The sequence below is a fragment of the Euleptes europaea genome, chromosome 18 (assembly GCF_029931775.1).
Source record: "Euleptes europaea isolate rEulEur1 chromosome 18, rEulEur1.hap1, whole genome shotgun sequence".
Taxonomy (NCBI): domain Eukaryota; kingdom Metazoa; phylum Chordata; class Lepidosauria; order Squamata; family Sphaerodactylidae; genus Euleptes; species Euleptes europaea.
Window position 1 is genome coordinate 4,943,325 of NC_079329.1, and position 72,089 is coordinate 5,015,413.

General features: G+C 42.8%; 1 protein-coding gene across 1 annotated transcript; it reads left to right on the forward strand.

Annotated features, from left to right (window-relative positions):
* The first annotated feature begins 52,105 nt into the window (after positions 1 to 52,105).
* On the forward strand, positions 52,106 to 57,183 carry LOC130489927 (vomeronasal type-2 receptor 26-like). Its single transcript, XM_056863715.1, has 5 exons — positions 52,106 to 52,396; positions 52,970 to 53,833; positions 54,359 to 54,577; positions 55,008 to 55,134; positions 56,282 to 57,183. Exons 1-5 carry the CDS (start codon positions 52,106 to 52,108, stop codon positions 57,181 to 57,183), a joined length of 2,403 nt encoding a protein of 800 aa, XP_056719693.1.
* The last annotated feature ends 14,906 nt before the right edge of the window (positions 57,184 to 72,089 follow it).

Below are 72,089 nucleotides of genomic sequence, written 5' to 3' on the forward strand. Positions count from 1 at the left end.
TGAGCCTCAGTTTACAAGGAATCACTCAGGTAAGTTTCTTTCATTAATTTAGGATTTGTGTAATGATGTGGGGCTTATCAACATGAGATAGTTCATGGCCTCGATACAACATAATGGGGGCCTGCTCGATTCTGAGGGCTGTTTGGAACAAATTTTATTCATAAGTTCATATTATGAAAAATAAATCATTTGCAAAATGTTAATTGCCTAATGTGACACACATATACAGATGACTGTAATAAACTTCCTCTCAATTGTTCCATACATTTTCTTTTAGTTCACATATGGCTCCTTTGCCCTTGAGGAGAGGGATGCCACAGAATTCCCTCAATTTTACCTCATGGCCCCAAATGAAGCTGTTCAGTATCCAGCAATTATCCAATTGCTTCTCTATTTCCAATGGAAGTGGATTGGGCTCCTTATTGTGGATGATGACAGTGGGGAAAACTTCTTGAAGACCCTAGAGCCACTGCTTCTGAGGAATGGAATCTGTTTGGCAGCCACAGGAAGAATCCCAAAACAATCCGGATGGGACACCATACAGGATCTTTATGGTTTAGTATCAAAAATATATTCACCTTTAACAGAGAACAAAGCCAATACAATTTTATTCTATGGACAATCAGTGACCGTGAGCATGGTGAAAAGTATGGTATTTCTAGGACGTATATATAATACAAATGTGTTAATGGAAAGAATGTGGATTATGACAGGCCAGGCTGATATCATATCATCAGGATTTACGAGGGGTATGAGTAATGACTTGTTCCAAGGAGCTCTTTCTTTCACAATTCATTCTCTTGAGGTTCCTGGGTTCCAGAAATTTCTTCACAACATCAAACCGAACTGGAGAGAGGGAAATGGTTTTCTCAAGGATTTCTGGGAGCAAGCGTTCGATTGTTCATTTCAAAATTTCCAGGAACCAATGAAGGACAGTGGGACATGTACTGGGAATGAACGGCTGGAGACCATCCCTGGGCCACTTTTCGAAATGGACATGACCGGCCACAGCTACAGCATCTATAATGCTGTCTATGCTGTGGCTCATGCTTTGAATGCCATATCCATGTTTAGCCTCAGTCTCAGAGAAATTGTGAGGGGCGAAAGGATTGAACCTCAAGATCTCCAGCCTTGGCAGGTAAAGTCTCCTGTCTTGTCATAAACATTTGGTAGTTGCTCAGGAAACCTCTGACTTTGTTCTCCATGCATATCTGTGATGTGTGTGTATATAAAGTGTTCTCAACAATAAAAACTATTTTATAATATTTTTTGTTTCACATTTCTTGCTCATATTCTTCCTCATTCCCTGCTTCCCAGCAAAAACTAAATCATACCTCCATTCCATAACTCCTTGGGAGAAGACAGGTGGTCTGGCTGGAGGTGAGAGGGAGATGACTTGAGGCTTCGTAGGCTGCCTGACAATGAGACGTAAGAGCAGATTTGGGCTACTGCCTCTCTTGATATTTGAGTATTGCAGAAGTACCTGTGGAAAGGCACCAGAAAATTGCTTCCGACAATCCACTGATTAGCATTTTCCAGGGATTCAGTTTCCTAACATTCCTGACTACATAGAGATTACACGAGCTCATACATATGGGGAAGGTAGTTCCTTTCCAAAGACATTCCAGCAAATCCTGTGGTAACAACCAGTGTCCCTTTGTCTCCATGTAGCTCCACCCATTTCTTCAAGACATTTTGTTTAACAACTCTGCTGGAGAAACAATATCTTTTAATAAGAATAAGGAAATGGGAGGTGGGTTTGATATAACACACCTGATCATATTCCCAAATAACTCCTTCCAAAGAGTGAAAGTTGGAAGGGTGGATGCTGATGAACCAAAACAATTTATCATTCTTGAGGATTTGATTGACTGGAGAAATTTTAACCAGGTATGGATACCATTCTATTTTGGGGGGTTGGGGGAATTCCATTTTCGGTATGGCTTGAGGGTTGGAAGTGTGCTGTAGTTTCCTGGTGTTGATGATCAGGCTCTATAATGAAATCAGAGCCATTTCCAGAATTCCAAAGATAAAGAGATAAAATTTTCTACAGAAATAAAGTTTATATCTTCCAGTTCAGCACATCTTTCTTTCTTTCTTTCTTTCTTTCTTTCTTTCTTTCTTTCTTTCTTTCTTTCTTTCTTTCTTTCTTTCTTTCTTTCTTTCTTTCTTTCTTTCTTTCTTTCTTTCTTTCTCCAACAGGTGTTGCCCCTGTCAATTTGCAATGACTACTGCTACCCTGGTTATCACAAGCAGAAGAAGGAGGGGGAGAAATCTTGTTGCTATGATTGTGCTCCCTGTCCAGAGTGGAAATTTTCAAACAATAAGGGTAGGTGAAGTAATGTTATCAAATTTCCTAGTGTTCAGTATGAATGGAGATCATTGTTTCCCTAAGAAGAACTTGAAGTAACCAATTTCTAATGGATTGGACAGTGCCACCCTTTCAAAGATTATGAAAGAGAAAAAGGTCTAATCACCTGCTTGATACTATTCGGTTCACACTAGGGTTCTGCGAAAAAGAAAGGGGGAAAAAGTAAATTTTGCGTTTATTGGGCCCAATTCTTTTTAGTAAAGCCGGAAAAATTTTCAGAGTAGCTTCAAGGGACTCTCCTTGCATGAACCTCAAAGTTTGGTGAAAATTGGGTCGGGGTCCAATTTTATGGGGTCTTGAAAAGGTCACCCCTTCTCCATAGAAAAGCACCGTAAAGATTACAATGCTTTTATGTGGAGGAGTGGGTCAACCCCTTCAGGACCCCATAAAAGTGGATCCCCTGACCCAAACTTTGCCAAACTTTGGAGTTCATGCAAGGAGAGTCCCTTGCATCTACACTGTGAATTTGGGGATTCGACCTCGAAAAATGCCTCCCACCAAGCTCATTTAATAAATAATATAGGGAAAAGCCTAGGGATAGGCGAAGCCAAAAAAAAAAGCTGAATACCTATTCAGCTGATTTGGCAATCAGCTATCTGATTTTGGCTTTATTCCCGATTTTGATATTGGGGGTAAACCCAAAAGAAAACCTGAAAAGGCCTTTTTGGGGTTTATTTTAGGGTAGTTTTATATCGATATTCAGAGCCCTGATTCACACACTCAGCACTGGAGTTTCATTGCTAATGAAACTTGATACCAACGTGCATATTCCATACGAATAATTTAAAATGACATAGATATTCTATGAGTTAAGGGTAAATGTTGGAAATTGCACCGCAGTAGCAACAAAAGGTAGAAAAGGGTGGAATAATGTCTCCAACAGTTAGGGAAGACAAAAATTCCCATACCAGTGATGACCACTATTCTTTTATTTTTCAGATATGGTTGAGTGTATCAGATGCCCCAAGGATAAATTTCCAAGCAAGGAGCAAGATCAGTGCATTAAGAAAAGCATCACCTTCCTATCTTTTGAAGAACCTTTAGGGATCACTTCCTCTGTTCTAGCTATTTCTTTATCCCTGATTACAGCTTTAATGCTAGTAACTTTCTTTAAGCATAGAAACACCCCCATAGTCAAAGCCAGTAACAGGAAGATCACCTATACGCTCCTTAGCTCTCTCCTGCTCTGTTTCCTCTGTCCTTTACTATTTCTGGGTGAACCGAGCAAGGCAACCTGCCTCTTCCGACAAGCGGCCTTCACCATCATCTTCACAGTGGCTGTTTCTTCCGTCTTGGCCAAAACCATCACCGTGGTTGCAGCATTCATGGCCACCAAACCAGGGTCCAGCATGAGAAAATGGGTGGGAAGGAGACTGGCCAACTCTATCATTTTTCCATGTTCCTTCATTCAAGGTGGCATCTGTATGATTTGGCTTGGAACCTCACCCCCCTTTCCAGATTTTGACAGACAAGCACTAACAAGAGAGATTATGGCAGTATGTAACGAAGGGTCTGCCACTATGTTTTATATTGCACTGGGCTACTTGGGACTTCTGTCTGTCATCAGCTTTATCACAGCTTTTCTAGCCAGGAAGTTGCCAGATAGTTTCAACGAAGCCAAGTTCATCACCTTCAGCATGCTCATCTTTTGCAGTGTCTGGTTGTCTTTTTTCCCAGCCTATCTGAGCACCAAAGGAAAATACATGGTAGCCATGGAGATCTTCTCTATCTTAGCCTCAAGTGCTGGGTTGTTGACTTGTATCTTTTCCCCCAAGTGCTATATTATTTTGGTGAAGCCTGAGTTGAACAAGAAGGAACTTTTAATTAGTAGAAGGAATTAGAAAAAAACCTGTCATCCAATATGTGCTTCTTTCATGGTATCTAGGGAAATAAGTTCCTGTTCTCATTTATAGTGGTTAACTTGTCCTGCCATATCCATCAGTGAAATCTGTTTTATTTTTGTATGTCTCTTTGTATGATGAGACCAACATGCCACAGAGCTGTTTGAGCTGAATGCAAGAAATGTGACAGATTCACATGGGTGAAAAATATAGGAAGGAACTTGGGTTTGATCATGTACCTATGTATCCCGCCCATTTTAGGCCTGTCCCCAAAGTCTGTCAAATCCAAGTGATCCTTTAGGGTCTCATTTCTTGATCATGGAACAAAACTCTAAAACTCTCACCCCAAAGTGACTCATCTGTCCCCTTCTGTTGCCATCTTCCACCAGCAGGTGAAGGCTTATTTTGTTTCGTGTTCCCTCAGTGATCCTTCCTTCATGCCTTGGTTTTTAACAGTTTTTAAGACCTGGTTTTATGTTGTTTTTACTCTGTTATTTGCCTTGGTGGTCAGGCTGGAAAGGGGGGTGTAGCCTAAGATAGAGTGACTGGTCCAGTCTGCTTCCATACATGAAAGAGTGGCATTCCAACCTTGGTCTCTCAGATCCTAGTTTGACATTGTTTCCCCGTACCCTGCCACCAAGGACCCTTTTTGACAAGACCACACAAGGGTACTCACATAGAGAAGAAAAGGATTTTGTGCTGTTCTTAGGATGTATTGCATGCCATTAACTTGGAGAACATAAGTGCTTTTCCATGACCATCCACAAACACAGAATATACAGTGAGGGAAAAAAGTATTTGAACCCCTGCTCAATTTGCCCGTTTGCTGTCTGACGAAGAAATGACCAGTCCATAATTTTAATGGTAGGTCTATTGTAGCTGTGAGAGACAGAATAACAACAGGAAAACCCCCAGAAACCCAGAAGACAAAAGTCAGAGATTGATGTGCGTTATAATGAGTGAAATAAGTATTTGATCCCTTTGAAAAAGATGACTTAGTACTTGGTGGAAAAACCCTTGTTGGCAGTTACAGAGGTCAGACGTTTCTTGTAGGTGGCCCCCAGGTTTGCACATATCTCAGGAGGTATTTTGTCCCACTCCTCTTTGCAGATCCTCTCCAAGTCAGTAAGATTTCGAGGCCACTCGAACCTTCAGCTCCCTCCACAGATTTTCGATGGGATTATGGCCTGGCTCCAGGACCTTAATGTGCTTCTTCTTGAGCCACTCCTTTGTTGCCTTGGCCGTGTGTTTTGGGTCATTGTCATGCTGGAATACCCATCCTTGACCCATTTTCAATGCCCTGGCTGAGGGAAGGAGGTGCTCACCCAAGATTGGACGATACACGGTCCCATCCATTGCACCTTCGAAGCCGTGAAGGTGTCCTGTCCCCTTAGCAGAAAACACCCCCAAAACATAATATGTCCCCCTCCATGTTTGATGGTGGGGATGGTGTTCTTGGGGTCATAGGCAGCATTCCTCCTCCTCCAAACACGGCGAGTTGAGTTGATGCCAAAGAGCTCGATTTTGGTCTCATCTGACCACAACACTTTCACCCAGTTCTCCTCTGGGTCATTCAGATGTGCATTGGCAAACTGCAGACGGGCCTGTACATGTGCTGTCTTGAGCAAGGGGACTTTGCGGGCTCTGCAAGATCTCAGTCCTTCACGGCATAGTGTGTTACCAACTGTTTTCATGATGACTATGGTCCCAGCTGCCCTGAGATCATTGACAAGTCCCCCCCTTGTAGTTCTGGGCTACTTCATCACCATTCTCATGATCATTGCAACTCCACGAGATGAGATCTTGCATGGAGCCCCAGACCAAGGAAGGTTGACAGTTAGGGTTAGGGTTAGGGTTGTCACCTTCTCACCAAACTGCTTGGCAATAGTCTTGTAGCCCAGTCCAGCCTTGTGCATGTCTACAATCTTGTCACTGACATCCTTGGACAGCTCTTTGGTCTTGGTCATGGTGGCTAGTTTGGAATCTGATGGATTGATTGCTTCTGTCAACAGCAGAACCCTAACCTTAACCCTAATCTGGCTGGTTGATAGGGGATCAAATACTTATTTCACTCATTATAATGAGCATCAATCTCTGACTTTTGTCTTCTGGGTTTCTGGGGTTTTTCCTGTTGTTATTCTGTCTCTCAAAGCTACAATAAACCTACCATTAAAATTATGGAGTGGTCATTTCTTCGTCAGAGGGCAAACGGGCAAATTTAGCAGGGGATCAAATACTTTTTCCCCTCACTGTACATGAAAAAAAATGATTGAATGATTGAAATACTAGTCTGGACCTTTTTCTGGGTGCTGACTGGAAATTCTGTGAATCAGATTTTTCCATTTTCAGTATATCTTGAATCTGTGAATCAGATTTTTCCATTTTCAGTATATCTTGAGGGTCGGAAATTTCTTTTTGTGTTTGAGGGGAATAAACAATAAAGCCAGAGCTATCAACTTCGATAATATATACCGACAAAATTTTCCACATTAATTTCTTTTTTTCTTTTTCTTTTTTCCCCGTATTTATGAACAACAAAAATGATGGTTAAATTCCCCAACTTAATACCCATTTTTTAGGTTTTTATTTTATTTTATTCCAATAGGTATTGCCCATATCAGTCTGCAATGATTACTATTACCCTGGTTATCACAAGAAGAAGAAGGAAAAAGAGAAGCCGTGTTGCTATGATTGTGCTCCCTGTCCAGAAGGAAAATTTTCAGACGGGAAAGGTAAGTCAAATGGTGCTTTAAATTCCGCAGCATTCTGTGTGAATGCAGGTGATTGTTTCCCTAAGGAGAAATTGAAGGAACCCATTTCTCATGGAATGGAAAGTGCCATCCTACCAAAGGTTAGGAAAACATCCTCATCGAGAATTTTCTGATCTTTTGCTTGTCACAACTCAGTTCAGACATTCAGTAGTGGTGCATCAGAGATAAGAAATCTAGATGCAGATGTGTGTGTATTCTAATCTTTTCCCCAGAATGTGTGGTTGCAATAGAACTCCATTATTCGTTATTTATCTTTTCGCTATATGGATCAGTTAAAACCATTTCAGGATGAATACTGAAAATCACACAGCAAATTGTGCGTGTGTGTGTCAGCTGCAATCAAGTCGCAGATGACTTAGGCACGAGGTTTTCAAAGTAAGAGAGAAGCAGAGGTGATTAGACATTGGTCTCCTCTGCAGAGTCTTCCTTGATATTCTCCCACCAAGTGTCAACCCTGCTTAGATTCCCAGATCTGATGAGATCATGCTGCACCATGCCTCCTTCCCTCCCACACAGCAAATCACAGATCATTATACAACATTAGAAGCAGAACAAGAGAGTAAGATATTTGACCCTGCCTTCCTAGATATCTAACTAGCAGTTAAGAGATACTGTAAATAATACATCCAACATTAAAAGAATCCCCAAAGAACCAGACCACTGATGACCCTTCTTCTTCTTCTTTTTTCAGACATCGTTGACTGTATCAGATGCCCAGAAGATCAGTTTCCAAGCAAGGACCAAGATCAGTGCATTAAGAAAAGCATCACCTTCCTGTCTTTTGAAGAACCTTTAGGGATCACTTCAGCTGTTCTAGCTGTTTCCTTATCCCTGATTGCAGCGTTAAAGCAGAGGATTTTTGTGAAGCAAAGAGACACCCCCATAGTCAACACCCACAACCAGAATATCACCAGTACACTCCTTGTCTCTCTCCTACTCTGCTTCCTCTGTCCTTTGCTATTTCTGGGAGAACCAAGGAAGGTGACCTGCCTTTTCCGACAAGCTGCTTTCACCATCATCTTCACAGTGGCTGTTTCTTCTGTCTTGGCTAAAACCATCTCTGTGGTTGGAGCCTTCATGGCCACCCAACCAGGGTTTAGCCTGAGAAAATGGTTGAGGAGAAGACTGACCAACGGCATCCTTCTGATTGGTTCTTTCATTCAAATCACAATATGTATGGTGTGGCTCAGAACCTCACCCCCTTTCCCAGATGTTGACGGACAGATACTGACACAAGGAATTGTGGCAGCATGTAACGAAGGATCTGTTGGGATGTTTTCTATTGCTCTGGGCTACTTGGGCCTTCTGTCTGTCATGAGCCTGATTGTGGCTTTTCTAGCCAGGAAGTTACCAGATAGTTTCAATGAAGCCAAGTTCATCACCTTCAGCATGCTGATCTTTTGCAGTGTTTGGGTACCTTTTGTTCCAACTTACTTGAGCACCAAAGGGAAATACATGGTAGCCATGGAGATCTTCTCTATCTTGGCCTCAGGGGCTGGGTTACTAGCTCTCTCAGCCTCACCTACCTCACAGGGTGTCTGTTGTGGGGAGGGGAAGGTGAATGTAATAGATATGTGTTGGAAGCATACACATTTTGTATACATTTGCATGAGTCCAGTATAAATAATAAACCTGAAGTTGAAGATTCATTTATTCACACACCCCTTTCTAGGCCACTCCCTGAAATCACAGCCATGGCCTTCGGTTTGCAATACTTGACCAGAGCTCTTAACAATAGGCCTTTTTGAAGGTCATTCATTCAAAGGTTCACCATAAGTCCTAAGCGACTTGACAGTACATAACACACATACCCTGACACTTGTCAACCACAGCTCATCCTTTTGTTCCTCACTAGGAATCTAGGTACTGAGACACAAACATGCTGATTGGGTACCTGTAGGAGATAATCACAGGTCATTGAAGAATCTCATTCCTCCAGAAGGTCTGGCCAGCCCTGCAATCCTTTTTGACTTTATGGAGCGAGAAGGACAGAAATAGCTTGGGCCAGCCAAGGACGTCCTTCCCCCATAAGAACCACCTTGCCCACCAGTCTACTTCATATGCTTTCCTTTAAACTGGTGGCAACCTCAGAAAGGGTCATTTTACCAAAACCCTGGCACTTCTTGCTCAGTGGAATTCCTCTCTCTCCCTCTGTTGTTGTCTTTCATCAGCGACTTCTTTTGTTTGTTTGGCATAACCCCACTTACTGTTTTTGGACCTCCTCCTTTTGTTGTGTCAGTTGAGTTTGCATTTATATGTTCTTATTTAATTATTTTGTATATTTTTTTGTTGCTGACAGATTGTCATGTTTTGTGATGGTCACTGACCTGGGACATGGTTTGCATGGAATGGCGGCAAAGAGTTGTTTTTAAATAGACAAAGAATAAAATAAAATTAAATAAAATAAAATTAAATTAAATTAAATTAAATTAAATTAAATTAAATTAAATTAAATTAAATTAAATTAAATAAAAGCAGTCCATGTCCTCCAGCATGTAAGAAGCCTATGGTGAGTGACGGTGTCACCAACACCTGCGAGAGCCACAAGACTGCAGCCAATCATTTTTTGTATATGACAAGGAAAGGGGAAAAAACTCAAATCACATGTCACACACGCAAAAATCACAAAATCACACAAGGCTGGAAGAGACCACAAGGGCCATCCAGTCCAACCCCCTGCCATGCAGGATCCCACAATCAAAGTGCTCCCGACAGATGGCCATCCAACCTCTGCTTAAAGACCTCCAAAGACGGGGACTCCACCCCCCCCGAGGGTGCAGTTTCAAATGCCATCAGCATCCCCAGCCCTTCTGTTAGGGTTCAGGGTCCACAAACTCCCCTTTTCAACCCCAAAGGATCTAACCTGTTTGCAGAAATGCAGTTCAAAAAAAATTACCAGTGAAATGCAGTAAAAAAACTGTCTCATCCTACTCAATGGAAATCCTTGGACGTGATAGATCCCTCAGGGCTATTTCCTGAGATTTCCTGATTTGATGGGTCTGACCCTCCCCCATACATGTACACATAATACCTGTGAAGAAAATGACCAAAGGACTTATTTGAACTCCTGGACCTTTTCAGGCTGCTCTTTGGAAATCTAATGAATCAGGGTTTGATTTATAGAGTCATTATTCTACAAATTATTCTGCCAGACCTATAGGGGTTCATTTGCAAGTGGTAGAAAATGAGCTGCCATATTCCACTCCAAGAATAATATTGGCACAGGCACAGTGGAGACAGTGGTTTTCCATTTTTGCTGGTCTCCCTAATCCCCCTCCTTTCTTTTGCATTCTGTAAATTGTTCTGTAAATTGTGGGGGACCTGACAGTGGTACCTTTGCCTTAACAAGGCGTGCCATCTGTTATTGTTTCTGTTTATTATGCAACTTAATGATTTTATGGGGTGGGTAAATTGCTTATTTTCTATTGTTATTGTATTGTATTGTGTTGTGTTTTAATGTATTGAGAATTGAGTTGTTAGCTGCCCTGAGCTCGGCCTTTGCTGGGGATTGAGGGTGGGATAAAAATATAAATAAATACATTAAATAAAATGGAAGAGTCCACGATGGACAGAATTCTGATTTGGCTGTGAGAACTGATGCAATCATACTTTCCAGTCATCTGTTGTTTCAGAGATGAAGTTTCGATCTGCTTTGGGCAGCAGTTGGAAGATAGCACGCTAGAGACTTAAAGGAACACTATACTTTAGCATATTCCCCAAAACATTCATTGACTCTCTCTAGGTCTGGATGTTCCCAGTGGTTTTTGACCCTATGGAAACCTCAAACACCTCCTGCTAGTTGGGAGCTATCTTCAGCATGTCTACTCAGAAGTAAACACCATTTTCTTGAACTCCTTGAAAAAACATTCTTATGATTCCAGTAGAGGGAACAGAAAAAGTTCAAACCAATGGTGCCACTCAAAGTCCAAACTTGGCAAAGATAATTATCCTCCCTTGCAATTATCAATATCACTGTGTTCATCTGATTCGAAGCTTCTGAGACTTTCCAGAAGGGGCCAGAATAAACTAGTCTGAAAGAATTTATGAGAAATATCTGTGGTCATGGAGAGCTGTAAGGAGGAAAGGAAGACAGCACTGTCTCAGTTTGATCTCTCCTGTTCTGCTGAAATAAGCTAGACATTAGATTGCACTGTGGGCCACCTCAGCTAGCATTCAAGGCACAGTGAAGACAGCTTTTCCTTGTGGGATGCACACAGTCTGGCTGTGTTGCTCGCTTTGTTGTCTCCAATGGAGCACAAAGTGAACACTCTGAATTGCCCTGAGAATTATTCCCTTCCTGTTCTCCATGAGTGGTATCAGCCGGGAGACTTCATCATTGGGGAGATTACTTCTCAGTTCATTCCCGTAATACCCGGTTTGAATTTGACAGACCTCCTTCGCAGCGGTTGCCTGACTCTCCCACATAAGGATTCTTTTAATTAACCATGCAATTGTGGCCTCACGGTTTCTCCCCTCTCCTCATGGGGTTGGATAGGGTGCGGGGGGGGGAGGTGACGTCAGGCACCCTGCCCCCACGCCAATTTAATGGGTCCCAGCCCGGCAGCAGTCCTCTTTGCCGGGGGAAGGCGAGGATCCCGCCCACCCACCCTATGTTATGTTGTTGTGTTGTTAGTTCTTTTGTCACAGTTTTTGGGCGGTTTTTGCATGGGGTCTGATCCAAGAAGGGAAGATGGGCGTTTCCTTCCCGTTTGTGGGGACCCCCATAAGGGGTCTTGGGATGGAGCTCAACAGCGTTGCCTGGCTCGGGGACCTGTTTGGGAGCTACAATCCCAGGTGGCGCTGGCTCCACATAGAGATGTGCGTCCGGTGGGGCCACCTAAGCGCTACTCCGGTGTGGTACCCCCCACGGGTGTTGGGGGGGTGTTTATCGAGTGGTTCGATACTATCGGGTTACAGGGTGGTGACCCGATATCTTGGATCCGCCCCCATGATTTTCCGTCAACGCTCCATTCTGGTTTGATCAATAAAACTGTGGCCATTTATTTCCCAAAAAATACAGTGTATGTGTGTTTATTTGATTTTCTTACTCCCCTACCTCCTTGGAGCCACTTGCCCGTGGGTCCACAAAGGTCGTGCTTCAGAGAAGCTAGGAATCCCTCAGTGCTAAAGCACAGTTTAAGGTGTAGTTTAAAGGCGGCCAACCATGCCCTAGCTTCAAGTGACATTTGGCCAAACTCAGAACCAAGAGTAACGCCAGCAACACATCGAGGGGCATTTAGGAGTTTTCGTAAGAACTGAAGCAGTGGACGATCTATAGATTCATTGATGACTATAATCCAGATGGCTTGATTTTCAGTGTGTATGGGCTTTCTTGTAATCTTTCCCTCTTTTGGAGACTGGAGGACGGGAGAGAGATTCTCTTTTTAATCATACCAAGTTGTCATTCATGAAGATGAGTGCAAAGAGTTTACAATATCAGAACAAAATCAGTGGCACATTTTATTATAGCAAATTCCACAGAAATTGAAATAGCTGCATTGGGGGACAGTATGCAAAAAAGATAAAAGCACCAGAAAATCTGAAAGGTTTACAAATGGGCCATTGAAAATAAATAAATAAAGTGATTGTCAGAAACACTGTGAAACACTATAGGTGGTTGTCAGAATGAGCATGGACAATTGGCAATGTATCTAAATGTCCAGTGTAAGTGCCATTCAAGGTTTTTAATTTTAAATCTTTTTTGAATGATTTTTTGTATGATTTTCTCACTGTTTTTCTTTCTCCTGAAAGCTGCTTTTTTGTCACGCTCATACAGATTAGATATATAAAAGCAGTCTCCCTACTTCTGAAATATTTGTGTGTGTCCGTGTGTCACCATTTTGGCAGTAAAAGGGCCAGGCTAGCGACCACAGGATTGTAGATGCCCCCAATCAAAACCTGAAACAACTACCATACTGCAAAGATGACATACCGTGACATGATGAATGTGCTCTTCAGATCACACCAATCTGTCCCTAATTACAGATGTGATAGAAAGAAAAACCTCATTTCCGTCATTGGTGGAGTGGATAGAGACAGCTCTTTCCATATGGCTCACATCTTAGGTCTCTACAAATTTCCACAGGTAAGATTGATGCACAGAAGGATAAGTGATTCGTACTCTCTAATTTTGAGATGTTATATTGCAGATCAGATGGGGGGTTATTAATTATCACATAATAATTGACAACCAAAGCCATTAAGGGAGAGGGGAAATTTGAAACTGGATAAAAAGTAGCATAGTGTGCCATTAGATTCGTAGCATAGAATTTGTACCGTGATATTTTCCGGTCCGTGACTGCAATAAATTTATTATTATTAGTGGCATAGTGTACATTTAGAAGATACCCTTCCAGAGCTGGATTTTCTGAAAAACCAAGTTAGCCTTAGTTTATGAGGAGTCTCTCTGGTAATTTTCTCTGACCATTTTAGCATTTGTGTAATGATGTGGGGCTTTGTAAACTTGAGATAGTTCATGGCCTCAATACAACATAATGGGGGTGGGCTCGATTCTGAGGGCCATTTTGAACAAATTTGTTCATATGTTCATGTTATGAAAAAGAAATCCTTTGCAATATGTTACTTGCCTAATGTTGCACACATATACAGATGACTGTAATAAACTTCCTCTCAATGATTCTATACATTTTCTTTTAGTTCACATATGGCTCCTTTACCCTTGAGGAGAGGGATGCCCCAGAATTAACTCAATTATACCAGATGCCGGCAAATGAAGCCCTTCAGTATCCAGTGATTATCCATTTGCTTCTCTATTTCCGCTGGACGTGGATCGGGCTCCTTATTGTGGATGATGACAGTGGGGAAAACCTCTTGAAGACCCTGGAGCCATTGCTCTTGAGGAATGGAATCTGTTTGGCTTCCACAGGAAGAATCCCAAAACAACCCAGATGGGATACCATACAGGATGTTTATGGTTTACTATCGAAAATATATTCACCTTTAACAGACGACAAAGCCAATACAGTTTTAATCTATGGACAATCAGAGACTGTGTGCATGGTGAACATTGTGGTTTTTCTAGGACATTATGCATATAATACAAATGTGTTAATGGGAAGAACATGGACTATGACAGGCCAGGCTGATATCACATCATCAGGTTTTACAAGGGGCTTCAGTAATGACTTCTTTCAAGGAGCTCTTTCTTTCACAATTCATTCTCTTGAGGTTCCTGGGTTCCAGAAATTTCTTCACAAAATCAAACCGAACTGGAGAGAGGGAAATGGGTTTCTCAAGGATTTCTGGGAGCAAGCATTTGGTTGTTCATTTCAAAATTCCCAGGAAGCAATTAAGGGCATTGGGACATGTACAGGGGAGGAGAAGCTGGAGACAATCCCTGGGCCACTTTTCGAAATACCCATGACTGGCCACAGCTACAGCATCTATAACGCTGTCTATGCTGTGGCTCATGCATTGAATGCCATGTTGACATCTAGCCTCAATCTTGGAGACATTGTGAGGGGCAAAAGGACTGATCCTCAAGATCTCCAGCCTTGGCAGGTAAAGTCTCCTGTCTTGTCATAAACATTTGGTAGTTGCTCAGGAAACCTCTGGCTTTGTTCTCCATGCATATCTGTGATGTTTGTGTGTATAAAGTGTTCTCAATGATAAAACATATTTTATAATATTTTTGTTTCCCATTTCTTGCTCATGTTCTTCCTCATTCCCTGCTTCTCAGCAAAAATTAAATCACTACCTCCATTCCATAACTCCTTGGGAGAAGACAGGAGGTCTGGCTGGAGTTGAGAGGGAGATGACTTGAGGCTGCCTGACAATGAGACATAAGAGCTGATTTGGGCTACTGCCTCTCTTGATATTTGGGTTTTGGAGAAGTACCTGTGGAAAGGCACCAAAAAATTGCTTCTAACACTCCACTGATTCGCATTTTCTTGGGATTCTGTTTCGTAACATTCCTAACTACAAAGAGATTACACGAGCTCATACATATGGGGAAGGTAGTTCCTTTCCAAAGACATTCCGGCAAATCCTGTGGTAACAACCAGTGTTCCTTTTTCTCCATGTAGCTCCACCCATTTCTTCAAGACATTTTGTTTAACAACTCTGCTGGAGAAACAATATCTTTTAATAAGAATAAGGAAATGGGAGGTGGATTTGATATAACACACCTGATCATATTCCCAAATAACTCCTTCCAAAGAGTGAAAGTTGGAAGGGTGGATGCTGATGAACGAAAACAATTTATCATTCTTGAGGATTTGATTGACTGGAGAAATTTTAACCAGGTATGGATACCATTCTATTTTGGGGGGTTGGGGGAATTCCATTTTCGGTATGGCTTGAGGGTTGGAAGTGGGCTATAGTTTGCTGGTGTTGATGATTAGACTCTATAATGAAAACAGAGCCATTGCCTGAATTCCAAAGATAAAGAGATAAAATTTTCTACAGAAATAAAGTTTACATCTTCCAGGTTAACAAGTCTTTCTTTCTTTCTTTCTTTCTTTCTTTCTTTCTTTCTTTCTTTCTTTCTTTCTTTCTTTCTTTCTTTCTTTCTTTCTTTCTTTCTTTCTTTCTTTCTTTCTTTCTTTCTTTCTTTCTTTCGTCATTCTTTCTTTCTTTCTTTCTTTCTTTCTTTCTTTCTTTCTTTCTTTCTTTCTTTCTTTCTTTCTTTCTTTCTTTCGCCAATAGGTATTGCCCCGGTCAATTTGCAATGACTACTGCTACCCTGGTTATTACAAGCAGAAGAAGGAAGGAGAGAAATCTTGTTGCTATGATTGTGCTCCCTGTCCAGAGGGAAAACTTTCAAACAGGAAGGGTAGGTGAAGTAATGTTATCAAATTCCCTAGTGTTCAGTATGAATGTTGTTTCCCTAAGAAGATCTTGAAGTAACCAATTTCTAATGGATTGGACAGTGCCACCCTTCCAAATATTATGAAAGAGAAAAAGGTTTAATCCCCTGCTTGATACTATTCGGTTCACATTAGGGTTCTGCAAAAAAGAAAGGGAAAAAAAGTAAATTGTGGGTTTACTGGGCCCAATTCTTTTTAGTAAAGCTGGAAAAAGCCAAATACTCATACCAGTAAAGGGGTATTCGGCTTTATTTCCCAGTTTACTAAAAAAAAATTGGGCCCATTTTAGTCTATGGGAATTTTTTGGAAGCTCCTGTGGGGGCATTTTTGGAATTATTATTCACAGTAGAGTTCCCAAATTTTCAGAGTAGCTTCAAGGGACTCCCTTTGCACGAACCTCAAGGTTTAGTGAAAATTGGGTCAGGGGGTCCAATGTTATGGGGTCTTGAACAGGTCCCCCCTCCTCCATAGAAAAGCACGGTAAAGATTGCCATGTGTTTCTGTGGAGGAGGAGGTCAACCTTTTGGGGAACCCATAAAATTGCATCCCCTGTCCCAAACTTTACCAAACTTTGGGGTTCATGCAAGGACAGTCCCTTGCATCTACACTGTGAATTTGGTGACTCTGTGTCGAAAAATACCTCCCACTGAGCTCATTTAATAAATACAATAGGGAAAAGCTTGGGGAAAGCCAAAGCCAAAAAAGGCTTAATACCTATTTGGCTGATTTGGCAATCAGCTATCCAATTTCACCTTTATTTTCAGTTTTGATATTGGGGGCAAACCCGAAAGAAAACTTGAAAAGGACTTTTTCGGGTGTATTTTTGGGCAGGGTTTATTGATATGCACAATCCTAGGTCACACACTCAGCACTGGAGTGTCATTGCTAATGAAACTTGATACACAAGTGCATATTCTATATGAATAATTCAAATTGACATAGATGTTTTATGAGTTATGGGTAAATGTTGGAAATTGCACAGCAGTAGCAACAAAAGGTAGAAAAGGGAGACATAAAATATATAACAACAGCAACATGCCAGATATGTCACTAGCACTTAAACGATTCTGTGAATAATGTCTCCAACAGTAAAGAAATACAAAAATCTCATACTAGTGATAACCTTCTTTTATTTTTCAGACATGGTTGACTGTATCAGATGCCCCAGAGATCAGTTTCCAAGCAAGGACCAAGATCAGTGCATTAAGAAAAGCATCACCTTCCTATCTTTTGAAGAACCTTTAGGGATCGCTTCCTCCATTCTAGCTGTTTCTTTATCCCTAATTACAGCTTTAATGCTAGGAACTTTCTTTAAGCATAGAAACACCCCCATAGTCAAAGCCAATAACAGGAATACCACCTATACGCTCCTTGCCTCTCTCCTGTTCTGTTTCCTCTGCCCTTTACTATTTCTGGGGGAACCCATCAAGGCGACCTGCCTCTTTCGACAAGTGGCCTTCAGCGTCATCTTCACACTGGCTGTTTCTTCTGTTTTGGCCAAAACCATCACCGTGGTTGCAGCATTCATGGCCACCAAACCAGGGTCCAGCATGAGAAAATGGGTGGGGAGAAGACTGGCCAACTCTATCATTGTTTCATGTTCCCTCATTCAAGGTGGCATTTGCATGATGTGGCTTGGAACCTCACCCCCCTTTCCAGATTTTGACAGACAAGCACTGACGAGAGAGATTGTGGCAGAATGTAACGAAGGGTCTGCCACTATGTTGTATATTGCTCTGGGCTATTTAGGACTTCTGTCTGTCATCAGCTTGATCACAGCTTTTCTAGCTAGGAAGTTGCCAGATAGTTTCAACGAAGCCAAGTTCATCACCTTCAGCATGCTCATCTTTTGCAGTGTCTGGTTGTCTTTTTTCCCAGCCTATCTGAGCACCAAAGGAAAATACATGGTAGCCATGGAGATCTTCTCTATCTTAGCCTCAAGTGCTGGGGTATTGGCTTTTATCTTTTCCCCCAAGTGCTATATTATTTTGGTGTAACCTGAGTTGAACAAGAAGGAACTTTTAACTAGTGGAAAGAAAGTAGCCTAAGAGAGAGTCACTGGCCCAGTCTGCTTCTATACATGAAAGAGTGGCATTCCAACCTGGGTCTCTCAGATCCTAGTTTGACATTGTATCCCAGTACCATGCCACCAAGGACCCTTTTTTACATGACCACACAAGAGTACTCACATGGAGAAGAAAATGATTTTGTGCTGTACTTAGGATGTACTGCATGCCATTAAGTTGGAGAACATAACTGCATTCCCATGACCACCCTCAAACACAGACTATATATGATTAAAATGACTGAATGATTGAAATAATTGTTTTGACCTTTTTCTTGGTGCTGACTGGAAAGTCTGTGAATCAGAATTTGAAGAAGAAGGGTTGGTTATTATACAACACTTTTCTCTATTGTAGGGAGTCTCAAAGCAGCTTACAATCTCCCCCCACACACATATACACAACAGACACCTTGTGAGGTAGGTAAGGCTGTGTGAGTTCTGAGAGAACTGTGACTGGCCCAAGGTCACCCAGCAGACTGCATGTGGAGGAGTGGGGAATCGGCGCCCTCGATGTACACAGGAGAATCTGTATCTACTGTAGATATTGCTTTCAGGATGTAGAAAAGTGCAAGAGTGCAGTGTCACCAGAAAGACTAACATTTTTGGAAGGGTATGAGCTTTTGTGAATCACAGCTCACTTCATCTCCTGCAGTGTTTTCTACACCTGAAGGACACCCACCTTGCTCAGCACTAATAAAAACAAAAATGTTTTAATGGTGGCAGTAGGGCTGTTGATTCGATTGGCCCGAACTGAAAATCAGCTGAATTTCCCCTGATTCGGTGGTTTTTAGTTCGGGAGGAACCGAACTCAAAACTGGCAGGCAACCGGGGGGGCCGAATTCAGCGAGTTCGGGAGTTTGTGAATAAATTCGGCAAATTCGGCCGTCAGTAAGCAGCATAACCGTCAGTAAGCAGCATTCTCCTCCCCCGGCCAATCGGTGGCCAAGCTGGGTCTTCTTCTGGCCATCAGTCAGGATTGAGTACTGGAGGAATCAGCTGATGTGCGGCCTGGCCAGGGAGAGAGAGAGAGAGCGCGAAATCCTCATGTGTGTGTGTGGGGGGGTGCTTGTGCACATTTGCTCCTTTCTGTGGCTGCAGGGGCGTATTTTTGGGGGTACAGACACAAAACTTTCAGTGGAGCTTCAGATGAAGCTTCTTAAGATACCCCCCAAGTTTTGTAAACATTGGGTCAGGGGGTCCCAAGATATGGGCTCCCCCTTTTTCTTTCCATGGCTGCAGGGGGCGCATTTTTGGGGGTACAGACCCCACACTTTTAGTGAAGCTTCAGATGAAGCTTCTTAAGATACCCCCCAAGTTTTGTAAACATTGGGTCAGGGGGTCTCGAGATATGGGCTCTCCCCCTTTTCCCTCCCCCTTTTCCCATTTATGTGGCTGCAGGGGGCGCTTTTTGGGGGATATAGCCCCCAATATTTTAGCATAGCTTCAGACAGTTATTCTTAAGATACCACCCAAGTTTTGTAAAGATGGGTTCAGTGGGGGCAGAAATATCGCCTCCCCCCCTTTTCTCTTTCCGTGGCTGCAGGGGGTGCATTTTTTGGGGTGCAAATCCCAAACTTTGAGCGGAGTTTCAGACCAGTTTTCTTAAGAGACCACCCAAGTTTTGTGAACATTGGGTCAGGGGGTCCCGAGATATGGGCTTTCCCCTTTCCCCTTTCCCCTTTCCCCTTTTCCCTATTGGGATGAATGGATCAGCCGATCCTGTGTGCATCTCCAGAGCAAAACGTCCCGTGCCTAATTGGAATCATCTTGGATTAAAAGTCCTCCCCAGCCCCTCCTGATGGAACAGAAGACAGCCACAGTAAGACCCCTTTGGGGACTTTAATCTATAATTTTTCTCCTGTGTATGTGTGTGTGTGTGGGGAAAGCAGAGTCTGTGTGTGTGTGGGGAGGGAGCAGTTTCTGTGGGTGGGGGGGAAGCCAAAGGGGGCTGTCGTCGGTTCTGCCTGGGGTGTGTGTTCCCCCTCAAGTCTCTCGCTCCCTGGTTTGAGGGGGGAGGTTTCAGTTGTGTGTCTTCTGGTTTTTCCCTGTTGCAAAGGTGTTGTTTTACAAGGTTGAGTTGCTTTGCAAACTGTTGTCGGGGCTGGGAGCTTTGTGCGTGGGCGGCAAGTTCTGCTGAGAGATGCACATTAAGGGTGGGGGGGACCCCTTTCAGGGTCCATATCTCAGCCCCCCCTGACCCAATCTTGACAAAACTTGGGGAGTCTTTCAATAAACGTCCTTTGAAGCTCTGCTGAAAGTTTGGGACCTCTAACCCCAAAAATGCCCCCCCAGAGCCGCGGAAAGGCGCGATTGTGTTTTTAATGGCTTTATTCGGCCAAATTTTTTTTTTCGAACTTTGAATTCCCGCCAAATTGAACGGATCCGAAGTGGGGGAGTTCGGACTTCAGCATATCCCAAATCTAAACGGGCAGAATTCGGCCGAATCCAAACTATACCGAATTTTTTTAAATTCAACAGCCCTAGGTGGCAGTACTGGAAAATCATAAGTGCGAGAGAGCTGGAGAGAAAAGGGAATGCACTGATCTACCCTCATGCATTGGAAGAGGAATACGCTGGGACAACCCAGTACAGGCTGGAAGTGGGCCAAAGAATGATAGCACACTACAGCCTTAAAGATACACTATAATTCAGTATATTTCCCCAAACATTCATTGATTCATTCTAGTTGTGGATGTTCCAGGTGGTTTTTGCAACATATGGAATCCTCAGACACCTCCTGCTAGTTGGGAGCAATCTTCAACAAGTCTACTCAGAAGTAAATCCCATTTTATTGAACTCCTTGGAAAATATTCTTAAGATTCCAGTAGAGGGAACCGAAAAAGTTCAACCTATGGTACCAAAGTCCAAACTTGGCAAAGATAATTATAATCCCCTGCAATTATCAATATCACTGTGTTCACCTGATCCCAAGCTTCTGAGACTTTCCAGAAGGGGCCAGAATAAACAAGTCTGAAAGAACTTATAAGAAATGTCTGTTGTCATGGAGAGTTGTAAGGAAGTAAGGAAGGCAGCACTCTCTCCGTTTTGCACTCTATTCTGTTTTGCTGCAATAAGCGAGACATTAGATTGTAATGTGTGCCACCTCAGCTAGCATTCAAGGGGTTCATTTGCAAGTGTTATAAGACGAGCTGTCATATTTCACTCCAAGAAGAATATTGGCACAGGCACAGCGGAGACAGCTTTTCCTGGTGGGATGCCGAGCCTGGCGGTGTTGATCGCTTTGTTGTCTCCAATGGTGCACAAAGTGAATACTCTGAATTGCCCTGAGAATTATTCCCTCCCTGCTCTTCACAAGTGGTATCAGCCGGGAGACTTCATCATCGGGGAGATTACTTCTCAGTTCAGTCTCCAAATTCACAGTTTTGAATGTAACAAACCTCCCTCACAGCAGTTGCCTGACTCTCCCACGTAAGGATTTCTTTTCATTAACTATGCATATGTGGCAATTCACAACTAATAGTAATGGTTTATACAACTTTTCATTCCACAGGAGCTGAAATAGCTGCATTGGGGGGAAAGTATGCAAAAATAAATAAATAAAACAGCTATAAAAATTCAAAAGGTTTACAAAGGGGACAACTGAAAACAAAAATGAAATTATTATCATAAACACTGTGAAACACTACAGGTGGTTGTGAGAATGTGTGTGGAGAAAATGTGTCTTAATGGCCAGTGTAAGTGCATGCTAAAATTATTGTTTCTAGGTTTTAATTTGAGCTCTTTTTCTTTTTTAATCTGATTTTCTCGCTGTATTTCTTTCTCCTAAAACTGCTTTTTTTGTCCATTTCATACAGATTAGATATGTAAAAGGTATCGTCCCACTTCTGTAATATTTATGTGTGTCTGTGTGGTTCTATGTTAATTTTGACCAGCAGATTTTGGGGGGGGGGATTTAAAAGGTATCTCGAAGAAAAGAAACATATTTATTACACCCTTTGCTAACAGCATACTGGGAGCCATCAAGAGCCGATTAGGGATGCTCCTTTTCTATCTCTGCAGCTGCGAAGGGAAACACAGGCAAATCCCAAAAACAAACATAAAACTGATGTAACTATTATTTCAAGAACCACAGAAAGGGTTGATTCTTGTGCAAAAAAATATACTGCCGTAGACATGGGTATTAGTGAGTGAAATAATAACTAATGGCAGTATATGTATGATTGGCCATATGTCGTTCTTCTGTAATGTTCTGAAAATTCACAACTGAAGGGTTGGTGAGAAATAACTGAAGAGAGAAGTTTCCACTTATATGTATGCCTCTGGAGGTTTGGAGTTTTGAGGGTGGACGACTCTCCATTTTATTTCTCCCTAGCAGGTGAATCCGGTCGGTGGAGGTCGGAGAAATTAAGGGGAAAGAGAATGGGAGGGAATAAATTGAAGCTTCATCTCCTGAAAATGGAAGAGCTGAGGGTCAATGTCAAAACGGCTCCAGGAATGGGAATTCAGCCGGCTTTGTCATTATGCACGCTAGGCCAATTTTGAACAAGGCCAGATATAAAACTTTAAAATGAGCAAAGAGGTATACAAACAGCACCCTTCCCATTTTAATTAAACTGGCAACAAGTTCTAGGATACCTTAAAAACATCTATGCTTCCATGGGAGAGAGATTACATCAGTTGATCCATGCATAAGTTAGGTTCAAGGGTAGATAAATGTATTTTGAATATGTACAGACGAAGAAGTGATCTTTTTGTTTTGTTTTCTTTTTATCAAAAACAATACAACGGAAAAACAAAGAGGATGAGCAGTACTGTAAATTGAGCTAGTGCCTTGCACAATTCTATAAAATAGTATTTATATCTTTCTGAAGCATGGCGACAAAGTACTACCAAAATATCCTGGCCTTGGTGTTTGCCATTCAAGAGATCAATGCAAATCCCCACCTTCTGCCCAATGCTACGCTTGGTTTCCACATCTCTGACAACTACCACAGTGCAAAGATGACATACCACGACATCATGGATTTGCTCTTCAGATCACATCGATCTGTCCCTAATTACAGATGTGTTAGAAAGAAAAACCTCTTAGCCATCATTGGTGGAATGGATGGAGAGAGCTCTTTCCGTATGGCCGACATCTTAGGTCTCTACAAAATTCCACAGGTAAGCTTGATGCATGGAAGGATAAGTGATTTGACAAATTGTACTCTCTAATTTCTTGAAGTTATAATGTGTCTGAGATGGGGGGGGTATGAATGTTCACATAATAATTAGCAACCAAAGCTTTTAAGAGAGAGGGAAAATTTGAAACTGGATAAAAAGTAGCATAATGTGTTGTTAGATTTGTATCACAGAATGTGTACCGTGACATTTTCTGGTCTATGACAGCAATAAATTTATAATTAGTAGTAGCATAGTGTACATTTAGCAGACCCCCTTCCAGATTTACTGAAAAACCAAGTGAGCCTCAGTTTGTGAGGAGAAACTCAATTAATTTTCTTTCACTAATTTAACATTTGTGTATTGATGTGAGGCTTCTCAAACCTGAGAGAGTTGATGGCCTCGATACAATTTAATGGGGGCTTACTCTATTCTGAGGGTCATTTTGAGCCAATTTGTTCCTATGTTCATATTATGAAAAAGAAATCCTTCGCAATATGATACTTGTCTAATGTGGCACACATATACAGACGACTGTAGTAAACTTCCTCTCAGTGATTCCATACATTTTCTTTTAGCTCACATATGGCTCCTTTGCCCTTGTGGAGAGGGATGCCACAGAAGTCCCTCAATTCTACCTCATGGCCCCAAATGAAGCCATTCAGTATCCAGCAATTATCCGGTTGCTTCTCCATTTCCAATGGAACTGGATTGGGCTCCTTACTGTGGATGATGACAGTGGGGAAAACTTCTTGAATACCCTGAAGCCGTTGCTTTTGAGGAATGGAATCTGTTTGGCTTCCACAGGAAGAATCCCAAAACAACCCAGATGGGATACCATACAAGATCTTTATGGTTTACTATCGAAAATATATTCACCTTTAACAGATAACAAAGCCAATACAGTTTTATTCTATGGACAATCACAGACCATGGGAATGGTGAACGCTATGGTATTTCTTGGACATTGTGCATACAATACAAATGTGTTAATGGCAAGAATGTATATTATGACAGGCCAGGCTGATATCACATCAACAGGTCTTACAAGGGGCTTGAGTAGTGACTTCTTTCAAGGAGCTCTTTCTTTCACAATTCATTCTCTTGAGGTTCCTGAGTTCCAGAAATTTCTTCACAACATCAAACCGAACTGGAGAGAGGGAAATGGGTTTCTTGAGGATTTCTGGGAGCAAGCGTTCGATTGTTCATTTCAAAATTCCCAGGAACCAATGCAGGACAGTGGGACATGTACTGGAGAGGAAAAGCTGAAGACCATCCCCGGGCCACTTTTCGAAATGCACATGACTGGCCACAGCTACAGCATCTATAACGCTGTCTATGCTGTGGCTCATGCATTGAATGCCATATCCACGTCTAGCTTCAGTCTTGGAGACATTGTGAGGGGCAAAAGGACTGATCCTCAAGATCTCCAGCCTTGGCAGGTAAAGTCTCCTGTCTTGTCATAAACGTTTGGTAGTTGCTCAGGAAACCTCTGGCTTTGTTCTCTATGCATATCTGTGATGTGTGTGTGTATAAAGTGTTCTCAATGATAAAACATATTTTATAATATTTTTTGTTTCCCATTTCTTGCTCATGTTCTTCCTCATTCCCTGCTTCTCAGCAAAAATTAAATCACTACCTCCATTCCATAACTCCTTGGGAGAAGACAGGAGGTCTGGCTGGAGTTGAGAGGGAGATGACTTGAGGCTGCCTGACAATGAGACATAAGAGCTGATTTGGGCTACTGCCTCTCTTGATATTTGGGTTTTGGAGAAGTACCTGTGGAAAGGCACCCAAAAATTGCTTCTAGCACTCCACTGATTCACATTTTCCTGGGATCTGTTTCCTAACATTCCTGACCTCAAAGAGATTACACGAGCTCATACATATGGGGAAGGTAGTTCCTTTCCAAAGACATTCTGGCAAATCCTGTGGTAACAACCAGTGTTCCTTTTTCTCCATGTAGCTCCACCCATTTCTTCAAGACATTTTGTTTAACAACTCTGCTGGAGAAACAATATCTTTTAGGAATAAGGAAATGGGAGGTGGATTTGATATAACACACCTGATCATATTCCCAAATAACTCCTTCCAAAGAGTGAAAGTTGGAAGGGTGGATGCTGATGAACGAAAACAATTTATCATTCTTGAGGATTTGATTGACTGGAGAAATTTTAACCAGGTATGGATACCATTCTATTTTGGGGGGTTGGGGGAATTCCATTTTTGGTATGGCTTGAGGGTTGGAAGTGGGCTATAGTTTCCTGGTGTTGATGATTAGACTCTATAATGAAAACAGAGCCATTGCCTGAATTCCAAAGATAAAGAGATAAAATTTTCTACAGAAATAAAGTTTACATCTTCCAGGTTAACAAGTCTTTCTTTCTTTCTTTCTTTCTTTCTTTCTTTCTTTCTTTCTTTCTTTCTTTCTTTCTTTCTTTCTTTCTTTCTTTCTTTCTTTCTTTCTTTCTTTCTTTTTTTCTTTTTTTCTTTCTTTCTTTCTTTCTTTCTTTCTTTCTTTCTTTCTTTCTTTCTTTCTCTCTCTCTCTCTCTCTCTCTCTCTCTCTCTCTCTCTCTTTCTTTCTTTCTTTCTTTCTTTCTTTCTTTCTTTCTTTCTTTCTTTCTTTCTTTCTTTTTTCTTTCTTTCTCCAATAGGTATTGCCCCGGTCAATTTGCAATGACTACTGCTACCCTGGTTATTACAAGCAGAAGAAGGAAGGAGAGAAATCTTGTTGCTATGATTGTGCTCCCTGTCCAGAGGGAAAATTTTCAAACAGGAAGGGTAGGTGAAGTAATGTTATCAAATTCCCTAGTGTTCAGTATGAATGTTGTTTCCCTAAGAAGATCTTGAAGTAACCAATTTCTAATGGATTGGACACCCTTCCAAATATTATGAAAGAGAAAAAGGGTTAATCCCCTGCTTGATACTATTTGGTTCACACTAGGGTTCTGCAAAAAAGAAAGGGAAAAAAAGTCAATTGTGGGTTTACTGGGCCCAATTCTTTTTAGTAAAGCTGGAAAAAGCCAAATACCCATACCAGTAAAGGGGTATTCGGCTTTATTTCCCAGTTTACTAAAAAAAAATTGGGCCCATTTTAGTCTATGGGGATTTTTTGGAAGCTCCTATGGGGGCATTTTTGGAATTATTATTCACAGTAGAGTTCCCAAATTTTCAGAGTAGCTTCAAGGGACTCCCTTTGCATGAACCTCAAGGTTTAGTGAAAATTGGGTCAGGGGGTCCAATGTTATGGGGTCTTGAACAGGTCCCCCCTCCTCCTTAGAAAAGCACGGTAAAGATTGCCATGTGTTTCTGTGGAGGAGGAGGTCAACCTTTTCGGGAACCCATAAAATTGCATCCCCTGTCCCAAACTTTACCAAACTTTGGGGTTCATGCAAGGACAGTCCCTTGCATCTACACTGTGAATTTGGTGACTCTGTGTCGAAAAATACCTCCCACCGAGCTCATTTAATAAATACAATAGGGAAAAGCTTGGGGAAAGCCAAAGCCAAAAAAGGCTTAATACCTATTTGGCTGATTTGGCAATCAGCTATCCAATTTCACCTTTATTTTCAGTTTTGATATTGGGGGCAAACCCGAAAGAAAACTTGAAAAGGCCTTTTTCGGGTGTATTTTTGGGCAGGGTTTATTGATATGCACAATCCTAGGTCACACACTCAGCACTGGAGTGTCATTGCTAATGAAACTTGATACACAAGTGCATATTCTATATGAATAATTCAAAATGACATAGATATTCTATGAGTTATGGGTAAATGTTGGAAATTGCACAGCAGTAGCAACAAAAGGTAGAAAAGGGAGACATAAAATATATAACAACAGCAACATGCCAGATATGTCACTAGCACTTAAACGATTCTGTGAATAATGTCTCCAACAGTAAAGAAATACAAAAATCTCATACTAGTGATAACCCTTCTTCTTTTATTTTTCAGACATGGTTGACTGTATCAGATGCCCCAGAGATCAGTTTCCAAGCAAGGACCAAGATCAGTGCATTAAGAAAAGCATCACCTTCCTATCTTTTGAAGAACCTTTAGGGATCGCTTCCTCCATTGTAGCTGTTTCTCTATCCCTGATTACAGCTTTAATGCTAGGAACTTTCTTTAAGCATAGAAACACCCCCATAGTCAAAGCCAATAACAGGAATACCACCTATACGCTCCTTGCCTCTCTCCTGTTCTGTTTCCTCTGCCCTTTACTATTTCTGGGGGAACCAAACAAGGCGACCTGCCTCTTTCGACAAGTGGCCTTCAACGTCATCTTCACAGTGGCTGTTTCTTCTGTTTTGGCCAAAACCATCACCGTAGTTGCAGCATTCATGGCCACCAAACCAGGGTCCAGCATGAGAAAATGGGTGGGGAGAAGACTGGCCAACTCTATCATTGTTTCATGTTCCCTCATTCAAGGTGGCATTTGCATGATGTGGCTTGGAACCTCACCCCCCTTTCCAGATTTTGACAGACAAGCACTGACGAGAGAGATAGTGGCAGAATGTAACGAAGGGTCTGCCACTATGTTGTATATTGCTCTGGGCTACTTAGGACTTCTGTCTGTCATCAGCTTGATCACAGCTTTTCTAGCTAGGAAGTTGCCAGATAGTTTCAACGAAGCCAAGTTCATCACCTTCAGCATGCTCATCTTTTGCAGTGTCTGGTTGTCTTTTTTCCCAGCCTATCTGAGCACCAAAGGAAAATACATGGTAGCCATGGAGATCTTCTCTATCTTAGCCTCAAGTGCTGGGGTATTGGCTTGTATCTTTTCCCCCAAGTGCTATATTATTCTGGTGAAACCTGAGTTGAACAAGAAGGAACTTTTAACTAGTAGAAGGAATTAAAAAACCCTGTAATATAATATGTGTTTCTTTCATGGTGTCTAGGGAAATAAGTTCCTGTTCCCATTTGTAGTGGTTAGCTTGTGCTGCCATATCCATCAGTGAAATGTGTTTTATATCTGTTAATGAAACCAACATATCACAGAGAACTGAACGTAAGAATGTGACATCTTCACATGGGTGAAGAATATCGAACGAAATTTGGATTTGAAGATGTGCCTACATACGCCACCCATTTTAGGCCTGTCCCCCAAAGTCTGTCAAATCCAAGTGATCCTTTAGGGTCTCATTTCTTGATCATGGAATAAAAACTCTCAAACTCTCAACCCGAAGTGACTCATCTGTTGCCATCTTCCACCAGCGGCTGAATACTTGTTGTTGTTGTTTTGCCTTCCTTCAGTGATCCTTCCTTCATGCCTTGGTTTTTAACCATTTTTAAGACCTAATTTTATGTTGTATATTTTTAATCTGTTATATGTCTTGGTGGTCTTCTTTCATGTTGTCTAGGGAAATAAATTCCTGTTCCCATTTACAGTGTTTCGCTTGTGCTGCCATATCCATCGGTGAAATCTGTATTTGTTATGTCTCTTGATGAGACCAACATGCCACAGAGCTGTTTAAACTGAAGGCAAGAAAAGTGACAGATTCACATGGGTGAAAAATATAGGAAGAAACTTGGGTTTGAAGATGTACCTATATACCACACCCATTCTAGGTCTGTCCCTCAAACTCTGTCAAATCCAAGTGATCCTTTAGGGTCTCATTTCTTGATCATGGAACAAAACTCTAAAACTCTCACCCCAAAGCGACTCATCTGTACCCTTCTGTTGCCATCTTCCATCAGCAGGTGAAGGTTTATTTTGCTTCGTGTTCCCTCAGTGATCCTTCCTTCATGCCTTAGTTTTTAACAGTTTTAAGACCTGATTTTATGTTGTCTATTTTTACTCTGTTACCTGCGTTGGTGGTCTTGATCAGGCTGGAAAGAAAGTAGACTAAGAGAGAGTCACTGGCCCAGTCTGCTTCCATACATGAAAGAGTGGCATTCCAACCTGGGTCTCTCAGATCCTACTTTGACATTGTACCCCAGTTAGGGCTGTCAAAAAAAAAATTCGGTAAAATTCAGCTACCCTGAAGGGGGGCGGGCTGTCATTGAAACTCATCTGCGCCTCTCAGGCGGGAGGCGCAGATGAGTTTCAATGACAGCCCGCCTCCCTTCTGCGGGCTACCCTGAAGGGGGGCGGGATGTCATTGAAACTCATCTGCGCCTCCCGCCCGGGAGGCACAGATGAGTTTCAATGACAGCCCGCCTTTCTTCAGGGGAGCCCGCTGAAGGGAGGCGGGCTGCCCTTTAAAATGATCTGAGCCTCCCAGCTGAGAGGCGCAGATCAGTTTAAAGGGCAGCCCGCGCCTTTCAGCGGGCTCCCCTGAAGGAGGGGCCGAATTGGCCGAATTTATTCGCGAACTCCCGAACTCGCTGAATTCGGCCCCCCCGGTTGCCCGCCAGATTTGAGTTCAGATCTGTCCGAACTGAAAATCACCGAATCAGGGGAAATTCGGTTGATTTTCAGTTCGGACCGAACCTAATTGACAGCCCTAATCCCAGGACCATGCCACCAAGGACCCTTTTTTACATGACCACACAAGAGTACTCACATGGAGAAGAAAATGATTTTGTGCTGTACTTAGGATGTACTGCATGCCATTAAGTTGGAGAACATAACTGCATTCCCATGACCACCCTCAAACACATACTATATATGAATAAAATGACTGAATGATTGAAATAATAGTTTTGACCTTTTTCTTGGTGCTGACTGGAAAGTCTGTGAATCAGAATTTGAAGAAGAAGAGTTGGTTATTATACAACACTTTTCTCTATTGTAAGGAGTCTCAAAGCAGCTTACAATCTCCCCCACACACACACACACACACATACACAACAGACACCTTGTGAGGTAGGTAAGGCTGTGTGAGTTCTGAGAGAAATGTGACTGGCCCAAGGTCACCCAGCAGACTGCATGTGGAGGAGTGGGGAATCGGCGCCCTCGATGTACACAGGAGAATCTGTATCTACTGTAGATATTGCTTTCAGGATGTAGAAAAGTGCAAGAGTGCAGTGTCACCAGAAAGACTAACAACATTTTTGGAAGGGTATGAGCTTTTGTGAATCACAGCTCACTTCATCTCCTGCAGTGTTTTCTACACCTGAAGGACACCCACCTTGCTCAGCACTAATAAAAACAAAAATGTTTTAATGGTGGCAGTAGGGCTGTTGATTCGGTTCGGCCTGAACTGAAAATCAGCCGAATTTCCCCTGATTCGGTGGTTTTTAGTTCGGGAGGAACTGAACTCAAAACTGGCGGGCAACCGGGGGGGCCGAATTCAGCGCGTTCGGGAGTTTGCGAATAAATTCGGCAAATTCAGCCGTCAGTAAGCAGCATAACCGTCAGTAAGCAGCATTCTCCTCCCCCGGCCAATCGGTGGCCAAGCTGGGTCTTCTTCTGGCCAATCAGTCAGGATTGAGTACTGGAGGAATCAGCTGATGTGCGGACCGGCCAGGGAGAGAGAGAGAGAGAGAGAGAGCGAAATCCTCGTGTGTGTGGGGGGGGTGCTTGTGCACATTTGCTCCTTTCTGTGGCTGCAGAGGGCGTATTTTTTGGGGTACAGACACAAAACTTTCAGTGGAGCTTCAGATGAAGCTTCTTAAGATACCCCCCAAGTTTTGTAAACATTGGGTCAGGGGATCCCAAGATATGGGCTCCCCCCTTTTCCTTTCCATGGCTGCAGGGGGTGCATTTTTGGGGGTACAGACCCCAAACTTTTAGTGAAGCTTCAGATGAAGCTTCTTAAGATACCCCCCAAGTTTTGTAAACATTGGGTCAGGGGGTCTTGAGATATGGGCTCTCCCCCTTTTCCCTCCCCCCTTTTTCCATTTATGTGGCTGCAGGGGGCGCTTTTTGGGGGATATAGCCCCCAATCTTTTAGCATAGCTTCAGACAGTTATTCTTAAGATACCACCCAAGTTTTGTAAAGATGGGTTCAGTGGGGGGAGAAATATCGCCTCCCACCCTTTTCTCTTTCCGTGGCTGAAGGGGGCGCATTTTTTGGGGTGCAGATCCCAAACTTTGAGCAGAGTTTCAGACCAGTGTTCTTAAGAGACCACCCAAGTTTTGTGAACATTGGGTCAGGGGGTCCCGAGATATGGGCTTTCCCCTTTCCCCTTTCCCCTTTTCCCTATTGGGATGAATGGATCAGCCGATCCTGTGTGCATCTCCAGAGAAAAACGTCCCGTGCCTAATTGGAATCATCTTGGATTACAAGTCCTCCCCAGCCCCTCCTGGTGGAACAGAAGACAGCCACAGTAAGACCCCTTTGGGGGCTTTAATCTATAATTTTTCTCCTGTGTATGTGTGTGTGTGTGGGGGAAAGCATAGTCTGTGTGTGTGTGGGGAGGGAGCAGTTTCTGTGGGTGGGGGGGAAGCCAAAGGGGGCTGTCGTCGGTTCTGCCTGGGGTGTGTGTTCCCCCTCGAGTCTCTCGCTCCCTGGTTTGAAGGGGGAGGTTTCAGTTGTGTGTCTTCTGGTTTTCCCCTGTTGCAAAGGTGTTCTTTTACAAGGTTGAGTTGCTTTGCAAACTGTTGTCGGGGCTGGGAGCTTTGTGCGTGGGCGGCAAGCTCTGCTGAGAGATGCACATTAAGGGTGGGGGGGACCCCTTTCAGAGTCCATATCTCAGCCCCCCCTGACCCAATCTTGACAAAACTTGGGGAGTCTTTCAATAAACGTCCTTTGAAGCTCTGCTGAAAGTTTGGGACCTCTAACCCCAAAAATGCCCCCCCCCAGAGCCGCGGAAAGGTGCGATTGTGTTTTTAATGGCTTTATTCGGCCGAATTTTTTTTCCAAACTTTGAATTCCCGCCGAATTGAACAGATCCGAAGTGGGGGAGTTCGGACTTCGGCATATCCCGAATCTAAACAGGCTGAATTTTTTAAAATTCAACAGCCCTAGGTGGCAGTACTGGAAAATCATAAGTGCGAGAGAGCTGGAGAGAAAAGGGAATGCACTGATCTACCCTCATGCATTGAAAGAGGAATACGCTGGGACAACCCAGTACTGGCTGGAAGTGGGGCAAAGAATGATAGCACACTAGAGCCTTAAAGATACACTATAATTCAGTATATTTCCCCAAACATTCATTGATTCATTCTAGCTGTGGATGTTCCAGGTGGTTTTTGCAACATATGGAATCCTCAGACACCTCCTGCTAGTTGGGAGCAATCTTCAACAAGTCTACCCAGAAGTAAATCCCATTTTATTGAACTCCTTGGAAAATATTCTTAAGATTCCAGTAGAGGGAACAGAAAAAGTTCATACCAATGGTACCAAAGTCCAAACTTGGCAAAGATAATTATAATCCCCTGCAATTATCAATATCACTGTGTTCACCTGATCCCAAGCTTCTGAGACTTTCCAGAAGGGGCCAGAATAAACACGTCTGAAAGAACGTATAAGAAATGTCTGTTGTCATGGAGAGTTGTAAGGAAGTAAGGAAGGCAGCACTCTCTCAGTTTTGCACTCTATTCTGTTTTGCTGCAATAAGCGAGACATTAGATTGTAATGTGTGCCTCCTCAGCTAGCATTCAAGGGGTTCATTTGCAAGTGTTATAAAACGAGCTGTCATATTTCACTACAAGAAGAATATTGGCACAGGCACAGCGGAGACAGCTTTTCCTGGTGGGATGCCGAGCCTGGCGGTGCTGATCGCTTTGTTGTCTCTAATGGTGCACAAAGTGAATACTGTGAATTGCCCTGAGAATTATTCCCTCCCTGCTCTTCACAAGTGGTATCAGCCGGGAGACTTCATCATCGGGGAGATTACTTCTCAGTTCAGTCTCCAAATTCACAGTTTTGAATGTAACAAACCTCCCTCACAGCAGTTGCCTGACTCTCCCGCGTAAGGATTTCTTTTCATTAACTATGCAAATGTGGCAATTCACAACTAATAGTAATGGTTTATACAACTGACATGATGCCCAAAGAAAGGACACGAGCCCTTTTTGCACACCAGATTTTCTGCTACCAAACTGCTTGGGGCTCCTTCTCAGTTTTCACTGTGTTTGGGCTTTCTGGTAATGTTTCCCTGTTTTGGAGATTAGAGGATGGGAGAGAGAGTCTCTTTTTTCATCGTACCAAGTTGTCATTCATGAAGATGAGTGTAAAGGGTGTACAATATAAAAAAAAAAAACCAGTTTCATCTTTTATTACTTTTCATTCCACAGGAGCTGAAATAGCTGCATTGGGGGGAAAGTATGCAAAAATAAATAAATAAAAGAGCTATAAAAATTCAAAAGGTTTACAAAGGGGACAACTGAAAACAAAAATGAAATTATTATCACAAACACTGTGAAACACTACAGGTGGTTGTAAGAATGTGTGTGGAGAAAATGTGTCTTAATGGCCAGTGTAAGTGCATGCTAAAATTATTGTTTCTAGGTTTAAATTTGAACATTTTTTCTTTTTTAATCTGATTTTCTCGATGTGTTTCTTTCTCCTAAAACCGGTTTTTTGTCCATTTCATACAGATTAGATATGTAAAAGGTATTGTCCTGCTTCTGTAATATTTATGTGTGTCTGTGTGGTTCTATGTTAATTTTGACCTGTAGATTTTTTTTTGGGGGGGGGGCTTTAAAAGGTATCTCAAAGAAAGGAAACATATTTATTACACCCTTTGCTAACAGCATACTGGGAGCCATCAAGAGCCGATTAGGAATGCTCCTTTTCTATCTCTGCAGCTGCGAAGGGAAACACAGGCAAATCCCAAAAACAAACATAAAACTGATGTAACTATTATTTCAAGAACCACAGAAAGGGTTGATTCTTGTGCAAAAAAATATACTGCTGTAGACTGGAGTATTAGTGAGTGAAATAATAACTATTGGCAGTATATGTATGATTGGCCATATGTCGTTCTTCTGTAATGTTCTGAAAATTCACAACTGAAGGGTTGGTGAGAAATAACTGAAGAGAGAAGTTTCCACTTATATGTATGCCTCTGGAGGTTTGGAGTTTTGAGGGTGGACGACTCTCCATTTTATTTCTCCCTAGCAGGTGAATCCGGTCGGTGGAGGTCGGAGAAAGAAAGGGGAAAGAGAATGGGAGGGAATAAATTAAAGCTTCATCTACTGAAAATGGAAGAGCTGAGGGTCAATGTCAAAATGGCTCCAGGAATGGGAATTCAGCAGGCTTTGTCATTACGCACGCTAGGCCAATTTTGAACAAGGCCAGATATAAAACTTTAAAATGAGCAAAGAGGTAAACAAACAGCACCCTTCCCATTTTAATTAAACTGGCAACAAGTTCTCGGATACCTTAAAAACATCTATGCTTCCATGGGAGAGAGATTACATCAGTTGATCCATGCATAAGTTAGGTTCAAGGGTAGATAAATGTATTTTGAATATGTACAGACGAAGAAGTGATCTTTTTGTTTTGTTTTCTTTTTATCAAAAACAATACAACGGAAAAACAAAGAGGATGAGCAGTACTGTAAATTGAGCTAGTGCCTTGCACAATTCTATAAAATATTATTTATATCTTTCTGAAGCATGGCGACAAAGTACTACCAAAATATCCTGGCCTTGGTGTTTGCCATTCAAGAGATCAATGCAAATCCCCACCTTCTGCCCAATGCTACGCTTGGTTTCCACATCTCTGACAACTACCACAGTGCAAAGATGACATACCACGACATCATGGATTTGCTCTTCAGATCACATCGATCTGTCCCTAATTACAGATGCGTTAGAAAGAAAAACCTCTTAGCCATCATTGGTGGAATTGATGGAGAGAGCTCTTTCCGTATGGCCGACATCTTAGGTCTCTACAAAATTCCACAGGTAAGCTTGATGCATGGAAGGATAAGTGATTTGACAAATTGTACTCTCTAATTTATAATGTGTCTGAGATGGGGGGGGTTATGAATGTTCACATAATAATTAGCAACCAAAGCTTTTAAGAGAGAGGGAAAATTTGAAACTGGATAAAAAGTAGCATAATGTGTTGTTAGATTTGTATCACAGAATGTGTACCGTGACATTTTCTGGTCTATGACAGCAATAAATTTATAATTAGTAGTAGCATAGTGTACATTTAGCAGACCCCCTTCCAGATTTGCTGAAAAACCAAGTGAGCCTCAGTTTGTGAGGAACAACTCAATTAATTTTCTTTCACTAATTTAACATTTGTGTATTGATGTGAGGCTTCTCAAACCTGAGAGAGTTGATGGCCTCGATACAATTTAATGGGGGCTTACTCTATTCTGAGGGTCATTTTGAGCCAATTTGTTCCTATGTTCATATTATGAAAAAGAAATCCTTCGCAATATGATACTTGTCTAATGTGGCACACATATACAGACGACTGTAGTAAACTTCCTCTCAGTGATTCCATACATTTTCTTTTAGTTCACATATGGCTCCTTTGCCATTGTGGAGAGGGATGCCACAGAAGTCCCTCAATTCTACCTCATGGCCCCAAATGAAGCCATTCAGTATCCAGCAATTATCCGGTTGCTTCTCCATTTCCAATGGAACTGGATTGGGCTCCTTACTGTGGATGATGACAGTGGGGAAAACTTCTTGAATACCCTGAAGCCGTTGCTTTTGAGGAATGGAATCTGTTTGGCTTCCACAGGAAGAATCCCAAAACAACCCAGATGGGATACCATACAAGATCTTTATGGTTTACTATCGAAAATATATTCACCTTTAACAGATAACAAAGCCAATACAGTTTTATTCTATGGACAATCACTGACCGTGGGAATGGTGAACGCTATGGTATTTCTTGGACATTGTGCATACAATACAAATGTGTTAATGGCAAGAATGTATATTATGACAGGCCAGGCTGATATCACATCAACAGGTCTTACAAGGGGCTTGAGTAGTGACTTCTTTCAAGGAGCTCTTTCTTTCACAATTCATTCTCTTGAGGTTCCTGAGTTCCAGAAATTTCTTCACAACATCAAACTGAACTGGAGAGAGGGAAATGGGTTTCTTGAGGATTTCTGGGAGCAAGCGTTCGATTGTTCATTTCAAAATTCCCAGGAACCAATGCAGGACAGTGGGACATGTACTGGAGAGGAGAAGCTGAAGACCATCCCTGGGCCACTTTTCGAAATGGACATGACCGGCCACAGCTACAGCATCTATAACGCTGTCTATGCTGTGGCTCATGCATTGAATGCCATATCCACGTCTAGCTTCAGTCTTGGAGACATTGTGAGGGGCAAAAGGACTGATCCTCAAGATCTCCAGCCTTGGCAGGTAAAGTCTCCTGTCTTGTCATAAACATTTGGTAGTTGCTCAGGAAACCTCTTGTGCTGCCCCAGCAGAAAGCGAAATGTTACATAGAAAATGTTTGTAGTAGTTAGCCCTTTAAGACTTAGAATCGTGGGAAATGTAGTCCAGACCAACACTAGGTCAGATGTTTCTGAACTGCACGCTAATTGGCTATCAGAGCTTCTTCTTCCCACAATTCCCTCCGGCCCGGGTAAATTGAAATCCTTTGTTCTACCGTGACCACAGAAGAGAAAGGAGGCTCCCAATTCATCTGTTTTTTCACAGCCTCTAGATATGTTCTGCATCTACTTCCTGTTCAGCGATGTGTGAGTTGAGAGATTAATCCTTATGCATTTATGTGAAGAAATAATAAAGATGTAATATTTTGGACATTAAGAGTTCTGTTGTCACTACTCAAAAGGGGCCTGGGGGCCGAGCTCCAGGCGCTGGACGAGACAGTGAAAAAACAGTGATTATTAAGAGCCTATGGATATTTTGGATTTATACAGACAGACTGTATCAACAAACTTTATAAACTTGCATGCCTGCTCTGCAAACTGTTTCAGCCCATGCAAACGGCTTGGATTTTAAAAGGACATTTTTCCTGTGCTTGAAGCTGGTCTAGTCTGCATGTGAATTGCAAGGAGATTGCCTATTTGCATTTGTATATGTCTCCAGCTTACCCTCTCCAACTAGCTGAAGAAAGGGTGGGAAACACAGATCTCCCTGCAGTTTGAACAGTTTAAAAAGTTTTAGTCTGCATGCTCCTGTTTTGCAATGTCTACAGCATTCAGCTCACTTCTCTAAGTAACTCCTGGCCTTTAACCTAGCCCACAAGGACATTAAGGCAGGAAGTCTCTGGCTCCCTGAAAGCAAAGCACGCCACGGTCACTGGAGCCCCATACAGCTCAGACAGCTAACGAGGTCCAAGCACCAGACGGCTAACTCTTTGCAAATCAGGAAAAGCTCCCTGTTGTAAGTTGGAGTATAAGAGGCCAAAAGACAACCAGGGAGTGGGGAATCAGGATCCCAACATCAGCATAGAAGGAAAGTTTAGGATCATCACCACCTAGTGCCAGCCCAGAACAACTGAGGCCCGGCAACCGACTCACTCAAGCAGACCAGAACAGCGCCACCTGGTGGACGGCAACGGTACTGCGCCCCCAGAGAGGACAGCACCACATGGAGGACAGGATGTCCACCAACGTTGCAGCCGTGGGAGCTGACAACCTCCAACCAGGAGACGAAAGCCTGATCGTGGGTCCAGATGGAGCAGACAGCAACCAGTCCACCTCTGCAGCAGCAACAAATCAAACGCACGGAACGACCTCAGTGCATCGGATGCCAATGCTCACAGCCAAGATGAGAGACTATCTGTTGAGCCAAAAGGATGAGCTTCGCGATAAGGCGGAACGCGCATGGCAGAAGGCACAACGAGAACTACAGAAAGACACTACTAGCTGCAGCGTAGAGGAACTGCGCAGCCTTCAGGCCCATCGTGTACAGCTGTACTCACAGTGGTGGGGGAACGAGGATCGAATTTCGATAATCCTAGCCCAACTGGGCTCAGAGGAGGCACCACATTTCAAGGATCAACGGGAGACCCGAGAGAGATTCTTCAAAGGCGCTGCACAAGACCTAGACGTTCGCATTAAGGCAGCAGAAAAGGGGAACTCGACCACACAGCTCTCCTCTCCACCATCACACCTGGCATCGGTGAAAGACGTGCCTTCGACAGCCCACTCCCTTGTTTCTTCAAAACGGCAGTCTTCCAAGGCCCTCTCCCACGTTTCCGAAGGTACCTGCAAGTCCGGGGCCTCTGTCGCCTCAAAGGTTTCTTCCCATGCTGCTAAGGGCTCCCACAGGTCAAGACCTGCCACCTCTAAGGCACGTTCTCACGTTTCTGGGAGCTCCTACAGGTCAGGATCAGACGCTAGCCTGGCATGCATAGCGCTGGAAGCCAAAGCTGACGCGGCAGCCGCCGCCAAACGAGCAGAGTTTGCCAGGAAGGAAGAAGGCGTGAGAAGGGAAGCGGCATTACAACAAGCGGAGTATGAGGTTCAGCAAGCCAAACAACGAGCAGAGCAAGCCAAACAATGAGCAGAGCAAGCCAAACAACGAGCAGAGCAAGAGGTTCGGCAGACCCAACTCCGTGAGGAGCAAGAAGCTTGCGAAGCCAGACAACGAGCGGTACAAGAGGAACGAGAAGCGAGACTACGGACGTTAGCTCGGGAAGGTGAGGCCGCAGAATTGGAGGCCCGGGCTCGGACCTTCGATTCGGCAGCGCGGCTGGATCTGGGTTTCCGGCCTGAGGAGCTAGAAGAAGAGGATACACAGCACCGCGTGCTGTCCTTCGTACAGGAACAGAATGCTCTCATCAGCGTACCAGTGGACATCAGCCAACTCACCGCTCCTGCACCCCAGTCATCTGCTGCTCCCGCAGCTCAGCCACTCCAGTCACCTGCCTTTCCTGCGACTTGGCTCACTGCTCAGTATCCCACACAGCTCATTCATGCCGTTCCACTCCCAGACCCTACCCGCCTCGCCCAGTACAGTGGCAGCTACCTGGGATCACGCAATCTCAGGAAGAATTTGTCCGAGCAGGGTGTGCAGAAGTTCACGGATCGCGTGGAGGACTACTTCTTGTGGAAGGTCATCTACCAGAGGGTCACAGGGGAGATGGGATTGCGAGCAGATGAGGAGTTAACGCTCTTGATCGCATGGCTGGGGCCAGCTTCTTTGGATGCAGCCAAGCGACTCTATGCAGCGCACGTCGAGAACCCTGAAATGGCACTCAGGACAGTGTGGCAAAGGCTTGACGAACGCTATGGCAGACCTACAGACATTGAAAACGTTTTCATGCGGAAACTGAAGGACTTCCCTAAACTGACTTTGAAAGACACTCCCAAACTATAGGACCTACTGGATGTCCTGCTGGAGGTGGAGGCGGCCAAGAAGAATCCGCAGCTGTCCGGTCTCGTGTGTTTGGATCAATTCAGTGGACAGGACAGGATTATTGACAAGCTGCCTCTCTTGCTGCGAGAGAAGTGGGGCACAGAAGTGGCTACCTTCAAGGTGAACAACAATAATGCCTACCCCCCCTTTTCATTTCTCGTTGACTTCATTAGGAGGACAGCGAGAGACAGGACTGACCCTCACACTGGTTTGGATAAACTCTACGGCGGAGCTCATGAAGAGAAGTTGGCGTCCAGAGACACGAAAGTCAAGGCCACCATCTCTGTGCAGAAGATGGAAGTCTCAGCTGCCACGCTGTGACCTAAGACGGAGAGGCCTGTGGGAGCTTTCTGCCCACTGCACAAGAAGCCACACTCGCTCAATAAGTGCAGAGAGTTCGGGCAGAAAGGGCTGCACGAGCGGAAGGCTCTGGTGAAGGAATACAGATTGTGTTACAAGTGCTGCGAGTCTAAGGACCACTTGGCTAGGGATTGTCCAGTCACCATTCTGTGTTCGGCCTGTGGCAGCGACAAGCATCCCACAGCTCTTCATGCTGACCTCATCTTGTCACAACACCCTATGATGGGCACCACCACACAGGCATCACTGGAGCCTGCAACGAGTCTCCCTGCAATGGCGACGGCAGTGACTACTGCCCCTACTCAGGACAATGCTGTTAGCACCCAGTGTACTCGTATCTGTGGTGCTCCAACGAAGCAGAGAACCTGTCATCAAGTGTGCCTTGCTAGAGTTTTCCCCACGGAACGCCCTGACGAGGCTGTGAAGATGTATGTGGTGCTCGATGGGCAAAGTAATCGTTCGCTAGCCAGTCCTGCATTCTTCCAGCTCTTCCACCTGGATGGTGACGAGATACAGTACACCCTCAAAACGTGTGCTGGTGTCCAGCTCACGGCGGGGAGGACAGCCAGTGGATTCCAGATTGAAGCACTGGAAAGTGGTGCTCAGTTCCATCTCCCAACGCTATTAGAATGTGATGCGCTACCCAATGACCGCGGACAGATTCCCACACCAGATGTCGCACTCTGCCACCCTCATCTGCGGCCTATTGCTGACCACATACCTGACCTGGACCCCGAAGCGCAAATCCTGCTGCTGCTGGGAATGGATTGTTCTGACCTGTTCTTATGTCACGAACAAGTCAGAGGTCCTCCTGGCTCTCCGCATGCTCAGAAGTTGGAACTGGGATGGGTTATCATGGGGAACGTGTGTGTGGACCGCCTCCAAACCCCAGCCACCATCAGCATCTTTGCCACGAGCATCCTGGACAATGACCGTGCTTCTCATGGGAAGCCATGCCCGGATCATTTCACAATCACTGAGAAAAGTCTCTATACCTTAGGCTCCACAGTATTCCAGGTGACCAAGGACGACAATGAGCCAGCCTTGTCCATTGAAGACAAACAGTTCCTGAAGCTGATGGAGTCAGACCTCGAAAAGAATAAGGAAGGAAGTTGGGTCGCACCACTCCCCTTTCGAACACCCAGACAGCGACTACCCAACAACCACGAGCAGGCACGAACACGACTCCTCACACTGCGCAGGACTTTAGCATGCAAGCCAGACATGAAGGCTCACTTCATGGATTTCATGGACAAGATGCTAACGAATGCCCATGCTGAACTTGCACCACCACTGAAAGAGGGAGAAGAATGCTGGTATCTTCCCTTCTTTGGAGTGTACCACCCACAGAAACCTGGCCAGATCAGAGTAGTGTTCGACGCCAGCGCGCAGTTCCAGGGTTTCTCATTAAACAAGGTCCTCCTCATGGGACCAGACCTAACCAACAGTCTGATTGGTGTTCTCCTGCACTTCAGGAAGGAAGCGATAGCTGTAATGGCCGACATTCAGCAGATGTTCTACTCCTTCCTTGTTAGAGAGGACCACCGCAATTATCTGCGCTTCTTGTGGTTCAGTGATGAACAGCACAACCAACAGATTTCAGAGTATCGCATGAGAGTGCATGTCTTTGGAAATGGGTCATCTCCAGCTATTGCCAACTATGGTTTACAGCAGACGGCAAAGCTGGGGGAGATGGAGTTTGGCTCCGAAGCTAGACAATTCGTGGAACGGGACTTCTATGTGGATGATGGATTGAAGTCTGTATCTACTGCAGCTGAGGCCATCGACCTGTTAAAGAGGACGCAAAAAATGTTGGCGGTGGCTAACCTTAGATTGCACAAGATCGCATCCAACTGTATGCAGGTGCTAAAGGCCTTCGACCCAGAGGATCAGGCAAAAGGTATGAAGGACCTGGAATTAGGTACCAACATGTCACTCATCCAGCGCAGCTTGGGGTTGAGTTGGGACATCATAAAGGACACCTTCACCTTTCACGTGCCGGGACACGAGAAGCAGTTCACTCGGCGAGGCGTCCTCTCAACAGTGAACAGCTGTTTGATCCCCTGGGGTTCGCAGCCCCAGTGACCATCCAAGGGAGGCTTTTCCTTCGTGCGCTTTCCCTGAGAACAAAGGACTGGGATGAGCCGCTTTCCCCGGATCAGATCCAGGAGTGGCAAGCTTGGTGAAACTCCCTTCAGAGCCTGCAGGACGTGAACATATGCCGCCCCTATGTGCCGACTTCACCTGCCAGCGCCACCCATAGAGAGCTGCACATCCTCTCAGATGCATCTACTAAAGCCATAGCGGCCATTGCATACCTGAGAGTCACCGACAAAAAAAGTCATATCCATGTGGGCTTCGTCATGGGAAAGGCAAAACTGGCGCCACGTCAAGGACACACCATTCCCAGATTAGAATTGTGTGGGGCCGTGCTGGCTGTAGAGCTGGCAGAGCTCCTAACTAAAGAGATAGGACTCGAGCTCACAGTCACCACCTTCTACACAGACAGCAAAGTGGTGCTGGGCTACATTCATAACCAAAGCCGGAGGTTTTACGTGTATGTGGCCAACCGAGTGGAGCGAATCAGGAAGTCCACGGAACCAAGCCAATGGCGCTATGTGTCCACGGACCTGAACCCAGCAGATCACGCGACCCGGTCAATCCCGGCATCATCGCTGGCAAAGTCTATGTGGCTGACAGGCCCACAGTTCCTTCGGGATCCAGACAGCCCCGACCGGCCAGAGATGAGATATGACCTCCTAGCCCCAGATCAGGATACTGACGTGAGGCCCGAAGTTTCCTGCATGCAGACTGAAGCGAGGACAGGACTCCAGTTAGGGACACAACGTTTCCACCGCTACTCCACCTGGGCAGCGCTCGTTCGGGGAGTAGCCCGCCTGATCCACTTTGTCCGCCACAGAAACTCTGAGACAGTGTCACCAGATGAACGACATCGCGCAGAATGGCTGATTCTGTCAAGCATGCAGCGTCAGGCCTACTCAGAGGAAATCAGGTGCCTTGAGAGCGGGAGAGCAATCCCGAAGACCAGCACCCTCGTTAAGTTAAATGTTTACCTCGACGACGAGCTGTTGAAAGTGGGTGGGCGTTTGAACAGAGCGGATCTAGCCTCAACAGTAAAGAACCCCATCGTCCTTCCAGCACGGCAGCATATCACCATCCTTTTGGTGAAGTATTATCATGAATCAGTCCACCACCAGGGACGGCATTTCACAGAAGGCGCCGTCAGAGAGGCTGGACTATGGATTGTGGGCACAAAACGATGCATAGCAGCCATCATTAACCAGTGCGTAAAGTGTCGCAAGCTTAGAGGGAAGCATCAGCACCAGCTGATGGCAGACTTGCCAGCGGATCGACTCAGCATGGACCCTCCCTTCACCAACGTAGGGCTCGACGTCTTCGGACCCTGGAACATAGTTGCACGCAGGACGAGAGGAGGACAAGCTTGTAACAAGCGATGGGCAGTGCTTTTCACGTGCCTGAGCATACGAGCTGTTCATATTGAAGTGATCGAGTCCTTGGATGGTTCCAGCTTCATTAACGCCCTCAGACGATTCCTCGCTGTGCGCGGACCTATCAAGATGCTCCGTTCCGACCGTGGCACAAACTTTGTGGGAGCCTGCAGAGAGCTGGGGATACGAGGGACTGCAGACTTTGATCCAGCCCTCAGCTCCTACTTGATCTACCAGGACTGTACATGGACATTCAACCCACCCCATGCATCCCACATGGGAGGTGTATGGGAACGCATGATAGGAGTAGCACGTCGCATCCTAGATTCCATGCTGATGGGAACTCAGTCACTCTCCCACGAAGTCCCAACTACCCTTCTGGCGGAAGTTGCTGCTATCATCAACGCCAGACCCTTGGTTCCGGTTTCCTCAGATCCTGACCACCCGATGGTACTGACACCAGCCACCTTGCTGACGCAGAAGACTGGAGACTGGCCAGCACCCCCAGGGGACTTTGTCACTAAAGACTTGCACAAGCAGCAATGGCGACAGGTTCAGGTGCTAGCTGACACCTTCTGGAAGCGATGGCGACAAGAATACCTCCCACTTCTGCAAGGCAGCCACAAGTGGAAAACCTCTACACCTGATCTACATGAGGGAGATGTGGTCCTGTTGAAAGACAAGGAAGCTCCTCGGAATGCATGGCCTATGGGACTTGTGGAGAAGGCCATGCCAAGTGCAGACGGGCGAGTTCGCAAGGTCGAAGTACGCGTCATCAAACCAGATGGCGCCAAGACTCTTCCCAGACCGATCACTGAAGTGGTGCTTTTGTGCGCCAAAGAATAATTCCGGTGAATCCTGTTAGACCGTGTGCATGTTCTTTGGTTATGCAACCTAGTTGTGTGTAGTATTGTATAATCCCAGTTAGACTTGTTATATTAACCATAGTATGCATGCAGTTAGTGGAATTCATAAGAATTCCAGGCGGGGAGTGTGCTGCCCCAGCAGAAAGCGAAATGTTACATAGAAAATGTTTGTAGTAGTTAGCCCTTTAAGACTTAGAATCGTGGGAAATGTAGTCCAGACCAACACTAGGTCAGATGTTTCTGAACTGCACGCTAATTGGCTATCAGAGCTTCTTCTTCCCACAATTCCCTCCGGCCCGGGTAAATTGAAATCCTTTGTTCTACCGTGACCACAGAAGAGAAAGGAGGCTCCCAATTCATCTGTTTTTTCACAGACTCTAGATATGTTCTGCATCTACTTCCTGTTCAGCGATGTGTGAGTTGAGAGATTAATCCTTATGCATTTATGTGAAGAAATAATAAAGATGTAATATTTTGGACATTAAGAGTTCTGTTGTCACTACTCAAAAGGGGCCTGGGGGCCGAGCTCCAGCCGCTGGACGAGACACCTCTGGCTTTGTTCTCCATGCATATCTGTGATGTGTGTGTGTATAAAGTGTTCTCAATGATAAAACATATTTTATAATATTTTTGTTTCACATTTCTTGCTCATGTTCTTCCTCATTCCCTGCTTCTCAGCAAAAATTAAATCACTACCTCCATTCCATAACTCCTTGGGAGAAGACAGGAGGTCTGGCTGGAGTTGAGAGGGAGATGACTTGAGGCTGCCTGACAATGAGACATAAGAGCTGATTTGGGCTACTGCCTCTCTTGATATTTGGGTTTTGGAGAAGTACCTGTGGAAAGGCACCAAAAAATTGCTTCTAACACTCCACTGATTAGCATTTTCCTGGGATTCTGTTTCCTAACATTCCTGACTACAAAGAGATTACACGAGCTCATACATATGGGGAAGGTAGTTCCTTTCCAAAGACATTCCGGCAAATCCTGTGGTAACAACCAGTGTTCCTTTTTCTCCATGTAGCTCCACCCATTTCTTCAAGACATTTTGTTTAACAACTCTGCTGGAGAAACAATATCTTTTAGGAATAAGGAAATGGGAGGTGGATTTGATATAACACACCTGATCATATTCCCAAATAACTCCTTCCAAAGAGTGAAAGTTGGAAGGGTGGATGCTGATGAACAAAAACAATTTATCATTCTTGAAGATTTGATTGACTGGAGAAATTTTAACCAGGTATGGATACCATTCTATTTTGGGGGGTTGGGGGAATTCCATTTTTGGTATGGCTTGAGGGTTGGAAGTGGGCTATAGTTTCCTGGTGTTGATGATTAGACTCTATAATGAAAACAGAGCCATTGCCTGAATTCCAAAGATAAAGAGATAAAATTTTCTACAGAAATAAAGTTTATATCTTCCAGTTCAGCACATCTTTCTTTCTTTCTTTCTTTCTTTCTTTCTTTCTTTCTTTCTTTCTTTCTTTCTTTCTTTCTTTCTTTCTTTCTTTCTTTCTTTCTTTCTTTCTTTCTTTCTTTCTTTCTTTCTTTCTTTCTTTCTTTCTCTCTCTCTCTCTCTCTCTCTCTCTCTCTCTCTCTCTCTCTCTCTCTCTCTCTCTCTCTCTCTCTCTCTCTCTCTCTCTCTCTCTCTCTCTCTCTTTCTTTCTTTCTTTCTTTCTTTCTTTCTTTCTTTCTTTCTTTCTTTCTTTCCTTCTTTCTTTTGCCAATAGGTATTGCCCCTGTCAATTTGCAATGACTACTGCTACCCTGGTTATTACAAGCAGAAGAAGGAAGGAGAGAAATCTTGTTGCTATGATTGTGCTCCCTGTCCAGAGGGAAAATTTTCAAACAGGAAGGGTAGGTGAAGTAATGTTATCAAATTCCCTAGTGTTCAGTATGAATGTTGTTTCCCGCAGAAGATCTTGAAGTAACCAATTTCTAATGGATTCGACAGTGCCACCCTTCCAAATATTATGAAAGAGAAAAAGGTTTAATCCCCTGCTTGATACTATTTGGTTCACACTAGGGTTCTGCAAAAAATAAAGGGAAAAAAAAGTAAATTGTGGGTTTACTGGGCCCAATTCTTTTTAGTAAAGCTGGAAAAAGCCAAATACCCATACCAGTAAAGGGGTATACGGCTTTATTTCCCAGTTTACTAAAAAAAAATTGGGCCCATTTTAGTCTATGGGGATTTTTTGGAAGCTCCTATGGGGGCATTTTTGAAATTATTATTCACAGTAGAGTTCCCAAATTTTCAGAGTAGCTTCAAGGGACTCCCTTTGCATGAACCTCAAGGTTTAGTGAAAATTGGGTCAGGGGGTCCAATGATATGGGGTCTTGAACAGGTCCCCCCTCCTCCTTAGAAAAGCACGGTAAAGATTGCCATGTGTTTCTGTGGAGGAGGAGGTCAACCTTTTCGGGAACCCATAAAATTGCATCCCCTGTCCCAAACTTTACCAAACTTTGGGGTTCATGCAAGGACAGTCCCTTGCATCTACACTGTGAATTTGGTGACTCTGTGTCGAAAAATACCTCCCACCGAGCTCATTTAATAAATACAATAGGGAAAAGCTTGGGGAAAGCCAAAGCCAAAAAAGGCTTAATACCTATTTGGCTGATTTGGCAATCAGCTATCCAATTTCACCTTTATTTTCAGTTTTGATATTGGGGGCAAACCCGAAAGAAAACTTGAAAAGGCCTTTTTCGGGTTTATTTTTGGGCAGGGTTTATTGATATGCACAATCCTAGGTCACACACTCAGCACTGGAGTGTCATTGCTAATGAAACTTGATACACAAGTGCATATTCTATATGAATAATTCAAAATGACATAGATATTCTATGAGTCATGGGTAAATGTTGGAAATTGCACAGCAGTAGCAACAAAAGGTAGAAAAGGGAGACATAAAATATATAACAACAGCAACATGCCAGATATGTCACTAGCACTTAAACGATTCTGTGAATAATGTCTCCAACAGTAAAGAAATACAAAAATCTCATACTAGTGATAACCCTTCTTCTTTTATTTTTCAGACATGGTTGACTGTATCAGATGCCCCAAAGATCAGTTTCCAAGCAAGGACCAAGATCAGTGCATTAAGAAAAGCATCACCTTCCTATCTTTTGAAGAACCTTTAGGGATCGCTTCCTCCATTGTAGCTGTTTCTCTATCCCTGATTACAGCTTTAATGCTAGGAACTTTCTTTAAGCATAGAAACACCCCCATAGTCAAAGCCAATAACAGGTATACCACCTATACGCTCCTTGCCTCTCTCCTGTTCTGTTTCCTCTGCCCTTTACTATTTCTGGGGGAACCAAACAAGGCGACCTGCCTCTTTCGACAAGTGGCCTTCAACGTCATCTTCACAGTGGCTGTTTCTTCTGTCTTGGCCAAAACCATCACCGTGGTTGCAGCATTCATGGCCACCAAACCAGGGTCCAGCATGAGAAAATGGGTGGGGAGAAGACTGGCCAACTCTATCATTGTTTCATGTTCCCTCATTCAAGGTGGCATTTGCATGATGTGGCTTGGAACCTCACCCCCCTTTCCAGATTTTGACAGACAAGCACTGACGAGAGAGATAGTGGCAGAATGTAACGAAGGGTCTGCCACTATGTTGTATATTGCTCTGGGCTACTTAGGACTTCTGTCTGTCATCAGCTTGATCACAGCTTTTCTAGCCAGGAAGTTGCCAGATAGTTTCAACGAAGCCAAGTTCATCACCTTCAGCATGCTCATCTTTTGCAGTGTCTGGTTGTCTTTTTTCCCAGCCTATCTGAGCACCAAAGGAAAATACATGGTAGCCATGGAGATCTTCTCTATCTTAGCCTCAAGTGCTGGGGTATTGGCTTGTATCTTTTCCCCCAAGTGCTATATTATTCTGGTGAAACCTGAGTTGAACAAGAAGGAACTTTTAACTAGTAGAAGAAATTAAAAAACCCTGTAATATAATATGTGTTTCTTTCATAGTATATAGGGAAATAGGTTCCTGTTCCCATTTGTAGTGGTTAGCTTGTGCTGTCACATCCATTAGTGAAATGTGTTTTATATTTTATGTCTCTTGATGAGAACAACATACCACAGAGAACTGAATGTAAGAATGTTACATCTCCATATGGGTGGAGAATAACGGACGAAATTTGGATTTGAAGATGTACCTATATACGCCACCCATTTTAGGCCTGTCCCCCAAAGTCTGTCAAATCCAAGTGATCCTTTAGGGTTTCATTTCTTGATCATGGAATAAAAACTCTCAAACTCTCAACCCGAAGTGACTCATCTGTCCCCTTCTGTTGCCATCTTCCACCAGCGGCTGAAGGCTTTTTTTTTTTTTTTTTTTGGCCTTTCTTCAGTGATCCTTCCTTTATGCCTTGGTTTTTAACCAAGACCTAATTTTATGTTGTATATTTTTAATCTGTTATATGCCTTGGTGGTCTTCTTTCATGTTGTCTAGGGAAATAAGTTCCTGTTCCCATTTACAGTAATTAGCTTGTGCTGCCATATCCATCAGTGAAATCTGTATTTGTTATGTCTCTTGATGAGACCAACATTCCACAGAGCTGTTTGAACTGAAGGAAAGAAATGTGATAGATTCACATGGGTGAAAAATATAGGAAGAAACTTGGGTTTGAAGATGTACCTATATACCCCACCCATTCTAGGTCTGTCCCTCAAACTCCGTCAAATCCAAGTGATCCTTTAGGGTCTCATTTCTTGATCATGGAACAAAACTCTCAAACTCTCACCCCAAAGTGACTCATCTGTCCCGTTCTGTTGCTATCTTCCATCAGCAGGTGAAGGCTTATTTTGCTTTGTGTTCCGTCAGTGATCTTTCCTTCATGCCTTGGTTTTTAACAGTTTTTAAGACCTGATTTTATGTTGTCTATTTTTACTCAGTTACCTACATTGGTGGTTTTGATCAGCTGGAAAGAAGAGAGAGTCACTGGCCCAGTCTGCTTCCATACATGAAAGAGTGGCATTCCCACCTGGGTCTCTCAGATCCTAGTTTGACATTGTTTCCCCGTACCCTGCCACCAAGGACCCTTTTTGACAAGACCACACAAGGGTACTCATATGGATAAGAAAATGATTTTGTGCTGTACTTAGGATGTACTGCAAGCCATTAAGTTGGAGAACATAAGTGCTTTCCCATGACCACCCACAAACATAGAATAAATATGAATAAAATGATTGAATGATTGAAATACTAGTTTTGACCTTTTTCAGGGTGCTGACTGGAAATTCTGTGAATCAGAATTTGAAGAAGAAGAGTTGGTTATTATACAACACTTTTCTCTATTTTAAGGAGTCTCAAAGCAGCTTACAATCTCCCCCCACACACACACACACACTCACAACAGACACCTTGTGAGGTAGATAAGGCTGTGTGAGTTCTGAGAGAACTGTGACTGGCCCAAGGTCACCCAGTAGACTGCATGTGGAGGAGTGGGGAATCGGCGCCCTAGATGTACACAGGAGAATCTGTGTTGAGATATTGCTTTCAGGATGTAGAAAAGTGCAAGAGTGCAGTGTCACCAGAAAGACTAACAACATTTTTGGAAGGGTATGAGCTTTTGTGAATCACAGCTCACTTCACCTTCTGCAGTGTTTTCTACACCTGAAGGACACCCACCTTGCTCAGCACTAATAAAAACAAAAATGTTTTAATGGTGGCAGTAATGGAAAATCATAAGTGCGAGAGAGCTGGGAGAGAAAAGGGAATGCACTGATCTACCCTCATGCATTGAAAGAGGAATACGCTGGGACAACCCAGTACTGGCTGGAAGTGGGGCAAAGAATGATAGCACACTAGAGCCTTAAAGATACACTATAATTCAGTATATTTCCCCAAACATTCATTGATTCATTCTAGCTGTGGATGTTCCAGGTGGTTTTTGCAACATATGGAATCCTCAGACACCTCCTGCTAGTTGGGAGCAATCTTCAACAAGTCTACTCAGAAGTAAATCCCATTTTATTGAACTCCTTGGAAAATATTCTTAAGATTCCAGTAGAGGGAACAGAAAAAGTTCATACCAATGGTACCAAAGTCCAAACTTGGCAAAGATAATTATAATCCCCTGCAATTATCAATATCACTGTGTTCACCTGATCCCAAGCTTCTGAGACTTTCCAGAAGGGGCCAGAATAAACACGTCTGAAAGAACGTATAAGAAATGTCTGTTGTCATGGAGAGTTGTAAGGAAGTAAGGAAGGCAGCACTCTCTCAGTTTTGCACTCTATTCTGTTTTGCTGCCATAAGCGAGACATTAGATTGTAATGTGTGCCACCTCAGCTAGCATTCAAGGGGTTCATTTGCAAGTGTTATAAAACGAGCTGTCATATTTCACTCCAAGAAGAATATTGGCACAGGCACAGCGGAGACAGCTTTTCCTGGTGGGATGCCGAGCCTGGCGGTGCTGATCGCTTTGTTGTCTCTAATGGTGCACAAAGTGAATACTGTGAATTGCCCTGAGAATTATTCCCTCCCTGCTCTTCACAAGTGGTATCAGCCGGGAGACTTCATCATCGGGGAGATTACTTCTCAGTTCAGTCTCCAAATTCACAGTTTTGAATGTAACAAACCTCCCTCACAGCAGTTGCCTGACTCTCCCACGTAAGGATTTCTTTTCATTAACTATGCAAATGTCGCAATTCACAACTAATAGTAATGGTTTATACAACCGACATGATGCCCAAAGAAAGGACACGAGCCCTTTCTGCACACCAGATTTTCTGCTACCAAACTGCTTGGGGCTCCTGCTCAGTTTTCACTGTGTTTGGGTTTCTGGTAATGTTTCCCTGTTTTGGAGATTAGAGGATGGGAGAGAGAGTCTCTTTTTTCATCGTACCAAGTTCTCATTCATGAAGATGAGTGTAAAGGGTGTCCAATATCAAAACAAAACCAGTTTCATCTTTTATTACTTTTCATTCCACAGGAGCTGAAATAGCTGCATTGGGGGGGGGGGGGGAAAGTATGCAAAAAAATAAATAAAAGAGCTATAAAAATTCAAAAGGTTTACAAAGGGGGCAACTGAAAACAAAAATGCAATTATTATCAAAAACACTGTGAAACAGTACAGGTGGTTGTAAGAATGTGTGTGGAGAAAATGTGTCTTAATGGCCAGTGTAAGTGCATGCTAAAATTATTGTTTCTAGGTTTTAATTTGAACACTTTTTCTTTTTTAATCTGATTTTCTCACTGTATTTCTTTCTCCTAAAACCTGTTTTTTTGTCCATTTCATACAGATTAGATATGTAAAAGGTATTGTCCTACTTCTGTAATATTTATGTGTGTCTGTGTGGTTCTATGTTAATTTTGACCTGTAGATTTTTTTTGGGGGGGGGGGGATTTAAAAGGTATCGAAGAAAGGAAACATATTTATTACACCCTTTGCTAACAGCATACTGGGAGACATCAAGAGCCGATTAGGGATGCTCCTTTTCTATCTCTGCAGCTGCGAAGGGAAACACAGGCAAATCCCAAATACAAACATAAAACTGATGTAACTATTATTTCAAGAAGCACAGAAAGGGTTGATTCTTGTGCAAAAAATATACTGCTGTAGACTGGAGTATTAGTGAGTGAAATAATAACTAATGGCAGTATATGTATGATTGGCCATATGTCGTTCTTCTGTAATGTTCTGAAAATTCACAACTGAAGGGTTGGTGAGAAATAATTGAAGAGAGAAGTTTCCACGTATATGTATGCCTCTGGAGGTTTGGAGTTTTGAGGGTGGACGACTCTCCATTTTATTTCTCCCTAGCAGGTGAATCCGGTCGGTGGAGGTCGGAGAAAGAAAGGGGAAAGAGAATGGGAGGGAATAAATTGAAGCTTCATCTACTGAAAATGGAAGAGCTGAGGGTCAATGTCAAAACGGCTCCAGGAATGGGAATTCAGCAGGCTTTGTCATTACGCACGCTAGGCCAATTTTGAACAAGGCCAGATATAAAACTTTAAAATGAGCAAAGAGGTAAACAAACAGCATCCTTCCCATTTTAATTAAACTGGCAACAAGTTCTAGGATACCATAAAAACATCTACTCTTCCATGGGAGAGAGATCAGTTGATCCATGCATAAGTTAGTTTCAAGGGTAGATAAATGTATTTTGAATATGTACAGAGAAAGAAGTGATCTTTTTGTTTTGTTTTCTTTTTATCAAAAACAATACAATGGAAAAACAAAGAGGATGAGCAGTACTGTAAATTGAGCTAGTGCCTTGCACAATTCTATAAAATATTATTTATATCTTTCTGAAGCATGGTGACAAAGCTCTACCAAAATATCCTGGCCTTGGTGTTTGCCATTCAAGAGATCAATGCAAATCCCCACCTTCTGCCCAATGCTACACTTGGTTTCCACATCTCTGACAACTACCACAGTGCAAAGATGACATACCATGACATCATGGATTTGCTCTTCAGATCACATCGATCTGTCCCTAATTACAGATGTGTTAGAAAGAAAAACTGCTTAGCCATCATTGGTGGAGTGGATGGAGAGAGCTCTTTCCGTATGGCCGACATCTTAGGTCTCTACAAAATTCCACAGGTAAGCTTGATGCATGGAAGGATAAGTGATTTGACAAATTGTACTCTCTAATTTCTTGAAATCATAATGTGTCTGAGATGGGGGGTTATGAATGTTCACATAATAATTAGCAACCAAAGCTTTTAAGAGAGAGGGAAAATTTGAAACTGGGTAAAAAGTAGCATAGTGTGTTGTTAATTTATATCACAAAATTTGTACCGTGACATTTTCTGGTCTATGACAGCAATAAATTTATAATTAGTAGTAGCATAGTGTACATTTAGCAGACCCCCTTCCAGATTGACTGAAAAACCAAGCGAGCCTCAGTTTGTGAGGAGAAACTCAATTAATTTTCTTTCACTAATTTAACATTTGTGTAATGATGTGGGGCTTCTTAAACCTGAGGGAGTTGATGGCCTCGATACAACTTAATGGGGGCTTACTCTATTCTGAGGGCCATTTTGAGCCAATTTGTTCCTATGTTCATATTATGAAAAAGAAATCCTTCGCAATATGATACTTGCCTAATGTGGCACACATATACAGCCGACTGTAGTAAACATCCTCTCAGTGATTCCATACATTTTCTTTTAGCTCACATATGGCTCCTTTGCCCTTGTGGAGAGGGATGCCACAGAAGTCCCTCAATTTTACCTCATGGCCCCAAATGAAGCCATTCAGTATCCAGCTATTATCCGGTTGCTTCTCTATTTCCAATGGAACTGGATTGGGCTCCTTACTGTGGATGATGACAGTGGGGAAAACTTCTTGAAGACCCTGGAGCCATTGCTTTTGAGGAATGGAATCTGTTTGGCTTCCACAGGAAAAATCCCAAAACAACCCAGATGGGATACCATACAAGATCTTTATGGTTTAGTATCGAAAATATATTCACCTTTAACAGATAACAAAGCCAATACAGTTTTATTCTATGGACAATCACTGACCGTGGTCATGGTGAACGCTATAGTATTTCTCGGACATTGTACATACAATACAAATGTGTTAATGGGAAGAATGTGGATTATGACAGGCCAGGCTGATATCACATCATCAGGTCTTACAAGGGGCTTGAGTAGTGACTTCTTTCAAGGAGCTCTTTCTTTCACAGTTCATTCTCTTGAGGTTCCTGGGTTCCAGAAATTTCTTCACAACATCAAACCGAACTGGAGAGAGGGAAATGGGTTTCTTGTGGATTTCTGGGAGCAAGCGTTCAATTGTTCATTTAAAAATTCCCAGGAACCAATGCAGGACAGTGGGACATGTACTGGGGAGGAGAAGCTGGAGACCATCCCTGGGCCACTTTTCGAAATGCACATGACGGGCCACAGCTACAGCATCTATAATGCTGTCTATGCTGTGGCTCATGCTTTGAATGCCATATCTACATCTAGCTTCAATCCTGGAGACATTGTGAGGGGCAAAAGGATTGATCCTCAAGATCTCCAGCCTTGGCAGGTAAAGTTTCCTGTCTTGTCATAAACATGTGGTAGTTGCTCAGTAAACCTCTTTCTTTGTTCTCCATACATATCTGTGATGTGTGTGTGTATAAAGTGTTGTCAACAATAAAACATATTTTATAATATTTTTTGTTTCACATTTCTTGCTCATGTTCTTCCTCATTCCCTGCTTCTCAGCAAAAATTAAATCACTACCTCCATTTCATAACTCCTTGGGAGAAGACAGGAGGTCTGGCTGGAGTTGAGAGGGAGATGACTTGAGGCTGCCTGACAATGAGACATAAGCGCTGATTTGGGCTACTGCCTCTCTTGATATTTGGGTTTTGCAGAAGTAGCTGTGGAATGGCACCAAAAAATTGCTTCTAACACTCCACTGATTCGCATTTTCCTGGGATACTGTTTCCTAACATTCCTGACTACAAAGAGATTACACGAGCTCATACATATGGGGAAGGTAGTTCCTTTCCAAAGACATTCCGGCAAATCCTGTGGTAACAACCAGTGTTCCTTTTTCTCCATGTAGCTCCACCCATTTCTTCAAGACATTTTGTTTAACAACTCTGCTGGAGAAACAATATCTTTTAATAAGATTAAGGAAATGGTAGGTGGATATGATATAACACACCTGATCATATTCCAAAATACCTCCTTCCAAAGAGTGAAAGTTGGAAGGGTGGATGCGGATGAACGAAAACAATTTGTCATTCTTGAGGATTTGATTGACTGGAGAAATTTTAACCAGGTATGGATATTTTTCTATTTTTGGGGGGTTGGGGGAATTCCATTTTTGGTATGGCTTGTGGGTTTGATGTGTCCTGTAGTTTCCTGGTGTTGATTATTAGGCTCTATAATGAAATCATCCATTGCCTGGATTCCAAAGATAAAGAGATAAAATGAAGTTTATATCTTCCAGTTTGACACGTCTTTCTTTCTTTCTTTCTTTCTTTCTTTCTTTCTTTCTTTCTTTCTTTCTTTCTTTCTTTCTTTCTTTCTTTCTTTCTTTCTTTCTTTCTTTCTTTCTCTCTCTCTCTCTCTCTCTCTCTCTCTCTCTCTCTCTCTCTCTCTCTCTCTCTCTCTCTCTCTCTCTCTCTCTTTCTTTCTTTCTTTCTTTCTTTCTTTCTTTCTTTCTTTCTTTCTTTCTTTCTTTCTTTCTTTCTTTCTTTCTCCAATAGGTATTGCCCCGGTCAATTTGCAATGACTACTGCTACCCAGGTTATCACAAGCAGAAGAAGGAAGGAGAGAAAACTTGTTGCTATGATTGTGCTCCCTGTCCAGAGGGAAAAATTTCAAACAAGAAGGGTAGGTGAAGCAACGTTATCACATTCCCTAGTGTTCAGTATGAATTGAGATAATTGTTTCCCGCAGAAGATCTTGAAGTAACCAATTTCTAATGGATTGGACAGTGCCACCCTTCCAGAGATTATGAAAGAGGAAAAGGTCTAATCCCCTGCTTGTTACTATTCGGTTCACATTAGGGTTTTGCAAAAAAAGAAAGGGGGAAAAAGTAAATTTTGGGTTTATTGTGCCCAATTCATTTCAGTAAAGCCGGAAAAAGCCAAATACCCATACCAGTAAAGGGGTATTCGGCTTTACTTCTGGGTTTACAAAAAGAAAATTGGGCCCATTTTAGTCTATGGGGATTTTTTGGAAGCTCCTAAGGGGGCATTTTTGGAGATATTATTCACAGTAGAGTTCCCAAATTTTCAGAGTAGCTTCAAGGGACTCTCCTTGCACGAACCTCAAAGTTTAGTGAAAATTGGGTGGGGGTCCAATTATATGGAGTCTTGAACAGGTCACCCCTCCTCCATAGAAAAGCACGGAAAGATTACCATGATTTTCTGTGAAGGAGGGGGTCAACCACTTTGGGATGCCATAAAATTGGATCCCCCGAATCTACACTGTGAATTTGGTTACTCTACCTCGAAAAATGCCTCCCACCAAGCTCATTTAATAAATACCATAGGGAAAAGCCTGGGGATAGCAGAAGCCGAAAAAAGCTGCATACCTATCATGTTGAGCTGCATACCTATCATGTTGATTTGGCAATCAGCTATCTGATTTCGGCTTTATTCCCAGTTTTGATATTGGGGGTAAACCCAAAAGAAAACCTGAAAAGGCATTTTTTTGGTTGATTTTAGGGTAGTTTTATATCGATATTCAGAGCCCTAATTCACACACTCAGCACTGGAGTTTCATTGCTGATGAAACTTGATACCAACATTCATATTCAATATGAATAATTTAAAATGACATAGATATTCTATGAGTTAAGGGTAAATGTTGGAAATTGTACAGCAGTAGCAACAAAAGGTAGAAAAGGGAGACATAAAACATATAACAACAACATGCCAGATATGTCACTAGTACTTAAAAGATTCTGTGAATAATGTCTCCAACAGTAAAGTAATCTCATACTAGTGATAACCCTTCTTCTTTTATTTTTCAGACATGGTTGACTGTATCAGATGCCCCAGAGATCAGTTTCCAAGCAAGGACCAAGATCAGTGCATTAAGAAAAGCATCACCTTCCTATCTTTTGAAGAACCTTTAGGGATCTCTTCCTCCGTTCTAGCTGTTTCACTATCCCTGATTACAGCTCTAATGCTAGGAACTTTCTTTAAGCATAGAAACACCCCCATAGTCAAAGCCAATAACAGGAACATCACCTATACGCTCCTTGCCTCTCTCCTGTTCTGTTTCCTCTGTCCTTTACTATTTCTGGGTGAACCGAGCAAGGCAACCTGCCTCTTCCGACAAGTGGCCTTCACCATCATCTTCACAGTGGCTGTTTCTTCCATCATGGCCAAAACCATCACTGTGGTTGCAGCATTCATGGCCACCAAACCAGGGTCCAGCATGAGAAAATGGGTGGGGAGAAGACTGGCCTACTCCATTATTGTTTCATGTTCCTTCATTCAAGGAGGCATTTGCATGATGTGGCTTGGAACCTCACCCCCCTTTCCAGATTTTGACAGACAAGCACTGACGAGAGAGATTGTGGCAGAATGTAATGAAGGGTCGGCCATTATGTTGTACATTGCTCTGGGCTACTTGGGACTTCTGTCTGTCATCAGCTTGATCGCAGCTTTTCTAGCCAGGAAATTGCCAGATAGTTTCAACGAAGCCAAGTTCATCACCTTTAGCATGCTCATCTTTTGCAGTGTCTGGTTGTCTTTTTTCCCAGCCTACCTGAGCACCAAAGGAAAATACATGGTAGCCATGGAGATCTTCTCTATCTTAGCCTCAAGTGCTGGGTTATTGGCTTGTATCTTTTCCCCCAAGTGCTATATTATTCTGGTGAAGCCTGAGTTGAACAAGAAGGAACTTTTGATTAGTAGAAGGGGTTAAAACAAACAAACAAACAAAAAACCTGTCATCCAATATGTGCTTCTTTCCTGGTGTCTAGGGAAATAAGTTCCTGTTCCCATTTGTAGTGGTTAGCTTGTGCTGCCACATCAGTCAGTGAAATCTGTTTTATTTTTGTATGTCTCTTTGTATGATGAGACCAACATCCCACAGAGCTGTTTGAGCTGAATGCAAGAAATGTGACAGATTCACATGGGTGAAAAATACAGGAAGGAACTTGGGTTTGATCATGTACCTATGTACCCCACCCATTTTAGGCCTGTCCCCAAAGTCTGTCAAATCCAAGTGATCCTTTAGTGTCTCATTTCTTGATCATGGAACGAAACTCTAAAACTCTCACCCCAAAGCAACTCATCTGTCCCCTTCTGTTGCCATCTTCCAACAGCAGGTGAAGGCTTATTTTGTTTCGTGTTCCCTCAGTGATCCTTCCTTCATGCCTTGGTTTTTAACAGTTTTTAAGACCTGATTTTATGTTGTTTATACTCTGTTATCTGCCTTAGTGGTCTTGATCAGTCTGGAAAGGGGGGGTAGCCTAAGAGGGAGTTACTGGCCCAGTCTGCTTCCATACATAAAAGAGTGGCATTCCAACCTGAGTCTCTCAGATCCTAGTTTGACATTGTTTCCCCGTACCCTGCCACCAAGGACCCTTTTTGACAAGACCACACAAGGGTACTCACATGGAGAAGAAAAGGATTTTATGCTGTACTTAGGATGTACTGCATGCCATTAAGTTGGAGAACATAAGTGCTTTCCCATGACCATCCACAAACACAGAATATATATGGGAAAAAATGACTGAATGATTGAAATACTAGTCTGGACCTTTTTCTGGGTGCTGACTGGAAATTCTGTGAATCAGATTTTGAAGAAGAAGAGTTGGTTATTATACAACACTTTTCCATTTTCTATATATCTTGAGGGTTGGAAATTTCTTTTTGTGTATGAGGGGGATCAACAATCAACCCAGAGCTATCAACTTCAATAATATATACAGACAAAATTTTCCACATTAATTTCTTTTTTTCTTCCCCCCCCCCCCCCGTATTTATGAACAACAAAAATGATGGTTAAATTCCACAACTTAATACCCATTTTTTAGGTTTTATTTTATTTTATTCCAATAGATATTGCCCATATCAGTCTGCAACGATTACTATTATCCTGGTTATCACAAGAATAAGAAGGAAAATGAGAAGCCGTGTTGCTATGATTGTGCTCACTGTCCAGAAGGAAAATTTTCAGACGGGAAAGTTAAGTCAAATGGTGCTTCAAATTCCCCAGCATTCTGTGTGAATGCAGGTGATTGTTTCTCTAAGGAGAAATTGAAGGAACCCATTTCTCATGGAATGGAAAGTGCCATCCTACCAAAGGTTAGGAAAACATCCTCATTGAGAATTTTCTGATCGTTTGCTTGTCACAACTCAGTTCAGACATTCAGTAGTGGGGCATCAGAGATAAGAAATCTAGATGCAGATGTGTGTGTATTCTAATCTTTCCCCCAGAATGTGTGGTTGCAATAGAACTCCATTATTCGTTATTTAACTTTTCACTATGTGGATCAGTTAAACAATTTTAAGGATGAATGCAGAAAATCACACAGCAAATTGTGTGTGTGTGTGTCAAGTGCCATCAAGTCGCAGATGACTTAAGAGAGAAGCAGAGGTGATTAAACATTGGTCTCCTCTGCAGAGTCTTCCTTGATATTCTCCCACCAAGTGTCAACCCTGCTTAGATTCCCAGATCTGATGAGATCATGCTGCACCATGCCTCCTTCCCTCCCACACAGCAAATCACAGATCATTATACAACATTAGAAGCAGAACAAGAGAGTAAGAAGTTTGACCCTGCCTTCCTAGATATCTAACTAGCAGTTAAGAGATACTGTAAATAATACATCCAACATTAAAAGAATCCCCAAAGAACCAGACCACTGATGACCCTTCTTCTTCTTCTTTTTTCAGACATGGTTGACTGTATCAGATGCCCAGAAGATCAGTTTCCAAGCAAGGACCAAGATCAGTGCATTAAGAAAAGCATCACCTTCCTTTCTTTTGAAAAACCTTTAGGGATCACTTCAGCAGTTCTAGCTGTTTCCTTATCCCTGATTGCAGTGTTAAAGCTGAGGATTTTTGTGAAGCAAAGAGACACCCCCATAGTCAACGCCCACAACCAGAATATCACCAATACGCTCCTTGTCTCTCTCCTACTCTGCTTCCTTTGTCCTTTGCTATTTCTGGGAGAACCAAGGAAGGTGACCTGCCTTTTCCGACAAGCTGCTTTCACCATCGTCTTCACAGTGGCTGTTTCTTCTGTCTTGGCTAAAGCCATCACTGTGGTTGGAGCCTTCATGGCCACCCAACCAGGGTTTAGCCTGAGAAAATGGTTGAGGAGAAGACTGACCAACGGCATCCTTCTGATTGGTTCTTTCATTCAAATCACAATATGTATGGTGTGGCTCAGGATCTCACCCCCTTTCCCAGATGCTGACAGACAGATACTGACACAAGAAATTGTGGCAGCATGTAACGAAGGATCTGTTGGGATGTTTTCTATTGCTCTGGGCTACTTGGGCCTTCTGTCTGTCATGAGCCTGATTGTGGCTTTTCTAGCCAGGAAGTTACCAGATAGTTTCAACGAAGCCAAGTTCATCACCTTCAGCATGCTGATCTTTTGCAGTGTTTGGGTATCTTTTGTTCCAACTTACTTGAGCACCAAAGGGAAATACATGGTAGCCATGGAGATCTTCTCTATCTTGGCCTCAGGGGCTGGGTTACTAGGTTGCATCTTTTTGCCCAAATGTTACATTATTCTTCTAAAACCTGACTTGAATAAGAAGGAGCTACTAATTAGTAGAAGGAATTAAAGACTCATCTTAACACACACACACATATCTTCTATTTTGTTAGTGGAAATGAGAGTGGGCTGATTGTAAAAGTTTGGGTGGGCTACCAAGTGTGTTGAAAAATTTTCTTTTATTTCTCTTTATGGGCAAGTTACAGCTGTGTTAGAGCTCTCTCAGCCTCACCTACCTCACAGGGTGTCTGTTGTGGGGAGGGGAAGGTGAATGTAATAGATGTATGTTGGAAGCATACACATTTTGTATACATTTGCATGAGTCCAGTATAAATAATAAACCTGAAGTTGAAGATTCATTTATTCACACACCCCTTTCTAGGCCACTCCCTGAAATCACGGCCATGGCCTTCGGTTTGCAATACTTGACCAGAGTTCTTAACAATAGGCCTTTTTGAAGGTCATTAATTCAAAGGTTCACCATAAGTCCTAAGCGACTTGACAGTACATAACACACATACCCTGACACTTGTCAAGCACAGCTCATCCTTTTGTTCCGCACTAGGAATCTAGGTACTGAAACACAAACATGCTGATTGGGTACCTGTAGGAGATAATCACAGGCCATTGAAGAATCTCATTCCTCCAGAAGGTCTGGCCAGCCCTGCAATCCTTTTTGACCTTTATGGAGCGAGAAGGACAGAAATAGCTTGGGCCAGCCAAAGACGTCCTTCCCCCAAAAGAACCACCTTGTCCACCAGTCTACTTCATATGCTTTCCTTTAAACTGGTGGCAACCTCAGAAAGGGTCATTTTACCAAAACCCTGGCACTTCTTGCTCAGTGGAATTCCTCTCTCTCCCTCTGTTGTTGTCTTTCATCAGTGACTTCTTTTGTTTGTTTGGCATAACCTCACTTACTGTTTTTGAACCTCCTCCTTTTGTTGTGTCAGGTGAGTTTGCATTTATATGTTCTTATTTAATCATTTTGTATATTTTTTGTTGCTGACAGATTGTCATGTTTTGTGATGGTCACTGACTTGGGGACATGGTTTGCATGGAATGGCAGCAAAGAGTTGTTTTTAAATAGATGAAGAATAAAATAAAATAAAAGCAGCATGTAAGAAGCCTATGGTGAGTGATGGTGTCACCAACACCTGCGAGAGCCACAAGACTGCAGCCGATCATTTTTTGTTCATCTTTGTATATGACAAGGAAAGGGGAAAAAACTCAAATCACATGTCACACACACACAAAAAAATCACAAAATCACACAAGGCTGGAAGAGACCACAAGGGCCATCCAGTCCAACCCCCTGCCATGCAGGATCCCACAATCAAAGTGCTCCCGACAGATGGCCATACAACCTCTGCTTAAAGACCTCCAAAGACTCCCCAGCCCTTCTGTTAGGGTTCAGGGTCCACAAACTCCCCTTTTCAACCCCAAAGGATCTAACCTGTTTGCAGAAATGCAGTTCAAAAAAATTACCAGTGAAATGCAGTAAAAAAACCTGACTCATCCTACTCAATGGTTTGCATCCTTGGACGTGACAGATCCCTCAGGGCTATTTCCTGAGATTTCCTGATTTGATGGGTCTGACCCTCCCCCATACATGTACACATAATACCTGTGACGAAAATGACCAAAGGACTTATTTGAACTCCTGAATCTTTTCAGGCTGCTCATTGGAAATCTAACGAATCAGGGTTTGATTTATAGAGTCATTATTCTACAAATTATTCTGCCAGACCTATAGGGGTTCATTTGCAAGTGGTAGAAAATGAGCTGCCATATTCCACTCCAAGAATAATATTGGCACAGGCACAGTGGAGACAGTGGAGGGTTTTCCATTTGTGCTGGTCTCACTAATCCCCCTCCTATCTTTTGCATTCTGTAAATTGTTCTGTAAATTGTGGGGGACCTGACAGTGGCACCTTTGCCTTAACAATGCGTGCCATCTGTTATTGTTTCTGTTTATTATGCAACTTAATGATTTTATGGGGTGGATAAATTTCTTATTTTTCTATTGTTATTGTATTGTACTGTATTGTGTTTTAATGTATTGAGAACTGAGTTGTTAGCTGCCCTGAGCTCAGCCTTTGCTGGGGATTGAGGGTGGGATAAAAATATAAATAAATAAATAAAATAAAATGGAAGAGTCCACGATGGACAGAATTCTGATTTGGCTATGAGAACTGATGCAATCATACTTTCCAGCCATCTGTTGTTTCAGAGGTGAAGTTTCGATCTGCTTTGGGCAGCAGTTGGAAGATAGCACGCTAGAGACTTAAAGGAACACTATACTTTAGCATATTCCCCAAAACATTCATTGACTCTCTCTAGGTCTGGATGTTCCCAGTGGTTTTTGCACCCTATGGAAACCTCAGACACCTCCTGCTAGTTGGGAGCTATCTTCAGCATATCTACTCAGAAGTAAACACCATTTTCTTGAACTCCTTGAAAAACATTCTTATGATTCCAGTAGAGGGAACAGAAAAAGTTCAAACCAATGGTGCCACTCAAAGTCCAAACTTGGCAAAGATAATTATCCTCTCTTGCAATTATCAATATCACTGTGTTCATCTGATTCGAAGCTTCTGAGACTTTCCAGAAGGGGCCAGAATAAACAAGTCTGAAAGAACTTATAAGAAATATCTGTGGTCATGGAGAGCTGTAAGGAGGAAAGGAAGACAGCACTGTCTCAGTTTGATCTCTCCTGTTCTGCTGAAATAAGCTAGACATTAGATTGCACTGTGGGCCACCTCAGCTAGCATTCAAGGCACAGTGGAGACAGCTTTTCCTGGTGGGATGCCCAGTCTGGCTGTGTTGCTCGCTTTGTTGTCTCCAATGGTGCACAAAGTGAACACTCTGAATTGCCCTGAGAATTATTCCTTTCCTGTTCTCCATGAGTGGTATCAGCCGGGAGACTTCATCACTGGGGAGATTACTTCTCAGTTCATTCCCATAATACACAGTTTTGAATTTGACAGACCTCCTTCGCAGCGGTTGCCTGACTCTCCCACGTAAGGATTCTTTTCATTACCCATGCAATTGTGGCCCATTCAAAAATAATAGCAATCATTGATAGCACTGATACAATGCCCAAATAAAAGACATGTGCCCTTTGTGTTCACCAGATTTTCTGCTTTCAAATGGCTTTTGGTCCTGCTTGATTTTTGGTGTGTATGGGCTTTCTTGCAATCTTTCCCTCTTTTGGAGACTGGAGGACGGGAGAGAGATTCTCTTTTTCATCATACCAAGTTGTCATTCATGAAGATGAGTGCAAAGAGTTTACAATATCAGAACAAAATCAGTGACACATTTTATTATAGCAACCCCGACACTTATGATGGTTTGCTGTGCAGACGAAGGCACTGGCAAACCACCTCTGTTAGTCTCTTGCCATGAGAACCCCAAAAGGGGTCGCCATAAGCTGCGACTTGAAGGCACTTTATACACACACAAAAGGTATCTCGAGAAAAAGAAACATAGTTATTACAGCATTTGCTAATGGAATACTGAGAGTATTGCTGGGTGAAATAATAAGTAATGACAGTATTTATATGATTGGCCATTCTTCATTCTGCTGCAATACGCTGAAGGGTTGAACAGAACTAATTGAAGAAAGAAGTTTCTTTCTATTCCCCACAATATCAGGAGGAGAAAACTGGAGGCTTGGAATTTGGAGGGTGGATGACTCTTCATTTTTATTTCTTCCTAGCAGGTGAATAAGGAGGGTCAGGGGAGGTCTGAGAAAGAAGCGGGAAGGTGAAAGGGAGGGAATAAATTGAAGCTTAATCTATACAAAACAGAGGAGCTGTGGGTCAATGTCAAAACTGCTCAGGGAATAAGAAGTCAGCCAGTTTTTCACTAAGCATAGCAGGCCAATTTTGAAGAGTGCCACATATAAATCTTTAACATGAGCAAAGAGGTAAACAAACAGCATCCTTCCCATTTTAATACAACTGATGATAAGCTCTAGGATATCTTAAAAACATCTACACTTCCATGGAAGAGAGATGACATCAGTTGATCCATGCATTCATTAGGTTGGGATGTAGGTAAAAATGTACTCTGGATATATACAGAGGGAGAAGTGATCCTTCTGTTTTCTTTAATCAATCAGTCAATCAATCAATCAATCAATTGGCATATACTCAAAAACATGAAGTAAAAAGTACACAAAATTCACTGTCCATGCATTTTCGATTTTCTTTTCTTTTTTTCCCTTTTCTCAAAAAGAATGCAATAGAAAAACAGAGAGGATGAGCAGTACTGTAAATTGAGCTACTGCCTTGCACAATTCTATAAAAGATTATTTATATCTTTCTGAAGCATGTTGACAAAGTTCTACCAAAATATCCTGGCCTTGGTGTTTGCAATTCAAGAGATCAATGCAAATCCCCACCTTCTGCACAATGCTACGCTTGGTTTCCACATCTCTGACAACTACCACAGTGCAAAGATGACATACCACGACATCATGGATTTGCTCTTCAGATCACATCGATCTGTCCCTAATTACAGATGCGTTAGAAAGAAAAACCTCTTAGCCATCATTGGTGGAGTGGATGGAGAGAGCTCTTTCCGTATGGCCGACATCTTAGGTCTCTACAAAATTCCACAGGTAAGCTTGATGCATGGAAGGATAAGTGATTTGACAAATTGTACTCTCTAATTTCTTGAAGTTATAATGTGTCTGAGATGGGGGGTATGAATGTTCACATAATAATTAGCAACCAAAGCTTTTAAGAGAGAGGGAAAATTTGAAACTGGGTAAAAAGTAGAATAGTGTGTCATTTGATCTGTAGCATAGAATTTGTACCATGATATTTTCCAGTCTGTGACTGCAATAAATTTATTATTAGTGGTAGCATAGTGTACATTTAGAAGATGCCCTTCCAGAGCTGGATTTTCTGAAAATCCAAGTTAGCCTTAGTTTATGAGAAGTCTCTCAGGTAATTTAGCATTTGCAAAATGATGTGGGACTTCATAAACTTGAGATAGTTCATGACCTCAATACAACATAATGGGGGCTTGCTCTATTCTGAGGGCCATTTTGAACAAATTTGTTCCTATGTTCATATTATGAAACAGAAATCCTTTGCAATATGTTACTTGCCTAATGTTGCACACATATACAGCTGCCTGTAATAAACGTCCTCTCAATTATTCTATACATTTTCTTTTAGTTCACATATGGCTCATTTGCCCTTGAGAAGAGGGATGCCCCAGAATTAACTCAATTATACCGGATGTCCCCAAATGAAGCCCTTCAGTATCCAGTGATTATCCGTTTGCTTCTCTATTTCCACTGGATATGGATTGGGCTCCTTATTGTGGATGATGACAGTGGGGAAAATGTCTTGAAGACTCTGGAGCCATTGCTTTTAAGGAATGGAATCTGTTTGGCATCCTCAGGAAGAATCCCAAAACAACCCAGATGGGATACCATACAGGATATTTATAGGCGACTATCAGAAATATATTCACCTTTAACAGACGACAAAGCCAATACAGTTTTACTCTATGGACAATCAGAGACTGTGTGCATGATGAACATTATGGTTTTTCTAGGACAGTATGCATATAATACAAATGTGTTCATGGGAAGAATGTGGATTATGACAGGCCAGGCTGATATCACATCATCAGGTTTTTCAAGGGGCTTCAGTAATGACTTCTTTCAAGGAGCTCTTTCTTTCACAATTCATTCTCTTGAGGTTCCTGGGTTCCAGAAATTTCTTCACAACATCAAACCGAACTGGAGAGAGGGAAATGGGTTTCTCAAGGATTTCTGGAAGCAAGCGTTCAACTGTACATTTCAAAATTCCCAGGAACCAATGAAGGACAGTGGAACATGTAGTGGGAATGAGAGGCTGGAGACCATCCCTGGGCCACTTTTCGAAATGGACATGACCGGCCACAGCTACAGCATCTATAATGCTGTCTATGCTGTGGCTCATGCATTGAATGCCTTATCCACATCTAGACTCAATCTCAGAGAAATTGTGAGGGGCGAAAAGATTGAACCTCAAGATCTCCAGCCTTGGCAGGTAAAATCTCCTATGTTGTGATGAACACTTGGTACTTGCTCAGGAAAGCTCCACCTTTGTTTTCCACACATAACTGTGATGTGTGTGTGTGTGTAAAATGCCCTTAGCGATAAAAGTTATTTTATATCATTTGCTGTTTCACATTTCCTGCTCATATTGCATCTGAATATCTTACAAATTTTGGGTTATATCCTGCCAGTTCTTCCTCCCTTAATCTTATCCATATCTCTTTCCATTATAACTCTTGTCCTATGTAGTGTTTGCCCACACGTGTCTTATAATTCCTAGTATAAACGTTTGGCTGGCCAAGAAGGGTCCCATCCTCACTGTTTAACCATAGAGTTTGCCCCATATGACATAGAATCCCTGCCGCCGCCCCCCTCCTCCAGCAACATACAGGCATAACGTCTAGTTGCACAGGGAGTAACTTCAGTATGTTTAGATGCTGCCTAGGTCCTTCTCCCATTCTCCACCATTTCTTCACCACCAGCAACCTGAGTGGTGGCAGAGAAGCAACCCCTGGTGATGAGAGATTCCCCATCCACAGCTGGCTAGTGACAGCTCTACCCTGGAAAAAAATGGCTATGGGTTCATCTGCCCTGCTGACCTTCTCTATTTCCCAGCACAAACTAAATCACTACCTCCTTTCCATAACTCCTTGGGAGAAGACAGGAGATCTGGCTGGTGTTGAGGGGGAGGTGACTTGAGGCTTTGAAGCCTACCTGCCAATGAGAGGAAAGAGCGGGTTTGGGCTACTGCCTTTCTTGATATGTGGGGTTTGTAGAAGTACCCATGGAAAGCACTTGAAATCTGCTTCTAACACTCCATTTTCCTGGGATTCTGTTTCTTAAAATTCCTGACTGCATAGAGATAACATGAGCTCATACATATGGGGAAAACAGTTCCTTTTCAAAGACATTCCAGCAAGTCCTGTTGAAACAACAAGTGTTCCTTTTTCCCATGTAGCTCCACCCATTTCTTCAAGACATTTTGTTTAACAACTCAGCTGGAGAAACAATATCTTTTAATAAGTATAAGGAAACAGGAGCTGGATTTGATATAACATACCTGATCATATTCCCAAATAAGTCCTTCCAAAGAGTGAAAGTTGGAAGGGTAGATTCTGATGCAGTTCAAATAAAACAATTTGTCATTCATGAGGAATTGATTGACTGGAGAAATTTTAACCAGGTATGGATTGTTGTAATAGTCAAGATCTAAATTTAGTCATTATGGGGTTAATGCATTTGTTTAGCAACATCATAGACCTGACCTCGAAGTATAATCTGGCTTTTAGCCAATCCTATGTATTATTTGGTGTGTTTGACAAACGGATTTGCCAATTTGAATTACGTCATTGTTTGAGTTGGTTAACGAGCTCAATTGGTTTCCTATAAAGAGTTTAGTAAAATGGCTAATTTGTAACTCAGTCATATAGCCACTTTCTGAGCTTGCCTAATTGCTTGTTGGTGTGCAACCTAATGTTTTAGTAAGCCGACTATGTAGAGATTAGGAGTTTATTATTTTATCAGGAATTCCCATTTTACCTTTTCCCTACAGACTAGACAAAGTTTGTTACTTTGATTAATAACTACCGTCTCAGCGTTATTATTTTCAACATGGATACCATTCTATTTGGGGGAGGCTCAGGGAATTCCATTTTCTGTAGAGCTTGAGGGTTGGAGATTTGCTGTAGTTTCCTGTTGTTGATTAGGCTCTATAATGAAGTCAGAGCCATTGTCTGAATTCCAAAAATAAAAAAGATGAAAAAAATTCCGTTTCAATTGCCTGCTTGTTTTTATGAACAACAAAAATGATATTGATATCTTCCAGCTTGACACCTCTTTAATTAATTTTATTATTATTATTTTGCCAATAGGTATTGCCCCTATCAGTTTGCAATGACTACTGCTATCCTGGTTATCACAAGCAGAAGAAGGAAGGAGAGAAATCTTGTTGCTATGATTGTGCTCCTTGTCCAGAAGGAAAATTTTCAAGCAAGAAAGGTAGGTGAAGGAGTGTTATCAAATCCCCCAGTGTTCAGTATGAATGCAGATCACTATTTCCGTAAGAAGAACTTGAAGTAACCAGTTTCGAATGGATCGGACAGTGCCACCCTTCGAAAGTTTATGAAAGATCTGCATAGAGAAAAAGCTCTAATCCACTGTTTGTCTCTATTCGGTTCACACATTCAGCACTGGAGTGTCAATGCTAACAAAATTTGATACACACCTGCCATCTCATTGAGGTAAGGGGATGTGGTACCTTAGACTTCTCTGCGCTGCTTGTCTGCTCTTTTTCTTCCAGCAGTAAATCTGGGCTTTCAATATGCTGAGCCCCTCTTGGCCCTATGTAAGTGAATTCCCTCACTGGCATGCCCCATCAGACCATGACATAGGCTTCTAGGTGCCACAGGAAGAAAGTGTCTGGATGGAGCTCAACTAGGAATGGCGTAGAGACTAAGGGTATGCACCCCCAAAAAACACCCAATTTTTTCAGGTTTTTGTATATTAGACCTGGCAATTTTTGGAGTTTCTGGGAAAAGCCGGATTTTCATAAAGGTGTGGTTTTTTTCAGTTTTTTTCTCCTGGGGAATTCTGAAAATGTTTGGCTCCATTTTGTGGGGCTCTGATGGGACTTTAAAAAGTTTTTAAAGGTAGAGGCATCAAATTTGCAGCATAGCTGCTGGTTATTCTACTTACAAGAACCCCTGAGTTTGGTAAAGATTGGATCAGGAGGTCCAATTTTATTGGTCCCTATTTCTTCCTCCATTTGGGAGCCAATAAAATTGGGCCCCAAACCCAATACTTACCAAACTCAGGGGTTCTTCTAAGCAAAGTCACCAGCAGCTATGCTACAAATTTTGGTGCCTCTACCGTAAACCTCCCCCCCCCCCCCGGATCCCCACAAATATGACTATGGGGAATCCTGAAAAGCAGGAAAAAGCCACCCCCACCCCCCCCACACACAGACATTTTCCCGATTTTGATTTTTGGGCTTCTGATTAAAAGGGCCACATTTCTTGGCTCCCCAAAAAGCCGAATAATGTCAAAAACATATTTTTCTGGGGGGTCGATTCAGCAAAGCTGAAAGCACACACTTAATGAAGACTTCTCTATTGATCAAAACGTGATAGGAATAATTCAAAATGACATAGATATTCTTTAAAGGTAAAGGTTCCCTGTGCAAGCACCGGGTCATTCCTAACCCATGGGATGACATCACATCTTGACATTTCCTAGGCAGACATTGTTTACGGGGTGGTTTGCCAGTGCCTTCCCCAGTCATCTCCCCTTTACCCCCAGCAAGCTGGGTACTCATTTTACTGACCTTGGAAGGATGGAAGGCTGAGTCAACCTTGAGCCAGCTACCTGAAACCAACTTCCGTTAGGATCGAACTCAGGTCATGAGCATAGCTTGGACTGCAGTACTGCAGCTTACCACTCTGCGCCATATTCTTTACAGTTCAGTAAACCGAGTTAAGGGTAAATGTTGGAATTTGCACAAGTTACAGAGCTTTAGCAACAAAAGGTACAAAAGGGTGGCTTAAAATCTAATATAACAATAATAATAATAATATCAACAACAACAGTAGTAACAACAACAACAACATAGCATCATGAGATATGTCATTAGTACTTAAAAGATTCTGTGAATAATGTCTCCAACAGTAAAGAAATACAAAAATCTCATACTAGTGATAACCCTTCTTCTTTTATTTTTCAGACATGGTTGACTGTATCAGATGCCCCAGAGATCAGTTTCCAAGCAAGGACCAAGATCAGTGCATTAAGAAAAGCATCACCTTCCTATCTTTTAAAGAACCTTTAGGGATCACTTCCTCCATTCTAGCTGTTTCTCTATCCCTGATTACAGCTTTAATGCTAGGAACTTTCTTTAAGCATAGAAACACCCCCATAGTCAAAGCCAATAACAGGAATACCACCTATACACTCCTTGCCTCTCTCCTGTTCTGTTTCCTCTGCCCTTTACTATTTCTGGGGGAACCAAACAAGGCAACCTGTCTCTTCCGACAAGCTGCCTTCACTGTCATCTTCACAGTGGCTGTTTCTTCTGTCTTGGCCAAAACCATCACCGTGGTTGCAGCATTCATGGCCACCAAACCAGGGTCCAGTATGAGAAAATGGGTGGGGAGAAGACTGGCCAACTCCATTATTGTTTCATGTTCCTTCATTCAAGGAGGCATTTGCATGATGTGGCTTGGAACCTCACCCCCCTTTCCAGATTTTGACAGACAAGCACTGACGAGAGAGATTGTGGCAGAATGTAATGAAGGGTCGGCCATTATGTTGTACATTGCTCTGGGCTACTTGGGACTTCTGTCTGTCATCAGCTTGATCGCAGCTTTTCTAGCCAGGAAATTGCCAGATAGTTTCAACGAAGCCAAGTTCATCACCTTTAGCATGCTCATCTTTTGCAGTGTCTGGTTGTCTTTTTTCCCAGCCTACCTGAGCACCAAAGGAAAATACATGGTAGCCATGGAGATCTTCTCTATCTTAGCCTCAAGTGCTGGGTTATTGGCTTGTATCTTTTCCCCCAAGTGCTATATTATTCTGGTGAAGCCTGAGTTGAACAAGAAGGAACTTTTGATTAGTAGAAGGGGTTAAAACAAACAAACAAACAAAAAACCCTGTCATCCAATGCATGCTTCTTTCCTGGTGTTTAGGGAAATAAGTTCCTGTTCCCATTTGTAGTGCTTAGCTTGTGCTGCCACATCAATCAGTGTAATCTGTTTTATTTTTTTAATGCCTCTTGATGAGACCAACATACCTCAGAGATGTGTGAACTCAATGCAAGAAATGTGACAGATTCACATGGGTGAAGAATATCGGAGGAAACCTGGATTTGAAGATGTACCTATGTACCCCACCCATTTTAGGCCTGTCCCCAAAGTCTATCAAGTCCAAGTGATCCTTTAGGGTCTCATTTCTTAATCATGGAACAAAACCTCTAAAACTCTCACCTTGAAGCGACTCCTCTGTCCTCTTCTGTTGCCATCTTCCACCAGCAGCTGAAGGCTTGCTTTGTTTGATATTCCCTCAGTGATCCTTCCTTCATGCCTTGGCTTTTAAACATTTTTAAGACCTGGTTTTATGTTGTGTATTTTTAACCTGTAATCTGCCTTGGTGGTCTTGATCAGGCCAGAAAGAGGGGTAGACTAAAGGAGAGCAACTGGCCCATTCTGCTTCCAAATGTGAAAGAGTTGCATTCTCACCTGGGTCTTTCATAACCTTGTTTGACATTCCAACCCCATACCATCCCACCAAGAGGTGGGAAAACTCAGTTCCCCTTGAGCCCTTGCAAAGCTATGGGTAGCAATATGTGGGCCCATTGCATTCTTTGGTGAGGAAGCAGCAGGTGGCATTACAGAGTATGAAAAGTAAGTACTTTTAAAATTCTGCCGGAGTGGAGGCATTTTTCAAGATACAGTCCCCATATTTGCAGCATATCTGCAAGGGACTCTCCTTGCATGAACCCAAAGTTTGGTAAAATGTAGGACAGGGGTTCCGATTTTATGGGCTCCCAAAGGGGTTGATCCCCTCTGTAGAGAAGTATTGTCAACTTTAACATGCTTCTCTATGGAGGAGGGGGATTACCCATTCGGGACCCCATAAAATTGGAACCCCTGACCCAATCTTCACCAAGCATTGGGGTCCCTTGAAGCAACCCTAAAAATCTGGGAACTCTACCTCCCAAATTGCCCCACGGGAGAGTTGGAAATAATCTCCTAGACTATAATGGACCCGAATTTTTTTTGGTAAACCCAGAAATAAAGCTGGTATGGGTATTCAACTTATTCCAGGTTTACTGAAAAAATAGGGCCCAATAAACCTGAACCTGAAATTTACCGATTTTTCTTTTCTTTTTGCATAACCCTAGTGTGAGAAAGCTGGGAGAGAAAAGGGAAGTGGGCCAAGCAGGGAATGCACTGATCTACCCTAATGCATTGGAAGAGGAACACTCTGAGAAAACCTAGCGCAGGCTGAAAGTGGACAAAACAGCTGTTGACTCTCAGCATGA

Coding starts and splice junctions, on each gene's coding strand:
- LOC130489927 (XM_056863715.1), top strand. CDS start 52,106: ATGGTGACAAAGCTCTACCAAAATATCCTGGCCTTGGTGTTTGCCATT. Junction 52,397..52,969: donor GTCTCTACAAAATTCCACAG/GTAAGCTTGATG, acceptor ATTTTCTTTTAG/CTCACATATGGCTCCTTTGC. Junction 54,578..55,007: donor ACTGGAGAAATTTTAACCAG/GTATGGATATTT, acceptor TTTCTCCAATAG/GTATTGCCCCGGTCAATTTG.